At 46.5% G+C, this 60,948-nt stretch overlaps 1 pseudogene; it reads right to left on the reverse strand.

The window, feature by feature from the left end:
* Positions 1-21,687: 21,687 nt before the first annotated feature.
* Positions 21,688-45,365, reverse strand: LOC144693420 (filamin-A-interacting protein 1-like; annotated as a pseudogene).
* Between the last annotated feature and the right edge of the window lie 15,583 nt (positions 45,366-60,948).

Raw genomic sequence — 60,948 nt, forward strand, 5'->3', positions numbered from 1 at the left:
CGGTGGTGAGGCAGAGAAGTTGACGGAGGGAATTCCAGCACTTAAGGCCTAAACAAGTCAAGGCTTTGGCCCCACCAGTGAAGGAAATCAGGGACATGCAAGAGCAAGAGCACCGAGATCTTGGCTGGTGTAGGGTTTACAGGAAGTTACAGACATGGGGGAGTGGGGGTGGGGGCGGCGACATGATGGTGGGATTTGAAAACGGGGATGGGAATTTTAAATTTGTGGCATCGGTTGACGGAGAGTCAATGTAGGTCAGCGAGCGCAGGGGTAATGGGCGAATGGGATGGTGTGCGTTAAGTTAAGAGCAGCAGAGTTTTGGATGAACTGAAGTTGATGGTGGGTATAAGATGGGAGGCTCAATTGAAATAGTTGAGTGTGGAGGTGACAAAAGTATGGATAAGGGTTTTGGCGGCAGCTGACCTGAGGCAGCAGCGTACGTGGCCAATGTTATAGAGCGGAAGTAGGTGGTCTTGGTGGTGGCAATGGCGTTCGAAAGCTCAGCTCATCATGACACCGTGTGACACACAATGTAGTCTGCTGCTAAGGTACAACTGGCGCATAGCCTTACATGGCCCTTTCAGCCACAAGGTACAATTGCCATTACATCCAGTCCAAGGTTAATCCTTGTGGTCTTCCTGAGGTTTTACAGGCCACCCATACCCACTGGACACAAGTGTCCTGCTGGATGTCAACCCACCTTCCAGGGCTGGAGTGCCGGTCTCCGTTCACTGGGATTATTTGGAGCAATGTTCAAGCCCTGGGCCCTCTGACCCATATGCGGAGCTAAAGGCCTGGGCAGCTGAAGAAATAGTCATCATAAGTGGAAGGGAATCAGGGATGTGGAAGAGGCCAGAATTAGGGCCGCAGGAGATTACAGGGATAAGAAGGGGCAAGGCCATGGAGGGATTTGAATGCAAGGATGAGAAGATTAAAATTGCGGCTTTGATGGAATGGAAGCCAACGTTGGTCAACTTAATGCGATGTGGGTGTCAAATTTGGCAATCTTACTCAGGAAGGTGGAAAAACTTACACTGCTTCAGATGGGTGCTTTTCTCAGACGAACTTAGGGAACTTTACTTCACTGCTTGCTGTGATCCCCCTGACCTAGGTGTTTTTGCAACATTGGAGCATTAACAATTGGAGGGGGCCATTCAACCCCTTGGACCTGCTCCATCATTCAAGTCGGTCACCTCAGCCTCACTCTCAGCTGGAATAAAGATGGCTGTGGCCATGAAAGGAGTGTTCATGTCAGACGGTTAATCAGCCTGTCCATCTTTCCGCTATTTCATACTGTGGCCTCAGGGCAGAGTGTGTCGATATGAAAACAATGATAATGCCACCCTGTCAGACTGTTAATCAGCCTGAGAGTCCTTCAACTGCTTCACATTGTTCTCTGGGGGAAGATATGGTGATGCAAAAACAAGAACATCAACAGCCTGGGCAATGGAGAACAATTCAGTCCCGTCTAGAACATGCAGCTTGTATGTGTCTCAGTGCCAGATCCTGTTCAGCGTACACCAGGTAAAAGGGAACAAGGCAGTCCAGCCTGACACAGCGCGGCTCGTGTATGTCTTGCTTCAGGACAGCTCCTGTGTTTACAAGTCGGTGAAGCTATTAGTAACACTTGTAATGACAGAACTTGCCAATGCTTGTTTGACTCGCGCACAAAGAGAGAGAGGTCTGAAGGAATTTGGCTCCATCTGAGAAACTTGGCTCTTGCATTTTGCTGACAGGCAGCCAACTTAACAAACATGTACTGGGCTCCTGAAACCAATAGAATCCCCACTTGGTGCCAAAACTGCCACCTTAAAGCTTTCATTAGAAACAAAACTCCTCATCTCTTTGAGATTTTGGGGGCAGGGAGAGTTATCCAACCATCTCCTAGTGCGTGTCCTCCTCTCCTGAAGTTCCAGATTGTCACCAACATGTGCCCATAGTTATCGGGCAGTCTCTTCACCCCTGTAGCCTTTTGCAGCTTCAGCTAAACCTCCCACCTCTCTCTCTTTCTTCAACAGCCCCCTTAAAACCCATCCCTTTGACCAAGCCTAATATTTTCTTCTTTGGTGTGGCGCCCACTTTTGGCTAATTATGCCTCGTTGAAGTGCCTTGGGACTTTTCTTTTCATTAAAGGCATTAAAGTGTTTTGTCTTCATCGTCCTTCTCCTACTCCCTCACCATTCAATCCTCACCCAAACTGCAGAGCGGACAGTGGCACGGGTCTCTTGCCCATTTCCTCCCACATTCTCTTTGCCCAGGGGCATTGATACGAATTTTTACCACAGTGGCAATGTTACTGGATTAGGTATCCAGAGGCCTGGACGAATGCTCCAGAGACGTGAATTCAAATCCCACCACAGGGTCTGGGGGAATTTAAATTGAATTAATTAATTAATCTGGATTAAAAAGTTAGTCCCATTAATAATGATTATGAAACTGCTGGATTGTCATTTAAAACCCATCTGGTTCACTAATGTCCTTTAGGGGAGGAAATCTGCCATCCTTCCCTGGTCTGGCCTACATGAGACTCCAGATCCACAGTAATGTGGTTGGCTCTTAATTTTCTTCTGGAATGACCTAGCAAGCCACTCAGTTGTATCAAGCTGCTACATAAAAAAGCGCCAGGAGTGCGCCTACATGGACTGTAGTGGTTCAAGAAGGTGGCTCACCACCACCTTCTCAAGGGTAGTTAGGGATGGGCAATAAGTGCTGGCCTTTGCCAGAGAAGCCCACATCCCAATAAAGAGCAAAAAAAAAATTGTGACTCCCCACCCCCACCTTAACAATCAACATGGGCTGAGAACCAATTCGGCATGGTTCAAGAAGATAAGCGTGGGATCTCCCTGACCTAACTGGCTCAGTGCAACACAAGGGCCGAGCAATTCACACTCTAAGTGTCTTCCAGGGTGGATTGTCATATTGGGCTCCAGTGAACAGCAGCCATCAGATTCAATTACTGGTCTTCTCTCTATGCTGCGACTGTGGCCTAGCTCTTATATTCAGAAGAAAACAGTGAAACTGCAGGATCATCTGGCTACAGTTAGCTGCGGCCTGTTTGATTAACAATCCATGCCAAGCCTCAGAAAACACGTGGACACTAGACAACGCTTTACACAATGAACAGCCCAGTTCTCCAAACACTCCCAGTACTGTACAAATACTCACTCCTTTTACTTAAAAGATGCAACGCTGCTGGATCAAATTATATTTGTCACAATGTTGGAATGGCACAGGCTGGCACCCAGTGTTTCAGCAGCAAGCTAGATTCGAAGGACTTGTATTCACATAGCACCATGTAACGCATCTGCCCACCATCATGAACTGAGGTTGGTAGATTTTTATGAGATAAAGGTTAGAAGCAAGGCAGGGAAACAGAGTCAAGATACAGATCAGCCATCTGATTGAATGACAAATTGGACTCAAGAAGCTGAATGACTTCTTCAAGTTCCTGTGTTCCGAACTCGACAAAAACCATTCCACTTTGCATTGCACTTGGTGTTCTGCCAGCACTGTCAATTCTCTTACACAAAGTCTGGCAATGCCAATGTCAAGTTGGCAGATTTGCTGAGGTCAGCAGGTGTGACAGGCTCAGTAAGAAGTTAACTTTGGTGCTGCTGGTTGCCATGTGTCAGGAGCCTGCGCCACAGGGAATGCACGAAGGCAGGAAGAGGCCACTGAAAGCAGGGGCGGTGGGCCAACTCCCTGGAGAGCCTTGGCACATCACCTTCTTCTCTCTAAACAAAGGACGACTTGCATTTCTAAATCACCTTTCATGGTGACCCAAAGCACTTTACAGCTATTAAAGTGTTTTTAACGTGGAGTCACTGTGCAATGTAGGACGTATGCAGCCAATTTGTGCAGAGCAAGCTCCCACACATGAAACAGTATAATGACCAGACGATCTGTTTTAGTGCTGTTGGCTGAATACTGGCGAGGGTGAACTTTCCCACTCTTTTTCCATGGGATCTTTTTTTCATTTACCTATGAGGACTACGAGGACACAGCTTGATGTCTCATCCAAACGATGGCACCTTTGACAGTGCAGCATTCCCTCTATACTGCACAGGAAAGCCAGCCGAGATAATGTGCTCAAGTCTGGGGAGTGGAGCTTGAACACAAGGCCTTCTGATTTGGAGGCCATTAATCGAGGCAAGACAGGTGGTATTTGGGAACAGAATCTAATGGGGCCTGGAGGAGCGGGAAATGAGGCAAGCACGGGACTTAATTAGGGGGCAGCCAAAATTTCAGTTTCCCAACATTGGGTTGAGTTTGAGAAATTCAGTTGGCAGCATGTTAATGGTGTAGCGGTCATCACACCGCCTGATGGTCGGAGTCTATTTTTCATACATTTTATACCATGGTTACTCATTAAACAAGCACTTCATCAAATTAAGCCCTACCTTCAAAGTTAAGTCAGCAGTGCTTGGGAAACTCCCGCCTCCTGTTTCCTGATGCCTTAAAGGCGGTGTGCACCAGGTGAGGTTGTTCAATCTTTGGATCTGAGGTGAGGTTTTGTTTGAGTCTATCTCAGTGGCACAGGGGATGGGAGCAGGGGAAGCCGGGCAGTCCGGTAATGGAAAGTAAGAGGGCAGGTGGGGGAGGGTGGCTGTGGTTGGGGCATCAAATGGCACAACAGTTGGGCTGGCAAGAGGGTGGCGTTCAGGTCCTTAGTTGGCAACGCAAGGTACTGGCATGTGTGGAGGAGTAGCGGGGAGGAAGTGCCTGAAGGGAGCCAGTCTCCGGCCTATAGGACGGGGTCCGTATCGCAGAGGTCTGGTCCTGTGTGTCCAAGGGAGGCAGCTGTACCACACATGACAGGGCAACAGTCAGAGAAGGGACATCAAGCTCGAAGCAGGGCAGGTCCAGCTGGAGGGAGGGCAAGTCAAGGGTCTCTGAGAGAGAGTTGAGGGGTGCTGAGGGTAGGCTATGAATGATGGAGGGAGGCTCCAGGATGACAGCAGGAATGGGTCAAGGGTAAAGGGTGGGGGGGGGCGGTCAAGGGTGAGAGACGGAAGGTCAAGGGTCACTCGCACTGGGTCAAGGGTGATGGTTGGAGGCTCAAGGATGATTGGGGGAAGGAGCAAGGTGCTGTTGGGTGGGTCAAGGATGATGGGAGGAAGCTTGAGGGTGACGGAGGGTGGAGGTGGATGGCCTACAGCTACAGGGTCAGAGTGTTGGTGGCCATCAACATGGCTGCTAAGAAAGTTTGAGCTGGCAGGTCATTGTAGGAGGAGGCCACTGGGGGAAGGTCAGAATTCTGGGTGTGGCCCATGGGAAAGTCATGCATTCCTATTGGTCAAGAGCAGCTGCTCCAGGAATGAAGGCCATGTCAACAGAGGCACTCATATCTTTGCCTAACTTCTTCATACATTCACTCTGTGGATTCCCACTGGGTCTCATAATCCAACCTTTCTTCAACAACAGGCAGTGGGGAAGAGGATTTACCAGATGAGGGCCTTAGGTGAACAACAACATAGGCCGCAGGGCCATCAGCTGGCACCAGCTGAGGGGGTCGGAGTTCAGGACGAGGGCAACCAGGGCCATCATCGTCACTGAAGAGCATAGGCGTGTCAGCACGTGGTCAGAACACACACCAACCACCTTCAAATGTCTGAGAGGCTATGCCAGAGGCAGTTAAGTCTTCCCTGGGAGTTTGCCACTGATCTGTGTGTGCTCCATTATCAAGACCTGCAGCCTCCCAGATTTGGAGGGAACCCAATGGCAGTCACCTGCAAGGTGACTGTGGCTCTATATTTCTATGCCAGTGGCTCATGCCAGGGGAACACGGGGGCGCATGTGTGGCATTTCTCAGACTCCAACACATAGATGCATAAGGGAAGTGACCAATGCCCTGTTCAGAAGAGCCAACAAATTCATTTGAATCACAAGTGATACTGATAGCCGTTATAGCCACTAGAGCAGCTGGCTTCAGAGCTATCGCTCACTTCCTCCCACAAGTGTAGGGGGTAATTGGCTGCACTCGCGTGGCCATAAGAGCTCCCTGGGAACAGCCAGCTGCATTTGTGAATCGGAAGGGGTTTTACTCCCTTAATGTTCAACAAGTCTGTGGCCACTGGGAAAGAATTAAGCCGGAGTGTGCTCGTTTCCCGGGGAGCTCACTTGACTCCAATTGTGCACAATTCCCAGCTGCCAGAGCTAGGGTCTCTACACAAGCGTAGGGCTGGATCCTGGGATATTCCCCTCAAGACATGGCTCATAGCCCCTTATCCCCATAGCCCTGTGGAGGAGGGTTACAATGCAGCACATGGATCGACCCAGGGCAATCACTGAGTAGCCTATTGGCTCAATGAAAATATGCTTCTGCTGCCTTGACTGCTCTGTTGGAGCATTGAAATATGTGCCACAGAGGGTGCCTAGTGTCCTGGCCAGCATTTCTTCCTTAAGCACCAAAAAACCTCGGGCACCAACAGCAGCTGTACAATTGGCTACAGCACCTCTGGGTTTGAGAGAAGAATGTCAGCCAGTGCTCCCCAGTCTCTGAGTGGGCTGAAATAAGGATCAACTCCTTATGTGATTCCCCACTGGCACACTGAGACTGCAGTGTGCACTATCTACACTAGCAACTCGCCAAGGCTTCTTAAGCAGCATCTTCCAAACCCTTGACCTCTAGAAAGACAAGGGCAGCAAATGCATGGGAACACCAGCATCTCCAAGTTCCCATCCAAGTCACACATCATCCAAATATTTCCATTCCTGCCTTGTCACTGGGTCATAATCCAGGAGCTCCCTTTACAACAGTTTTGTGGGAGCACCTTTGCCACCTTGGACCATGGTTCAAGGAGAACACTCAGCGCCACCTTCTCATGGGGCACCAAGGTTGGCCGTACCAATGACACCCACATCCCGAGAATTAACTAATATAAAGTCTTCCTGTTTCCTGTATTTGGAGCTGTCAATATTCTCAGCACAATACAATTGAAAGGGTTCCTTACTTTCTCAATAGACTGCCATCCTTCAGAGTTGATCCCTACAAAAGGGAGAATTTTAATGCCGGTGAATGGATGTATTTGGATGCAGCCGGAGGGTGAAATCCCGGAAAAATGCAAACGCTTTGGGAAGCTGACTTCTACATTTAACGTCAGCACGGTGGGCTGTGAGCCACAGCCCCCTCATGAGAGAGGGGTTGGCAATTTCCGTATGTCAACTGGTCAGTTAGAGTGGATTTGGAGTTTAACTTTGACTCCGAGAGTTTTTGGGGCTTCCTGGAACTTGCCAGAGAAAGCAAGGTGAGGAGACAGAGGCATAAATGAGGGGCCTGAAGGCATGTGTTCCCATTCATTATCAAACAACTGAAAAGGCTGCTTGTAAACCAGCAACCAAGAATGTGCATCAAATGAAGAAAGGACATTGTACAAAATGTCCATCTCCATGTCACTCCTATCATTTCTACATGGTGCAGCACCCCCATGGCTTCAGCAGAGGTAGAGGTAGGCTGCTCACATCCCTGCTCTCCGACTGTTGAGTTCCTCTTTACCAATGACCTCTGGGGTTTGGAACCTGTGAGGGCCCTGTCAAAGTCTTTTCCATCTACATCTGTGCAGGGACAGACGTGACCTTTATGACGTGAGGCAGCGTGCGGAATCCTGACCTGGGCCATGGAGGAATGGGACAGTGCACTAGAAGTGCATTAAGCTGAGTCCTCAGTTTCAAGTCACCTTTCACCTTAATCCCTGTCATGGCCCAGTTATGCTTCCCAGTTAGCAATAAGTCAGAGAGCACTACCTTGCAAATCAGTGGGGCGATGAATGGTTGAGGTTAAGGTTTCATAAGTCCTATTTAAGGTGGCAGTCATAGTGTGTAAACCATTGGACAAGGCCTCCATATGATTGTCACACTTGATGATCCATGCATACGGCTAGTCTTTGCATGGACAAAAACATCATCGTAAAAGCCTGTGACATCTTTCCACTAATGCAGGAACACAAGAACATAAGAAATAGGAGCAGGAGTAGACCACATGGCCCATCGGGCCTGCTGTGCCATTCAATATGATCGTGGCTGATCTTGGGTTTCAACTCCATTTTCCTGCCCACTCCCCATATCCCTTAATCCCCTGAGAGACCAAAAATCTGTCTATCCCAGCCTTAAGCTTATTCAACAATGGATAACACAACAATGCTTAAGATGGACGCCTCCAATTTCCCTGTAAGCCTGCACAGTGTGGCTGAAAGGTCTGCGAGTATATCACATATTCTCTGCTGCTGCTTCCGAAGTGCCCTGTTCATCGTGAGGTACAACATCTGGATCCAGCTGAGCAGAGTCACCTGCGCATGCTCACTCGTGTGGCATGAGTTACCAGGTGAAAACCCAAATATCCTCCTTACAGGTCCCACTGAGGTGTGAGTATCTGAGCTGCAGTATCGCCTCCATGAACCCTGTGATGGTGCATCTCCAGAGTGAATGGCTTCCTCTGAGGTAGAGCCATTGTGTTCAGCCAGCTGGAGCACCTTGTGCGGGATGTGTGGAGGCTTGTGGGAGATTAAGGATGTGAATGAGTACTGTGGAGGTAAGAATGTTTGAAGTTATCATTATGCACATGATCATATTTCATTCACTGTGAACATCAAGTCAACATATGTGTGGCTGTCATAATATAGCACAGAGGCTCCCCTCTCTCCATCTCCAACAGCCAGGCATGTTGAGACTCCACTGATCTCCAGTGTCTCCTTCTTAGCATTTGTTAGTTGTGACATGGCTAAAGGGTCACCTCCCGTTCTCTGTCTCTCCCTCATGTTCTGTGCTCCCTTCTCCTGCAAGGAGAGAAGGAAGAGACTTATGAGTGTCCAGCTGTCATCCAACTGTCCAAAATTACCAGGGAAGAAGACCAACAGAAGGAGCTTCAGAATATTGCTTCTAAATGTACAGCTAATGATCTGAAATGCATTATCATGTTGACTAAGCATGATCCAAGAATGAATGGAGCAAAACATGTGTTGGATGCCTCAGAAACCAATGCTTGTGATGCATTCAGAGCCTCATGTAATTTGCAAGATGTGGTTGACCATGTTCTCCAGAATCAACAAGAATTTGAATAAATACCAGGATTGTAGAAAATTCTCAGCATCAAAGCCAACCTTCTAACCCCAATACAGCCTATGCTGGCTGAAACTTGCAAATCAATCGAATATGCCATGAAGAAATGCCCGAATGCAGAGATCAAGTATGATTGGGAGAGAATCCAAGTACATAAGGGTGGGGACACCTTCCAATACCACAGCAGAAGCCTGAAACCTGTGTCGCCACATAAAGTTGCTCATTTTAGCCTTGTGATTAACAGACTGGATTTTGTGTTTATTCATCCCAGGAGTGTTACTGATGCTTCCCCTGGACCCCAAGGCTAAATGGCGCGTGTTCACCCAATGGATGGAGAACATTTGTTGAGGGTGATGAGATAGAGGCATGTAATTGCATAAGGATGAGAGTGAGTGACAATGGTGGGTGGACAGATAGGGATGTGAGGACATAGGGAGAGGGATGCATGTACCCACACGATAAGTTGGTGTGAGGAGTGATACACTGGACTAGGCTTGAGAAGGCAGAGTTAGGAGGTCGGTGTGATACATTTAGCAGGATGTAGCTGCATGTAGCATTGTTTTCACCTCACCTGCCCTGCTTAGGCCATTGAACAGCTTTCAGCATTGTATCTAGGAGTGTAGTGCTACACTCCAGCAGCTGACTCCACCATTAACAATGGCTTCTTGGTATCTCCAGCTGGCTTCCTCCTCTCATCACTGGGGGACAGAATATCTCCCCTCAGCTCCTCACAAGCCTCAGCATCACATCTAGGGAGGTGTCATTTAACTGAGACACTGTAACCCTCTGAATTCCACTCTAGTACTTCCTTCCCTTTGGCTCCAGGCTCCAAGCTCCTTCAAATTACATGTTGGGATTGTCCTTTTAAATACTGCAGCTGAAATTCTGTCATGCAGGTTGTAATCATGCCTGCTGATGCTAATTGGTTGGGAAACCCAGAAATCATATAGTGATGCAGTGGCTGGGTTAAAGACCCAGTGACAGACAGAAGCACTGCATTAACCTCTGGGGTTTCCTGCACGTTACTGGGTGCCTCCTCCCACTTTATGCACCACAATTTCCCCTTCACCCACCCCCCACCCCCCCACCTCCCCCCCACACCCCCCAACCTCCCCCCTAGCTGCCAGTAAGTCGTGAACTTGAAATCCTATCCTCAATGTCTAGACTCAGGCTTAAAATGGCCAATTGGGTGCCAAAAATTTGCTGTTTACTGACATATGCCAATCCTACCAGGGGCCTTTGGGACAGGAGGCCATTCAGCCCTTTGGGCCTGTTCTACCATTCAGTTAGATGATAGCTGTTACAGTGGCTTTCAGGTTTCCAGTCATCCTAAAGCACTGTACAGCTGAAGTTCATTTCATTTCCTGAAATCCAGGAAAAGCGGCAGCCACTTGCGTACAGCAAGCTCCCAAAAGCATCAATATGAGAAAGAAACCTTTCCTGATAATTTAACCCGTTTACACCCAAGTTTCATTCTGTTGTATCTGCAATGTATCCCACCCAAGACCAATAAGACTGCACAACTGAGGCATCTCTATGTATTCCAATCCCATTAAGTTAAAGGCCAACAATCCATCAGCTTCTTCGAATGGTTCTAGTACCCATGTACTTGCCTTTCGGACACCCAAAACCTGTTGGTCTTCCACATTTCCTATTCTCCCTCCTTTAAGAAAATATTGGGGAATACACTATGGATCTGGTCAGGGGTATAGATGAATTTACTGGGAGCAATTGGGAACAGAGTGAAAAATTGTTTGTGAGCCAAAGCAGTCAGACTAGTGTCAATTCACAGCAGAATGACGTTACCATGTTTCCCCACTGTGGCCTGAACTTTGAATTTGTGCATTCATTAATCTGAGGCCTTCTGTTCAATAAGTGCTGCAGGTCTGGAGTTGGTGCATACTCATCCAAGGTGACTCTGTCCTGCTCTGAGTTAATGGAGAATCCTAGACGCCTTTAATTAGTCCTGGATGTTTAGACTGACTCAGTCACCAGTGACTGATTTGGATCAGAGACCAGAGACCAGAGACTGCAGATTCCTATCAATCTAATGAGCTTCATTATCGTTGTCTGTTACCAGTGCAATCTGCTGGCCAAATGGGACCATTTCCAATACACGAGTCTTCCCTGGGATTCTCAGAGAGGCCCCTTCCCAGCTATTCTAGCTGATCTGGGCGGGATTAAGTCATAGCTCGCCAGTACTCTGTCCAAAGGCAATCAATGATAATGAGCTGTTTAACTGCCATGCAGAGTGATAAAGGAGAATGGATTCTATTTTATCATACTGAAGATAGACTGGCTCACACTATCTAATCCTCCCACCACTACTGTCCCCTACACTTGGGAATGTAAAGGGAACTTTACCCTGTATCTAATCCCCTACAACTGGGAACATAGAACAACATTTACCCTCTAACTAACCCCCTAAACTTGGAACTAGAGAGAGAACAATGTTTCTAATTTCCATACAACTGGGAATGTAGAAGGAGTTTTACTCTGTATCTAGCGTCCTGATTAGGGATTGTAGAGGAAACTTTATCCTGTATTATATCCTCATTACAACTGGGATTATAGGGGAAACCTTAACGTGTATCTAATCTCTCCCTCAACTGGGGTTGTAGGAACTTTACACTGCCTCTAAATTTCCCTACAACTGGGAATGTAGAGGGAACTTTACCTTGTATCTTACCTGACTTTACCTGGATATATGGGGAGAAACTTTACCCCGTATTTAACCCCATCACTGTATCTGTGAATATAGAGAGTGCTTTTCCCTGTATCTAGCCCCCTACATCTGTGAATATAGAGGGAACTTTACCCTGTATCTCAGCCCACTACATCATGAAATGTAATGGGGACTGTATTTGATCTAACCCCTTCCAATATGAAAGTTAACTAGATGTTAGAACATGTGCAAACACCCTGGGATATAAACAGAGAAGGTTCACCTATTGAGAACTGTCTAAAACATGGAAGCCAAAAATAAAGAGCAATAAAAATAGTTGTAATAAGTTGGGGACTTCCAATAGCCAAGATTCAGTAGTAAATGGGCTAAGACCAGTGTAAAAATTGCACAGGCAGCAACATTTTTGTACATTAAACGCTTATACGTAAAGTGCACTGATTATAATTCCTCCCCGTGGGAAGATGCTGTGGATATCCTATTCTGTAACTCTAACACATAGTCCAATAGTAAAAAAGGTCATTGATTTTTGGGAGACTGCCATTCCAGATACATTGCACGTTAATCTCTAGTTTCAGATTGGAAGAACTGCTAACTTGCTTTGGAAGATTTTTTTTTTGCACTGAGAGCAAGTGGAAAGTACAGTGTCAGCTGTGGCTGAGTAGGTTGTGCTCTCGCTTCTGGGTCAAATAGTTATGGGTGCGTGTCCCACTCCAGAGCACACAATTCAGGCTGATGCTCCCAGTGCAGTACTGAGGGAGTGCTGAACTGTCAGAGGTGCTGTCTTTCAGATGAGATGTTAAACTGAGGTTCTTTCTGCCCTCTCAGGTAGATATTAAAGATTCCATGCCCTATTTGAAGAAGAGCAAGGGAGTTCTCCCTGGTATCCTGAATGATATTTATCCCTCTGCCAACATCACTAAAAACAGATTACCTGGCCATTTTAAAATATTTTTTTCATGGGATGTGGGCATTGCTGACAAAGCCTGCATTTGTTGCCCATCCTTAATCACCCTTAAACTGAACATTTCAGTGGCAAGTTAAGAGTCAGCCACATTGCTGTGGGTCTGGAGTCACATGTAGGCCAGGCCAGGTAGGCACAGCAGATTTCCTTCCCTAAAGGGCATAACTGAACCAGATGGTCTTTATAATCCTGACAGTTTCATGGTACACCATTACCAAGATTAGTTTTATTCCAGGTTTGTTAACTAGCTGGTGGGGTTTGAGCCCGTGGCCCCCCAGAAGCATTAGCCTGGGACACTGGATGACTAGCCTAGTGACATTACCACTATGCCACCTTCTCCTCCTAGTGTCACATCATAGTTTGCAGCTGTTGTGTGCAAAATGTCCTACATTACAACAGTGACTACACGTCTAAAGCAATTAATTGTCCATTAAGCACTTTGGGATGTCCTAAGGCTGCAAAAGGTCTAAATGAATGCAAATTCTTTCTTTTTGAGCAGTCACCTGAATTGCGAAAGTGAAATCTATTTCAATTCTATTTCGCCATGTCCTTCTATACTATTTCTCTTCTGGTTTGCCTTCACATCTATTAGCTAGGCAGTCAATTTACCACCTGGACCTTCCCTTTCTGAGAAATGTCTAAAGGTTGAAGCCTGTGTATTTTGCAATAGTTTACAAGCATTAGCCAACTCCAGTCCCAGCTGGAGGTGAGAGCGTCAGCAGTTAAATTGGTGGTGGGAATGTGTGTGTGTGTGTGTGTGTGTGTGTGTGTGTGCTCTGTCCATTCTTTTAGGTAAGCTCTGGTTTCTCTATGTCTCAGCAGGACAGGCAACGCTTTCAGTCGCTGCCTGACTCATAGACAGGTCAGTTCCTCACTGGGCGCACTTTGTGAAACCAGTGGTGTTTTCCCACAGCCAAAGATAAAGGGCTTAAACCAAATGGTATTGACGTGGTTACACTCCAGCTTTGCGCAGACTGATTTGGAATTAATTTTAATTGAATCTCTGATCCACCTTTTTCCCAATAATGGCTTTCTCTAGCCACCAGTTCATTCCAACTCTTGTTTAATCCTTCCACATAACACAGCTATTAAACCGTTGATTGTAAATTCTTTAAGAGCTCAAATTGGACAACACCTGAAAATGGATACTGGGGTCGTGGTGCATGATTAACCCACACCGGTTTATTGCAATGTAGCCAGTTAAATTAATGCAGCCCACTGTTTTACATGCTTGCTGCATGCAGCCAGCATTACCAGCGCTGTTTGTTGGCTGTACTCTTCAGCAGGGCTAAGATATGATGAGTGGCTAGTGCTGCTTTTAAAGGCAGCCTGCACCTCTTAAAGGGGAGATGTAGCATGGCTGCAAGAAACAATGGAAGCCCTTTAAAAGGTGATTCTATGTTGTGGCACATTGAGGAATGTCTGAAAATGTGAGAGAGTGTTCTGACAATGCATTTGAGGTGCAAGATGTGGAGAGAAGAGAGATCCTGCGCCCTCAGAAGGGTGGAGCACGAGGTCCTTCAGGCATATGCTCAGGAAACAATGACAGAAAATGACAGCAGTTGAGGGCAAATGTTGCTCCAAGAACATGGATGGGGTGCAGGAAGAAGTGTAATGATCTAACACGAGTCAAAGTGAGTTCAATCTTCAAATGGTATATCCTATCAGCTGCATCACTAGCTTCATTTACCTTTCAACTTACTACACCCCTATCACCAACCTACCAACAATCTTTTGTCAATCAGTCCTCAACCATTGATTTCATATGTTTTGTCACAAGCTCACACACTTATGATGTCTTATACAATTTCTCTTCAATAACGTTCAGTTGATAGAATTGCTCCCAGAAGACCATCTGTGGAGATGGCCCCCTGCTGAGAGTCCTTTACCCCTTCCTCTTCCTCCCTCTTCTAAAAGCTTGTCCTGCTCTGCATGACCTCTCCTCATTCTCCTGATCATGTTCAATTCACAGAGAAAGCCCAACGAGACCACACAAATCTGGAAGCAACTTTGTGTTCCATCACAAGATCTTAAATGACCAAAAACCTGGTTCAAGAGCCATCAGGTGAATCACTCTTGGGTATTCAAACTTTAGGCAAATATTGGAAAGATGCCAAATCTGCATAATTACAATAGCAAAAGAAATAACCCAGCAACTAAACGGTAAGTAGTTGATGATCTTTTTATGGGATAAGGAAAGGTGCCCTTCATTCCATTTAGCATCGTGTTCAGCTGTGAGAGGTTAACACAAGCTGAAGTGTGGAATTGGAAAATGGCAGCATGGTGTCTGTCAAACCAACATTACACACCGATTGACATCATCATCTGCTGGCTCTGCATACTGCCAGCAGTCATTAGGTGTTCAACACAAACCCCTTTACCAAAATGGTGTCCTGTGCACTTTCCATTAGACGGCAGACTCATTTTTGAGCCTTACAGGCCTAAAAACAGGCGCTATGTGGCCCAATTTCGCCCATTTTATCCCTGCAAATGGAGTTCATCTCAAATAAAGTTACACAAAATCAGGACAGGAACTAGCCATCCTGCTCAACTTGTCTATGCAGATATTATGCTCTACTTGAGCCTCCTCCCACTTTACTTCATTTCCCCTATCAACACATTTTTCTGTTCCATTTTCTTTAATGTGCTTAACTAGCTTCCCCTTAAGTGCATCTATATTATTCACCTGAGCTATTCCATGTGGTGGCAAATCCTATCTTCTAATCACTCTCTGGGTAGTGAAACTTCTCTTGAATTCCTTATTGGATTTACTGGTAACATCTTTTATATTTATGGACACTAGTTTTGGTCTCTCCCACGAATGGAAATATCTTCCCTATGTCTATCCAATCTCTTCATAATTGTAAAAGCCTCTATCAGCCTGCCCCTTACTCTTTAATTTTCTAGAGAAAAGGGTCCCAGCTCCTTCAATCTTTCCTAATAAGTATCTCCATTCAGTTCTGGTATCATCAGTGTGAATCTTTTTGCGCACCTTTTCCATTGCTTTCATACCCTCTTCATAATACGGAGACCAGGATTGCATTCTAAGGCCGGGATTTTCTGGACCCGCTGTGGTGGGCCCCGGTGTGGGAGATTCGGCAGCCCAGCCAAATGCCCATTGCCTTTTGGTGGGACCAGACGATCCCGGCAGCAGGTGGGGTGGACAATCCCACCCCAACTGTGGTATATTCATGGTCCTACACAAGTTTAACAGTTTCTCTGCTTTTCAATTCTATTCCACTAGAAATGAACCCCGGTGCTTGTATTTTCACGGCCTTATTGACCTACAAGGCTACTTCTAGTGATTTGTGTACCTGTACCCCTAGATCGCTCTGCCCCTGTACTCCATTTAAACTTTTTATCCAAGCAGTAATCAGCCTCCTTATGCTTTGTACCAAAATGTATCACCTCAGCCAATCTATGCTGACATTCATTTGCCAATCACATGCCCATTCTGCCAGTTTATTCACATCCAATTGCTTTTCATCGTGGTCTGCCCCAGTATTCATTACACAGTGCCCCGACCCCTCTCTCCAATTTGGCATCATCTGCAAATTTTGAAATTGTTCTCCCAATTCCCGAGTCTAAATCATTGATGTAAACGGTGAACAACAGAGTTCCCAGCACCGATCCTTGTGAAACACCCGCCTCCCACATTTTGTCAGTCTGAGTAACTGCCCTTAAACCCCAAACATTTCCTGTTTTGTAGTCAGCTGGCTATCCACTCTGCGACTTGTCCCACTAGCTCCACATGACCTCAATCATGAGTCTACTATGCAGCACTTTATCAAAAGCCTTTTGAAAATCCAACTATTTTCCATCTACATCAGGATTGTCCTGCCTGCGGCCCACAGACTGGATTGTGGCCCCCGAAGACATTCTATGCAGCCCTTTGAGCCACTGTTCAAAATGCCGGTCGGACGAGTTAGTGAAGTTGAAGATTCTGCAAGGGGATGTCGCTCCAATCACAGGCCGTTACTCTCCTGTGTTTACTGCTTTTTGGCTCACTGGTGATGTGTGCTGGGAAGAGAGAGAGGATTTCAGCTGGGGGGGGGAAAAGAGAGAGAAGGAGCTGCAGGGCCCGGGGAGTGAAGGTGCTGTAGGGCCTGGGGGGTGAAGGTACTGCAGGGCTCGGGGAGTGAAGGTGTTGCAGGGCCCGGGGGGTGAAGGTGCTGCAGGGCCCGGGGAGTGAAGGTGCTGCAGGGCCCAGGGAGTGAAGGTGTTGCAGGGCCCGGGGAGTGAAGGTGTTGCAGGGCCCGGGGGGTGAAGGTGTTGCAGGGCCCGGGGAGTGAAGGTGTTGCAGGGCCCGGGGGGGGTGAAGGTGTTGCAGGGCCCGGGGAGTGAAGGTGTTGCAGGGCTCGGGGGGTGAAGGTGCTGCAGGGCCCGGGGGGGAGTGAAGGTGCTGCAGGGCCCAGGGGGTGAGGGTGCCTCAGGGCCCAGGGAGTGAAGGTGCTGCAGGGCCCCGGGGGGTGAAGGTGTTGCAGGGCCTGGGGGGTGAGGGTGCCTCAGGGCCCGGGGAGTGAAGGTGCTGCAGGGCCCGGGGAGTGAGGGTGCCTCAGGGCCCGGGGAGTGAAGGTGCTGCAGGGCCCAGGGAGTGAAGGTGTTGCAGGGCCCGGGGAGTGAAGTTGTTGCAGGGCCCGAGGAGTGAAGGTGTTGCAGGGCCCAGGGGGAGAGAAGGTGTTGCAGGGCCCGGGGAGTGAAGGTGTTGCAGGGCCCGGGGAGTGAAGGTGCTGCAGGGCCCAGGGAGTGAAGGTGTTGCAGGGCCCGGGGAGTGAAGGTGTTGCAGGGCCCGGGGAGTGAAGGTGTTGCAGGGCCCGAGGAGTGAAGGTGTTGCAGGGCCCAGGGGGAGAGAAGGTGTTGCAGGGCCCGGGGAGTGAAGGTGTTGCAGGGCCCGGGGAGTGAAGGTGTTGCAGGGCCCGAGGAGTGAAGGTGTTGCAGGGCCCAGGGGGAGAGAAGGTGTTGCAGGGCCCGGGGAGTGAAGGTGTTGCAGGGCCCGAGGAGTGAAGGTGTTGCAGGGCCCAGGGGGAGAGAAGGTGTTGCAGGGCCTGGGGAGTGAAGGTGTTGCAGGGCCCGGGGAGTGAAGGTGCTGCGGGGCCCAGGGAGTGAAGGTGTTGCAGGGCCCGGGGAGTGAAGGTGTTGCGGGGCCCGGGGAGTGAAGGTGCTGCGGGGCCCAGGGAGTGAAGGTGTTGCAGGGCCCGGGGAGTGAAGGTGTTGCAGGGCCTGGGGGGGTGAAGGTGCTGCAGGGCCCGGGGGGTGAAGGTGTTGCAGGGCCCGGGGAGTGAAGGTGTTGCAGGGCCTGGGGGGTGAAGGTGCTGCAGGGCCCGGGGGGTGAAGGTGTTGCAGGGCCTGGGGGGTGAAGGTGCTGCAGGGCCCGGAGAGTGAAGGTGCTGCAGGGCCCGGGGGGTGAAGGTGTTGCAGGGCCCGGGGAGTGAAGGTGCTGCAGGGCCCGGGGGGTGAAGGTGTTGCAGGGCCCAGGGAGTGAAGGTGCTGCGGGGCCCAGGGGGTGAAGGTGTTGCAGGGCCCGGGGAGTGAAGGTGCTGCGGGGCCCAGGGGGTGAAGGTGTTGCAGGGCCTGGGGAGTGAAGGTGTTGCAGGGCCCGGGGAGTGAAGGTGTTGCAGGGCCTGGGGAGTGAAGGTGCTGCAGGGCCCGGGGGGTGAAGGTGTTGCAGGGCCCGGGGAGTGAAGGTGCTGCAGGGCCCGGGGGGTGAAGGTGTTGCAGGGCCCAGGGAGTGAAGGTGCTGCGGGGCCCAGGGGGTGAAGGTGTTGCAGGGCCCGGGGAGTGAAGGTGCTGCGGGGCCCAGGGGGTGAAGGTGTTGCAGGGCCTGGGGAGTGAAGGTGTTGCAGGGCCCGGGGAGTGAAGGTGTTGCAGGGCCTGGGGAGTGAAGGTGCTGCGGGCCCAGGGGGTGAAGGTGTTGCAGGGCCTGGGGAGTGAAGGTGTTGCAGGGCCCAAGGGGAGAGAGAGAGAGGCTGCTGGGCTGGGGAGGTGGGGAGAGAGACTGCGGGGCCCAGGTGGGGGTGTAAAGAGATTCACTATCGGGCAGACAGTATGTGAAAGAGGGAGAGGGTGAGTGAGTGAGTGAGTGTGTGTTGAGGAAGGAGAGAGTGAGTATGTGGGTGTGTATGAGAGAGGGAAGAGTGAGTTTTTGTGTGTGAGAGAGGGAGAGAGTATGTGTGTGAGAGAGAAAGAGGGAGAGTGTGTGTGTGAGAGAGGGAGAGTGTGTGCATTTGAGAGAGGGAGAGTGTGTGTGTGTGAGAGAGGGAGAGAGTAAGTAAATGAGTGTGTGAGAGAGAGGGAGAGAGTGTGTGTGTGTGAGAGAGGGAGTGTGTGTGAGAGAAAGAGGGAGAGTGTGTGCATGTGTGTGTTAGAGAGAGCTAGAGAGTGAGTGAGTGTGTGTGTATGTGTGAGAGAGGGAGAAAGTATGTATATGAGAGAAAGTGTGTGCCTGTGTGTGTTTGTGAGAGTGAGTGAATGTATGTGAGAGAGGGAGAGAGTGAGTGTGTGTGTGAGAGAGAGGGACAGTGAGTGTGTGTGTGAGAGAGAGGGACAGTGAGTGTGTGTGTGAGAGAGGGGAAGAGTGTGTGTGAGAGAGGGAGAGAGTAAGTAAGTGAGCGTGTGAGGGAGAGGGAGTGAGTAAGTGAGTGCGAGAGGGAGAGAGTGTGTGTGTGTGAGAGAGAGGGAGTGTGTGTGAGAGAAAAAGGGAGAGTGTGTGCGTGTGTGTGTTAGAGAGAGCTAGAGAGTGAGTGAGTGTGTGTGTATGTGTGAGAGAGGGAGAAAGTATGTATATGAGAGAAAGTGTGTGTTGAGTGTGTGCCTGTGTGTTTGTGAGAGTGAGTGAGTGTGTGAGAGAGAGGGAGAGAGCGAGTGAGTGTGTGTGAGAGAGATAGAGGGAGAGTGGGAGGGAGTGAGTGACTGTGTGTGTGAGAATGAATGAGTGAGTGTGTGTGGGAGAGAGTGAGTGTGTGTCAGAGAGGGAGAGAGTGAGTGAGTGTGTGTGTGAAAGAGAGGGAGGGAGTGAATGTGTGTGTGTCTGGCTCACTCTCAATCTCGTGATTCTCAGTCACCCTCACCCCGACACACCAACACACACTCTCACTGGGTGAGGTGAGTGAATGAACACCGGGACTGGGAGTGAGCTGGGCATGCACACTCTCACCCTCTCTTACACTCTAATGGCCATTTTTATTATTATTATTTATTAATTACTCTATTTTTAAATTATCAATTTATTACTGACATTGCTTCATTTTTGCTCAGCAAGTTGTTTCTTTTCTTCATACTCGACTTTTTTTTGAAGTTCATGTAACTTTCTGAAATCTGCTCATTGGCCCCTTGAATGAGAAAAAATGGAAATGTGCCCCCCCCCCTCCCCAATACTCACTACTTCTTATTAGATTTCTGATTTTGAGATGGTTTCCTACTACATCACTATTTTTCCATCGCATTAAACACAAGTTATTAAATTAACTGGTCCTATAGTTTGTTATATCGCCCTTCTTAAAAATAGGAAGGCACATTAGTTGTCCCCCACCCTTTTCTAATGAATGTTTACACATGTGTCTCTAATATCTCTTCCCTAGACAGACCCCATTTGCACCATCATATCAACAACAAATTATATTTATATCACAGTGAATCATCACAGTGCACTCCAAAGGAGCATAATCAGCCAAATATTTGACATTGTATCATGTAAGTTGACATTGATCAATTGGCCAAAAGCTTATCAAAGAATAGGTTTCAAAGAGCATCATAAAGGAGGAGAGAGGTGGAGAGATTTAGGGAGGGAATTCCAGAGCTTATAAGGCCTAGGTAGCTGAAGGCACGGCCACCAATGGTGGAGTCAGAAAATCACGCTGCATCATGCTGTACTTACATCCAGCATTACACACTGGCGTACCCCGCACCAATAAAATAAAAAGGTGAAGCATACGCAGGCCATGACGACAAAAACAAAATTGATCTCATTTTGACAATTCCAAACTATTTACATAAACTTCTCTGGTCTTCATTCCCAGGATAGATAAGGTAAACATAAATGAACATAAAATTGCCTGTTACCTGTCCCTTTTGTGCTCATGGTGCCTTTAACTTACGTGTGCGGGTGCTATGCCTAGCTGCTCCCCCTCGCTGGCACCGGCATTGGAGGCAGCCTGCTGACTCTGCTGTCTTGTTGGCCTTGATAACCTTGGCGGTCGTCCTCTAGCCAGTGGAGCCTGTGCTGGCCCAGCCTGGGAGGGAGTGGCCAGTGCCACGACTGGCATCTTCCCAGTCATCACAACCTCATTAGATGCCAAGGTCACTGGCAGAAGGTGGAGGAGTTACTGCCGTCATCCAGAGTGCCCTGAGAGGAGCCCGCAGAGTCTATAGGCAGCTGTTGCGCCAACATGAGGTCGCTGTGGATCTCCCTGAACACCATTGATGGACGGGCACCTAGCTGGAATACTGGGTGCCTCTTCCATCTCCCACACTCACACTGACCGCCTGAGGTCCTTGCCTGTGTGAGGGCTTGCAAGTCCGAGCACAACCTCAGGAGCCCCAGATTCTGTCCCAGGAGCTGCCTCTCTATGAGAGTCGCCACTCTCTCAATGGAGGAGGCAGTGCCCTCGGCCATATCGGTCAACATGATGCTCATGTTCCACATGGACTCCTCCACAACAGAAAGCATGGCACACAGACCCTCATGGATCTCCGCCAGATCCTCCCACACATCCTGCTGGACATCTAGCATCTGTTGCCTAATGGACGACTCCAGAGGCCCATCATCTACCTTCGACTGAGCATCATCCTGATCCCCAGCAGTCCTCCGACTGCCGGGCACTCTCTGCCTCCGCCTGCACCTCAAGAGATTGTGAAGTGTCCCCACAAATGTGCACCGAGATACTAGCCGCCACTCTAATGCCCACCGAGGTGCTGGTATCTGCGCTGGTGCCTGCTTCAGAGGGTGGGTGTGACGCAGGTGAAAATGACGTCCGGTGGTCCTCCAGTGTCAGGGGCAGCCCTTCGATGTCCACAGAGCAAACATCTGCCGGTGAACCTAAAAGGGAGAAGAAGGACATGTCATTAGTTTAAGTCATCACGCTGTCGCTGTACATGCCAGGCACCCTGGTGAGACAATAGAGATCTGCATCACGGTGCCATAGTCTTCCAATGATCAATGGGGACTCCAGGTTCGAGGCTGCCATCAATGAGATTACACTAGAACGGTTGCACAATCTGAAAATCTCACCTCTGTGCACTGCACTTTTACCTTCGTCTGGCACCCTCGCCTCCCCACGCCCGGTTGCAGGGGGGGCATGCTGGCTCTGCAGCTCTGGGGTGTCCTGCTCGGACCGGGAGAGCAGCAGCAGGCTGGGCGGGCCTCCGTCTGTATGTGACCACTCTGCTTGGTTATGGCTCGTCTTCTCCTGAAAGGACAGGGGAACATTGATTAGTCCGCTTTCTACCTGCAGCGCCATTGCAGCCTGGCCAACCCAAGCTGAGGTGCACCTTGCAGGGCACATCTGAGTTGTGGCCCTCGAGCCGCAAGGCACTCAGTCCAAGCAGCCAGGGCTCACCCCCTTGGCCAGCTCAAGTGTTATTGGCAGTTGACCCATGCCAACACGGTACTCACCCTTTCTGAGCGCAGGAGGTCATTGAAGCGTTTCTGGCACTGCACCCATGTGCGCCTCACCATGTCATGGCTGCTCATCAGGGCTGCCACCTCCTCCAGTGCCCTCTTGGTAAGGTGTGGTGGCCTCCTCCACCCATCTCTGGGGACAAGGGTGTCCCTCCTGGCAGCCACCTCCTCCAGGAGGACAGCAAGGCACTCATCAAAAAAGCAGGGGGGCGCCGAGTGCCCACCCGACCTGCCCTCCCACTTGGCGTTTGCAGCCACACTAGACTCCATCACTACAATGGCAGACGGACGTCCTTCCCTGGCAGCCTTTCTGGGGCTGCCTGGGCCATTTTTAAACTGGCCGCCGGGTCACCATTGGACCCAGTGGCCGACAGGCCCTCACCCCTTCTCGGCCCTTCCCGGCCAGTGCAGAGCCACGTTTCACGCTGGGCAAGCCTTACCTGGTCGGGGACAATCCTGCCCGTAGAATCCTGACAGGGATGGACAGACTGGATACAGGGATGATATTTTCTCTGTCTGGGGGGGGTCCAGGCGAAGGATACAGTCTCAGGATACACGGTAGACCATTTAGGACTGAGGTGAGGAGAAACTTCTTCACTCAGAGGGCGGTAAGCCTGTGGAATTCTCTACCACAGAAGACTGTGGAGGCCAAGTCACTGAATATATTTTTAAGAAGGAAATATAGATTTCTGGACTCTAAATGTGTCAAGGGGTGTGGGGAGAGTGCGGGACTACGCCGTTGAGGTAGAGGATCAGCCAGGATCATACTGATAGGCGGATCAGGCTCGGAGAGCCGAATGACCTACTCCTGCTCCTATTTTTTATGTTTCTATGTGAGGCCTTGGAATGATTTAAACACAAAGAGGGGAATTTTAAATTCAAAGTGTTGCTGGACCAGAAGCCGCTATAATGGGCTCAAGGCCAGAGTGTGTGCTCCGAGTCAAAGGTTCCAGATGAAGTATTTGGGCTCTCTAACCTGTAACCCTTACAGCTGTAAAGCAACGTATACATATCACTGTGACTCCACAGGGCAGTGGCCGACTGATGTCCTTTCGCTCTCTGGGATTGACGATGGACAATGAGTGTCATTTTAGATCGAAAGGCCCCTCGTGAGTTCAGGGGAGGTCAAGCTAATGGAGAGAAAACAAATGGTAGACAAGGTCACTGAGCAATAGCTGGAGCTGCAGGCTATAAACTACAAGAGATGGTTTATTATAGTTAAACTGCTACCTGGAGTTTGCATCAGCCCGAATACCCCAGCACTGCGGCCTGTTTTGTTTTACCTTTGCTTTCTTCCCTCCCCAACACACACAAGTCTGCATTTTTCTTTCGCTGCCCTCCTCCTCCTCTTTATTTATTTCCAAGATGGCAAGGCCAAATTTATTCTCCATTTCCTAGATCCTTTGAAAAAGGCCCCTCCTCTCTGATACAACTGAGTGGTTTGCTGGACCACTTCAGAAGGCAGTTCAAAGTCATCCACATTGTTGTGGGACTAAAGTTACATTTACGTCTGATGGGGTAATTACAGTTAAAGTTTCAATTGGGACAATAGTAAACTAAGTTTACTATTAAGTTTAAAGAGTTTAAAGACAACCCAATAACTTTATAGTCATTTTTTATTCATATATTTTATTATCAACTTTTTGCCGTCATTCTTATTGATACCAGATCCTTATTTCCAGGTTTTTAAAAACTGAATTCAAGTTCTCAAACTGCCATATGCCAGGATTGGAACTTACATTTTTCTTTCCCACATCATCTCATATCTCTCTCTCACACACCTTCATTTATATAGCACTTTGCAACCAACTAAGTGCCATTTGATCACTGTACTAATTTAGGAAGCGCAGAAGCCAATTTGCATACAGCAAGGACTCACCAATAGCAATGTGATAATGAGCAGATAATCTGTTTCAGTGATTTTGTTGATGAATACATATTATTAGGAATGAAAACAGAAAATGCTGGAAAATCTCAGCAGATCTGACAGCCTCTGTGGAGAGAGAAACAGAGATAACGTATACAGACTCGAAATGTTAACTCTCCACAGATGCTGTCAGATCTGCTGAGATTTTCCAGCATTTTCTGTTTTTATTTCAGATTTCCAGCATCCACAGTATTTTGCTTTGAACATATTATTAGGATATTGGGGACAACTCCCCTGTTCGTTTTCAAAGTAGGGCCATGGGATTTTATATGTCCACCTGGGAGGGCAATGGGGGCCCTGGTTTGGCGACTCATCTGAAAGATGGCACTTCCAATGGTGCAGCACTCCCTCTGTATTGTGCTGAAATATGCAGCCTCGACTATGTGCTCAAGACTCTGGAATGTGTCTTGAACCTATGACACAGAAGTAAGAGTGCTAATAATTGACTTCCTGCCCCTCTTTCTGTCATTCTTTCTTTCCCTGTTCATTCTTTCTTCACGTTAATTGGCTGCGGTTTGTCTGTTTCAGAGACACTGGGTGGAATCGCCCCAGATTTGCACTAAATGCGGTAGCAGGTGGGAAAAAGAACGTTTTACCCTCCAGCCACAATGGCGGCTTTTCAAGCTGTATCATTCCAATCCCGTCTCATTAATCATGCAGCCACAGGAAACATGCTGTCTTGCAGGTGGGCAGAGTCTGAATCAAACGCCACACTGTTACCTCACCGCTTCCTCACACAGAGTGTCATATCTAAACTGCAGCCGCGCACACAGTTCTCAATGCTTGCAGCCAGGACGGCTCCAGTGAAGACCTGGCCCTGAAAGCCAAGGAGAGTTTAGTGACCTGTCACTGGAATGCCTTTCGGAGGCCCACCGTGATATCCTCCACCCCCACTCTGACCGCAGAAGGTCCTGCAATCTCACCACTCCAGCTTGGGAGGTGGTGGCAATGGCGGTCAGTGCCAGTGCTGCACAAAAGAGGTTGGCCATCCCATGCAGAAAGAGGATGAATGATCTCATTTGTGCCGCCAGGGTATGGCAACCATCTCATCATCTTAAACTCACACAGTCACAAGCCTATCACACATTCACTGGCATCTCACTCACTGCCAGCTCAAGGGACATCGCCACTCACTCAATCACACAGACCCTCACATCTCCATCTGGCCTCATCTCCTCTGGAGGCTGCCACTTCAGCCCTCACTATCCTGAGGTCACTTGCACAGATCAACATGTGCCCCCACACACGCCCTGGGATACCCCCCTTCCACAGTACAACCCTCACCCTGCAGCTGTTGAAAAGCCACCCCTGCCTTACGGCTGGTCTGGTAGGTTGAGACCTGCCCATGAGCCCCCCTAAAAGTGATGTGGTGCTGCCTGCGAAGCCTGGCACAGATGACCACGAGTACTGCCTGAAGCAAGGTAGGCAAACAAACCTCGAAATGCAGCTGGCCAGGTGCACGTCACTTACGGTCAGTTGTGAAAGTCGGCAATCACACCCTCGATCCCAAATGATCCAGCGTAGGGAGGGGGGCTGATTCTGGTGAGCTGGTCTTATAACGATATGCAGATTATTACAATGAAGCTCCCGACATGTGGCAGTGGGAAACTCAGCCCACCATTGACGGGCAGAGCAAACAGTTGCAAACCGTTCACGATGGCGTGAAGTTGACTTTTGGCCTTCCCGCCATATTGTCCGCTCACACCCGCCAGGATGCCGGAGGCCAGTGGGCACAGAAAATTCCGCAAACTGTCAACACTGTCCAGTGATGTATTTTACCAATACCTTTATTTAAAATCCTGCAATTCACTGCGGAAAATGAAATACAAAGAAAACTGTGTTTTAAGTTTCCTTTTTGAGTGAATTGTCTATGGTTTATGAGTCTTGCCAGTGTGGGCAGCATTGCTGTGATTAGTTGTGGGTTGCCATTGTGAGGTTGCCCCTTGACCCTTCTGCCCTTTCCTAACTAACATATCTCTCCAACCTCCTTTCCTCTCCACTGTCTTTGAATATATTATCTTTGTTAAAACACATTCATGTTTCCTGCAACTCCACAGAGGTTTACATCCCTCCCACTGCACTGAAATGGTCCTTACAAATGGCAACCGATGTGACAGTGACTGTGGTAAACTATCCTTCCTTGTCTATCTTGACCTGTCTGTAGCATTTAACACAGTTGACCCCCACCATCCTATTCCAGCACCTCACCTATGTTATCCAGCTGGATGGGACTGACATCACCTGGTTTCATTTCTATCTATCCAGCCAAAGCCAAGAATAACCAACAATGGCTTCTCTTCCCATTATCTTTGGTCCCTGCTACAAACTCCATTCTAGCCACCGACTATATCCTCCTCTTCTGTCCACTGTCCGAAGTTGAAACAGATGCCTAGGACATTGCTGCAGGAGTTCCTGCTTGTGCCCTAGGCCCAACCGCCTTCAATTGCTTCATCAATGACCTTCTCTCCTACATAAGGTCAGAAATATGAATGTTTGCTGATGGTGTTCAGTGCCATTAAAAACTCCACAGACATTGAAGCAGTCTATGGCCATGCACAGCAAAACATGGACAACATTCAGGTTTGGGCTGCTAAGGATTAATTGGCATTCATGCCACACAATTGCCAGAAAATGACCATCTTCAACAAGAGAGAATCTAACCATTTCCCCCTGACATTAAATAGCATTGCCATCACTGAATCCCCCACCATTAACATCCTGGGGGTTACCATTGACCAGAAACTTAAACTGGACCAGCCATATAAATACTGTCATGACAAGAGCAAGTTAGAGGCTGGGAATTCTGTGTAGAGTAACTCACCTCCTGACTCCCCAAAGCCTTTCCACATCTACAAGGCACAAGTCAGGAGTGTGATGGAATACTCTCCACTTGCCTGGATGAGTGCAGCTCCAACAACACTCAAGGAGCTCAACACCATTCAGGACAAAGCAACCCGCATGATTGGCACCCCATCTACCACCTTAAACATTCACGCCCTCCACCAATGGTGCACAGTGGCAGCAGTGTGTACCATCTACCCAAGATGTATGGCAGCAACGCACCAAACGTCCTTTGACAGCACCTTCTAAACCTGCAACCTCTACACCTAGAAGGACAAGAGCAGCAGATGCATGGGAACTCCACCATCTGCAAGCACCCCTCTAACCACACACCATCCTGGCTTGGAACTATATTGCTGTTCCTTCACTATCGCTGGGTCAAAATCCTGGAACTGTGGGCGTACCTACAACACATGGACTGCAGCAGTTCAAGTAGGCAATTAGGGATATGCAATAAATACTGGCCTAGCCAGTGACGCCCACATCCCAGGAATTAATAAACAAACATTGCAAAATTGAAGTCCTGTTTGACCCTGAAAAGAACTTTTGAAGTCATAATTGCTTCATCACCAAGACTACTTCCACGTCAAGAACATCCTGTCTTAGCTCATCTGCTTCTGAAATTCTCATCCATGCCTTCGTCACCTACAGACTTGAGTAATTTGTTATGATCCCAGCTGATGTTACTACTGGACAAGATGAATCCCAGGGGGAACCTGGCTTCATAGATCCTAACTTTTAATTTTTGTTTAGATGCGTGGAGAGTGACTACTGAACAGTCACAGGAGTCAGCTGATGAACTTTTAACAAAAGAATAAAACTATATTGTAATAGTCCTTCACCCACAACTATACCTGTACAAATATATACAAGGGGAGGGGGTGGCATAATGGTGATTGTCACTATACTAGTATTCTAGAGACCCAGGGTAATATTCTGGGGACCCAGGTTTGAATCCCACCACAGCAGATGGTGAAATTTGAATTCAATAAATGATGATAGCCATTGTTGCAAAAACCCCTCTGGTTCACTAATGCCCTTTCGGGAAGGAAACCCCACAGCAATATGGTTGACTCTTAAATGTCCTCTGAACAAGGGCAATTAGAGATGGACAACAAATTCTGGCCTAGGCAGTGATGCCCACATCCCACGAATGAACTTAAAACAAAGATTTGTAAGGATAACACATATTACAAAAGCTTATACCCTAATGTTCTCAGTAAGTACACAATCCATTTAAACTGATAGGTGACCTGTGGTCAGACACATCACACTTTGAAACCAATTGACAGATGCCACCCTAACCAGATGTTATGGATCTCTCCTCAACTCCCCCCACTTATCACACTGTGAGACAACCCGTCTCACATGAGGGCTTCCAATCTCCACTCTTGAAGAACTCTCACTGGAATCTTCTCCCAAACAATGCTTTCTCTCAGATGTCTTCCACAAGGGTCCAACTCCAAGGTTTTGAACTCTCCTTCCAATGTTCCTCTAACCTGGATCGCCACTTGTAGTCAAACTTCCTTCCACATACTCTCTGTCACTGACTCAGCCATGTCAATAGAACACCACTGCTTCACATGCCCAAAGCAAAGAGTTCCAGGCCTTTGGCTGTTTCTTTGGATTTTCTGTCTTCTTGCAAGACATTTTTGCTTTAAGTCTGCTTCCTGCAGCTTTCTTCTCTTTAAATTCAAAGCCTTTCTCTGCTCCTCACTTTTAACTTCACTTAACAGGACCATTTCCAGATTTCTGTTCTTGTTCTTTGACTTAACTGTCCACTTGGGACCTTTCCTGTTCCACTACCCTGGATTTTGGGACTTTCTTCTTTAGTTTCTGGAACCTGCTTCTATAGTTCCTCCTCCTGTGTCCAGCTTCTCCTGACAGCTGGTTTCAGTGTTAGTTTGGGACTTCTATCTGTCCCTCTGCTGTCCAGCCTCTCTGGAATCCTGGCTTCAACTGAAACTGCTTTTCTAGTTTTCTCTGCCTCTGTGGGTCCCCGTCTCTGGACCCCTGTTGCTAGTCAACAGCACAGTTTTTTTTAACCTTGCGTTTGTTTTAACTTCCCTTCAAGGGTCATAAAATCTTCATTAAAATGCAGGCATCTTTTAAAGTGAAACTAAAACTCAACTTCCCCTTTTTCTTAACACACAAATACAGAAATACAAATCAAACTTAAACATTAAATAACATACAAATATAACTTACTTGACCTTTCCCTACTTCCTAACAAATTCAATGCTCTCTTGACTGGTCTCCCACCTTGCACCCTCTATAAATTTGAAATCATGCAATGTTCTGCTGTCTATATTCTAACTTGCATTAACCCCTGTTCACTCATTACCCTCGTGCCTGATAACCTACTTGGGCTTCCAGTCCCAATTCTGATTCCTGTTTTCAAATCCCTTCATGGCTTCAACTCCCACTTCTGTAACCTTCTCCGGCCCTAAAGCCCTCTGAGGTCTCCAAACTCCTCCAATTTTGGCCTTGTGGAGCTCCACAGATTGCAGACTGTACCTTCAGCGGCCTAGGCCATAGGCTCAGAAATTCCTGCCCTACATCTTACTACCTCTCCAGCACCCTCTTGTTCTTTAAGGTGCTCCTTGAAGCCTTCTACTTCAACCAATCTTTTGGTCGCCTGTCCAAATTATGTGGTTCAGGGTTAAATTTTCTTTGATAAAGTTCCTGTGAGGCATCTTGTGGTATTTTAGTAAATTAAGACGCTATATAAATACGGCATCCTGGTATGAGCTGAGCAACAGTTTTGGGATGGTGTGGAGGACATCATTATGCTTGATGTTGGAAGCAGGTGACCAATATGGGATGTATTTCATCTCGCCAATTTGTTGAGCAGCATTCCATGAATAGACAGAGGTGATTGGTGTTGGAGCCATTGTGAATGCAATTCCTCATAGGATTTCAGGATCTGAAGAACAGGAAACTAGTGCTGGGCACAATGCCTGGATCCCATGAGCTTGGGATTCATACAATGGAAGGATAAGATTGAGTTACCTCTGTTGCTAAGTTTGAAATTATGAATCCTTTTATTCCTCCGTTTATGAGCTGAGTTTCCCTATGCCAGTTTGTAGCCTTCAGAGTTCCCTGGGTACCCAGACTCAGGCCTTCCTGTTCTGTCCCCCAGATCCACTTGTATCCTGTTACATCAAAGAAATGCCATTCAAGATTCATGACCAGGGAATGCTGCTCAGGAAGTTGTTGAATAGGCTTTTATTCCGCAAGTGACGGAGTCTGTATAACTCATGAATGACTGAGCTAAACAGGTCTCCAATTTGAATAACACAACTCTTTTTAGTCATTTAGTGCAGGTGGCATTGAATACTGGATTGACAGGGTTTCTATGTGAGGAGCATACAATACACTAGGCTTTAAATTTATCACAGATGGATGATTGAAGACCTCCCCTCTTGGTTGTTTATAATGTCTCTGTGTCAAATGAGTTTGGGCAGTCTCAGCTCAGTACACAGTGGAAAAGGATGGAGTTTTGGAGTGTGTATGGGTTAGTAAGATGAGTCTGTCTGTCTCTAGTCACAGACTATGCAACATCTCCTGCAATGTCTATCGCTAGAGGAACCCTGCGCTGTTGCAGATCTTGCCGAATTCAACAACAAGGCGCAAAAATGTGTCCAGTTCTTATAGACTGTCCGTGGACACAATAAGAAGTAAGATGAGGAAATGGTGATTATGAAATTCTCATCCTTGTTTTCAAACTTTTCCATGGCCTTGCCCCTGCCAATCACTGTAACCTACTTCAGCTCTGAAAATGCTTTCAGGAGAGTTTTATTAATGAGGACACCAACAAGAGAAAAGGCAATTCTGGATTGACTAACTTGATTGAATTGGATTTAGATTTAGGAAATGAAGCTGGGAAGATGGAAGAAATGTTGCTGGGGAAGATTTTTGGCAGTAGCGGTCACAATTCAGTTAGATTTAGAATAGTTATGGAAAAGGACAAAGGTAGACTGAAAAGAAAGTTTTTAAATTGGGGGAAGACCAAGGACAAAAATAGACTGGGAACAGCTTCTTGAAGGTAAATCAGTGTCAGAGCTGTGGGGTAGCATTCAAGGAAGAAATAGAGAGGATTCAGAACGATTATGTTCCCACTAAGAAAAAGAGTGTTGCTCCCAAACCTAGACATCCGCCCCACCGAATGTTAAAGAGTATGCAGAGTGGGATAAGGCAAAAAGAAAAGCTTATGTCAAGTACTGAGAGCTCAATCCTACAGACAGCCTAGAGACGTATGGAAAGCACAGGAATGAAATTAAGAAGGAAGTATCGAAAGCAGAGAGGGGGCACGAAAAAATAGTGAAGTACAATCAAGGAAAGCCCAAAGGTGTTTTATAAGCGTCTATGGAGCAGGATAACTAAGGAAACAGTATAGGGACAATTCAAGAATGAAAAGGTAACTTTTGTGTGGAGGTGGAAGATATGGGCATGGTCCTTAATGAATGGTTTGCATTTGTCTTCACAAAAGAAGGGGATGATTCAGATATTGTAGTTAAGAAAGAGGAGTGTGGTATATTGGGTGGGATAAATATAGTGAGAGAGGAAACATTAAGGGGTTTACCATCTTTGAATGTTTCATAAATCACCAGGACCAGATAAAATATATCCCAGGCTGCTAAGAAGGGCAAGGGAAAAAATAGCGAAGGCTCTGACCATAATTTTCCAATCCTCTCTGGTTACAGGCATGGTGCACAAGGGCTGGAGAGCTGCTAACATTGTACCATTGTTTAAAAGCAGAGGAAGAGATAGACCAAGTAATTACAGGTCAATCATCCTAACCTCAGTGTTGGGCTAACTGTTGGAAAAATTATAATGGTATAAATCATTATTTAGAAAGGCATGGGTCATTAATGAACAGTCAGCATGGATATGTTAGGGGAAGGTTGTATCTGACTAACTTGATTGAATTTTTTGAGGAGGTAACAATCATGGTCAATGAAACTAACACTATATGGATATTAGCCAGAATTTTGACAAGGTTCCACATGGCAGACTGGTCAGGAAAAAATTGAAAGCTCATGGTATCCAAGGGTAAGTGGCAAGTTGGATCCAACATTGCTCGAGTAGCAGAAAGCAAAGGATAATGTTCAATGGATGTCTTTGTAACTGAAGGGCTGTTCCCATGAAGTTCTGTGGGGCTTAGTACTGGGCCTCTTGCTTTTTGTGCTAAATATCGATGACCTGGAATTAAGTGTAGGCCGCATGATTAAGAGGTTTCCAGATGGTACAAAAATTTGTTTTGGGATAGATAGTGAGGGAGAGACTGCAGGAAAATATCAATGGACTAGCTAGGTGGGCAGAAAAGTGCCAAATGGAATTCAATCTAGAGAAATGTGAGGTAATACATTTGGGGAGGGCCAATAAGATGAGGGAATACACTATAAATGGTAGGATACTGCACAGTGCAGAGGAAAAGAGGAACCTTGGAGTAGATGACCATAGATCCCTAAAGGTAACAGGACAGGTAGATAATGGGTTCAAGACTGAATTTAGGATACTTCTCTTTATAAGCGGAAGCGCAGAGTATAAGGGCAGGGAGGTTACAATAGCACTGCATAAAACATTAGCTTCCACAGCTGGAGTATTGCATAGTGTTCCAGTCTCCCCATTACAGGAAGGATGCGATTGCATTAGAGAGGTACAAGGGAAATTTGTAAGGATGTTGCCAGGAATGGAGATGTTTAGCTATGGGAAAAGATTGGATAGGCTTGGGTTGTTTTTTTTTTGAAGCAGAGGAGGCTGAGGGGAGATTTAACCGAGCTGTATATAATGATGAGGGGCCTAGATAGGGAGGACAGAAAGGACGTATTTCCGTCAACAGAGAGGTCAATAACCAGGGGGCACAGATTAAAAGTAATTGGCAAGTGGGTTAGAAGGGAGTTGAGGAGAATTTCTTTTTCACCCAGAGGGCAGGGAGGATCTGGAACTCACTGTCTGAAAGGGTGGTAAAGGCAGAAACCCTCATCACATTTTTTAAAAAAGTAAAAGCTATGGACCATGAGCTGGAGAGTGGGAGTAGCCTGGACAGTTCACTCCTGGCTGGCACAGACACGATGGACCAAATGGTGTACTGTACATGTTCAATGTTTCGGTGCGTCTAAGTGTCAAGTATACTAAATATGAGCACAAGGCAGCAACCAAAATTAATCCTAATGATAGCAATATAAAGAAAACTTAATGCTAGAAACCTTGGGTAAAATGTTTAGCTGGGTGGGCAGTCGTGCACCTAACCCGCTCGAGTGTAAGATGACGTGCGTTGACGTTAGGCTAGTGTTCCAAAGTCAACGTGCAGTTATGTGATATTTCGGTTGGCGGGCGCGTGCTGGAGTCAGCAGCACGCCCGCCGACAATTAAAAGGCCTGTTAAGGCCATTAACAAGGTTATTAACTTAAATTTTTCGCTGCCCGTCCAACCTTACGGTTGGCGGGCGGGCGAAAAGGCCAAGCGGCCTTTGCACTTTTTAAGGAAACCTCATCCACGGGCGGGATGAGGTTTCCTAAAGCAAATAAAAATAGAATAAAAAATTTAAAATTGAATTAATAACATGTCCCTGTTCATGTGGCAAAGTCACATGAGGGGACATGTTTTATGACATTATTCATTTCTTTATTTGTTTTTGTGAAAATTCTTCATCTCCCTGAGGCAGCTCTGTGCGATTCTCAAGCGCTCACTCACTCACGCGCATGTGTGAAGTTCACGCTCACCCCGTTCGCCCTCTTCCCCCCGCCCGCACAGACAGCGCTAAGCGCTGCCGCTCGTGTTTCACGCTGGGTGGGCCTTAATTCGCCTTCCGGCCTCGATCGCGGGCGGCGGATGGCTTCCCAACCGCGCCCGCCCCCGCCCAACAAGGGCTAAGTTCTGCCCCTTGAAATAGAAACGGAATGTTCCGGATATACACAATGGCCGGAATTTTCCAGCCTCTCACGCCGCTGGGATCTTCTGGTCCCGCCGATGTGAATGGAGATTTCAATGACTCACCGGCCCCGCCGTGGGAGATCCGGCCGCCGGAAATTTCCGACCGATGAGCCTGAGAAACTTTGATACAATTGAGTGGAAGTAAAGAGTCAACCTTATTTGTCTGGGTCTGGAGTCACAGGCAGGCATGAGAGCTAAGGATGACAGATTTCTCTCCCTCAAGTACCATGAGTGAACCAATTGGGATTTTAATGACTCATATGACCACTTCTACTGATGCTAGTTTTTTTTTATTTTTAAATATTTAAAACTGAATTCAATTTACCAACTGCTCTGGTGGGATTTAAACCCACATTCTCTGTATTACCAGTCCAGCAATATAACTAGCATACCACTGAACCCATATTAAGATAGTTGATCTCAGCCAAGATAGCGATCAGGCCACTACAAACGACTTGTTCCTAGGTTAGGGAGAGGAAGGGTAAATTCAACTATCTACTCCCACTCCTGAGCCACTATATGATCATTGTGTGAAGACATCATTGATCTCAGCCTGTGGTTTGGTAGGTTCTGCCCTTGTTTCAACAGAAGGTGACACTCCTTCTTAGAGTGGTTCAGTGCTGGAACTCTCTTGACTCTGAGTCAGAGGCTGTGGTTTCAGCCCCATTCCGGAGACACATAATCCAGGCTGACATTCCAGCGCAGTACTGAGGGAGGGCCGCACTGGTGGAGATGCCTTCTTTGGGATGAGATGGTCAACTGAGGCCTCATCTGCTCTCTCAGGTTGAGGTAAAGATCCCATGGTATGATTTGAAGAAGAGCAGGAGAGTGTTATCTGGTCTTCTGGCCAATGTTTGTCCCTCAACCAACATCACTCAGGTTATCTGTTTATTGTTTCATTGCTGCCTTGTTAGCACTTTGGTACCACAATTCCTACTTTGCAATAGTGACTACACTTCAAAAACAGAAACGTAGAAACATTGAAAATAGGAGCAGGATTAGGTCATTCGGCCCTTTGAGACTGCTCTGCCATTCAATATGATCATGGCTGATCCTCTGTCTCAATGCCGTACTCCCGCTCTCTCCCCATACCCCTTGATGCCTTTAGAGTCTAGAAATCTATCTATTTCCTTCTTAAATATATTCAGAGACTTGGTCCCCACAGCCTCCTGTGGTAGAGAATTCCACAGGTTAGCCACCCTCTGTGTGAAGAAGTTTCTCCTCATCTCAGTGCTAGATGGCCTGCCCCCTATCCTGAGACTGTGACCCCTTGTTCTAGCCACCCCCTCCATCCACAGGAAACATCATCCCTGCATCCAGTCTATCCAAACCTGTCAGAGTGTTATATGTTTCAGTGAGATCCCCTCTCATTCTTCTAAACGGCAGTGAATACAGGCCTAGTCAGCCCAATCTGTCCTCATATGACAATTCTGCCATCCCAGTGTGAGCTGCTTTGGGACATCCTGAGGTGGCGGAGGGCGCTATGTAAATGCAGGTTTTTTTCCCTTTCTTTCCAAACTCACATATGGTGAATGGTCACTTGGGAGAGAAAGATTTATTCCACTGGTGGAAAAAGTGGCATGGAAGAAACAAGAAACATTTGTTTAAATATTTTCTGGAATCCCTGTGTGCCACAGACTGATATTTCTATAATTTTAGATGGAGCGACTCCAACTTCATTTTGTAAATGGTTTCAGCCAGCTGTGTCTTTGGGAGGTCTGTGTGAGAATCCCATTTCTCTGTGGCCTAGATGCTATGTGATGACAAATACAAGTAATTGGCTGCGCGCAACAAGAACCAAAGGGGGGGGGGAAAAAACAAAGAGCTTGAATTTATATAGCGCCTTTCACCACCTCGGAATGTTCCAGAGCACTTCATAGTCAATGAAGTACTTTTTGAAGTGTGGTCACTGTTGTGATGTAGGCAACCAATTTTCACACAGCAAGGTCCCACAAAAAGCAATGTGCTAAATTACCAAGTAATCAGTTTTAGTGGATTTGGATGAGGGATAAATATTGACCAGGATGCCATGGAGAACTCCATTGCTCTTCTTTGAAATAGTGTCTTAGAATCTTTTACATCCACCTGAGAGAGCAGATGGAGCTTTGGTCTTATGCCTCATCCAAAAGGTAGCACCTCTAAAGGTACATCACTTCTCAGCATTCTGGAGTGGGATTTGAACCTATAACCTCCTAATTCAAGGAGCAAGGGCATTACCTACCAAGCCACAGCAGTACTTCCAGGTAGCTCAAGGTCATTAAGTTGTTGAAGTATGAAAAAAGACCCACAGTACCTAGAGGAGGAGGGTGAACCTATGATAGAAAGGGGAGGGGTGGGGGCAGATGTCAGAGTCAAGAGTAGTACACCAGCAGACTGGCAATTTCCAACAGTGCCTCTCCTCTGGATAGCAATAATATAGAGTTTCAATGTGACAGGGATGTGCCATGCACTAAGGCAATCCAACAGGGAAGGAGAGAAAAGCAAAAATTAAGATAGCAGACAAGTTGTGATATTTGGCAATTCAATTATTTGGTTTCCAGATGAAAATCCGTGCAAAGCAGACCCAAAGAAATGAGAAGTAAAACATAATCAACTTGCACTGTTGACTCCATTTAGCCCCCCGCAGATGCTGCCAGACCTTCTGAGTATTTCCAACAAATTCCGTTGTTTGCAAAATGGAGCGGAAGGGATGAAGAATCTGATGTTGAATAGGAACCAATTGTTCTCCAAGTGGGAATGAATAACACAGATATAAAGTAGGCCACAGGTCCTTCACGCTCAATTTCCGGCACTGTGAGCTAAAAGGGAGGACCTAAGGTGAAATGTTTTCTGAACCACTCACATAGCAGTGAAGAGAGACAGAGGGTTAATAGGCAGATCGACAAGTGGCTAAGGCTTTAGAGTAGGGAACATTGGGATATCTTTTGGAATGAGGGTTCCCACACAGACCACTTGGGCTTCATCTAAACCAAAGGTGGGGGAGGGGGTGGAGTTGCTGGAAGGATAGATAGAGGGGGAGTGTTTAAACTAGCTGTGCTGATGGTTGCGATAGAGGTACTGATTGAAGGAAACTTAAAGCTGTGCCAGTGAAAATACAAATCAAAAGTTTAATAAGTCTAATTCCAATGCTGGAAGATAAGCAAAGCAAAAATGATAACAAAATAAATGAGAATGGAATAAAGGAATGGAGCTGAGCTTGCATTAGTGCAAGTAGTCTACTGTCACAGTGCATAGTTATGATATTGCAAATTTTTAGAAAACTATTTTAAAATGTAACTTTTTTAAAAAAACTTTGGACTGAGTTTAAAGACTGTTTCAAAATGGCTTTAAGCTATCAGACAGAATTGTTGGTTTCAAACTGGGTCTCCTCTCCCGAGAGGACAAAAGACAATCCTTAATTTAATTTAGGTTCACTGTGGTCTTGTCCAGGAGATAATAAAGTTTTGTTGAGGCCTCTTTGTATGTATGTAAATTGTGCCTTGGCTAGGACTACAGCTAAGAACCACAAGTGGGGGAAGGGCTGTTTTGAAGTGTCCATGCCTTATTTGGGAGATGATTGGCATTTTTGTACAGGTCACATGATAACAGCAGCCATTTTGACTTACCTGCAAAAAGCATTGAAAAGAACAGGAAGTGGGCTACTTAACACAGAGAGAACCAGCTTGAAGAGCTTCAACCTAGGGAGAGACAGAGAAAGGCTTCTAAAAACAGCTACTGGTCTGCTGTAAAGTAACTAGGCAGCCAAAAGTGCCACAGTACAGAATTAGAAGAGAAGAACCTTTTGTCCTCCTATAAACCCTGATTCCATCTACTGAGCTCAACTGTTAAAGCAACCTCTGGCAATTTGACAATGGAAGCCATCGCAGCTGCAGAGACAACTCTACAACCTCAAGGCCTTCACTCCAAACAACACAACAGCTTGACTTCAAAACATAACAGGCCTGCACCAAACAATAGAGAAACTGAGCTGACCCAATTTTTATAAATCGCGCTTTTTTCATTTGTAACTAATCTTTGTGTGTGTATGAGTTACCTGACGGGTCTTGCAAGGGTTGACAAATTGGACATCATTAGCATTACAGAAACATGGAAGAATGATTCCAATCCATGGGAAACAAAGCTGGAAGGATATGCAGGAGAGACCGTGTCAGGTTTATAGAAGATCATCTGGTAGAGCTATGTGGGGATATGCTATAGAACTTTAGTCTTGGACAAAAGCCTTGACCTGAAATGTGGGACTAGATAAAGTCGACAAATGGTAATGCACCAACTACATAGAACTTCAAGATTTCAACTTAACTCAGACAAGAATACCTATATTCCAAATAGAATACCTATACTGGTAAGACAGCAACAACAAAGGGACGTCTAGAGTTAATGGAAGGCTGCGTTATGACTCAGTATGTAAACAAGCCAACAAGGGGTGAAAATATCCTGTATTTGATGGAGTAATAGGGCTGATCAAATCTCCAACACAAAAGTGGGTGAGGCTTTAATCACCAGTAATCATAATGTAATCATATTCAACATTAGAAGGATTGGAGGGATTGCTTAAAAAAAACACAAAGCTACTAAATTTTAAGAGAACTAAATTGATGTGCTTGAGGATTGTTGTCAGATTGGACCTAGAAGGTTTGAATATGGCTAGCAGAGTGAAGGAACTATGGATTTCCTGGAGATGATGCAATAACCCAATGTGTACACATACAAAACAAAGGTACTAAACTTAAAGGCACTCAGGCCTGGTTGAATGGGCTACCAAGCAGTATTTACAGTTAGTAGGGCCTTGTGCTCAGCTTCATTTTTGTCACCCCCATGCCCCACCGGGACTGCGAATCCTCCTGCCCTCCCCCACTCTTTCTCTCCCTCCCCTTCGCTCCAGCTCCACCAAGCTCGCAAATCACGTCTGGAGAAGAAGTCTTCAGCAGATGGGCTGGTGATTTCGAAAGTGGCCGTGATATTCCCGTGGTCATGAGTGACCCGAATATGCAGTGGCTGGCCCTGTTTCTATGACTGTATCTGCTCCCTGGTTCAGTCAGGATAACCATTCACTTGGGCAGGTTTCTCAGGCCCAAAACATTGTCTGTTTTCCTTCTCCTTCATCCAGGGGATCCAGGATCTCCTGAGATTTAACTCATTCACAGCTGGTGGATACCGCTCCTACACCGAGGGTCGCTCCAGGGGCTTCTTAAGCCCTCCTTGCCAGTGATTGTTCATCAGATGGTTTTCTTCTTGTATGGATTTTCACATAAATACAACAGGATTGTCTTCCTCTCCCATGCCATAGGTTGGACCATCGGTCTGTACACCAGTGGATATCACTGGGAGATCTATCATTCTTCTACCATTCACGCTTGGCCTGAGTGCCCGCCTATACCGTTTAGACAGCTATGCTCCTTTGCCAAGCTCACAAGCTCTTGGCCCATGTCTTTGTTTTTGTTCTCCCCTTGTTGGAAATTTTTCCGGAAAACCGAATAACCGGGCTGCAGCTGGGAAAGCTGGTCTTCCTTGTTCATGAATTTTCTCCTTCAGTGCCTGGATGTCGGCCACCAGCTCTCGAGTTTGGCCTCTTCAACTGAGAACTGATTCCAAGCCTCGGCCTCCTGGTCCAGGGTTTTGCTTTTCTCCACTACCTTGCCTTTGCTCAACTGCTTTCTTATTTCTTCCAGCTGTTGGCTCAGGAGCTTTGCTTTGTCTCGTTCACTCCTGAACTTCCACTCAAGCTGGTTGTACTCATCCTCAGTCTTCATCAGGTCACCTTCAATCACTCTGTTTCCAGTGTGAGCTCTTTAATTTTGTTATTGTCTAGCCGAGTGTCTCCCGAAAGTTTCTCCAGTTCTTTCTTGGCTTTATTTCAGGGTGCTTCACTTTCTGCTTCTTTTACACAGTTAAGCCCCTTCTTCAACAAGCCAACTCTAAAGTTCAGATCATTTGACTTTAGCTGTTTGTCTTTGAGTTCCACCTTCAGTTCATCCCTTTCATTGAGAAGGATGGATACTTTCTCCTCCATCTCCGATTTCAATTTCAGCAGCTCCTTGTTTTCTTCTGTCTGTTACTTGTGTTGTCTTACTTTGTTCCTCCTTCAGCTTGTTGTTAAAGTCAATAACTTATTGCTCTTCCTGATTTAACTTGTCTGCCACAACTCTCCTCTCGTCCACCAACATCACAGTAGAAGAGTCATAAGGACTGGAAATGTTAACTCTGTGTGTCTGTCTCCACAGATGCTGCCAGACCTGCTGCGTTTTCCCAGCATTTTCTGTTTTCCTTATCGCGGTAAAAGACTTCAACTTGGGCAAGTCGTCTTTCCAGTCCAGCTTCTGACAATTCGAGTTCTTTCACTCGGCCTTTCACTAATTCCAACTCATTGACCAGGTCTTTGGTCAGATTCTTCTCTTTATCCAAACTAACATGCAGTTGTGAACATTCCGATTTGCTTTTGTTAAAAGCGCCTTCCAGTTTTTCTAGATCAACCATTCTTTTCTGTAGTTTCCCCACCTCCAGTTTCAAGTTCCCACTCTGCAGCTCTTCCTCTTTCAATCTTTTCTTCAGTTCTCTGCCCTGATCTTCCTCCTTGGTTATCTCCTCCATCCTTACCCTCCATCTCCAGTACCCGCTTCCGCAGGTTTTCCACCTCAGCCATGAGGCTAGAGTTCACATTCCTGAAGTTCCTCCTCAGCTTCCTGTAGGCTTTGGTTGTCCTCCGCCAGCTCTTCAAGCCGATGGCTCAGCTTTCACCACAACTGGTGGTTCTGAGACTCTTGGGCGGCGAGTTTGGCTGTTAGCTCGTCATGCCCTTGCAAAGACTTGGCGGACTTGTGCCCGAATTCCACCTCGTCGTTCCATAATGGTTTGTTTCAGTGTCTTGAGAGGGTGAGGAGGGGGGTGCGGAAACTGCCAGGAGGTTTTTTTGTATACAGCCGAGCAGACAGCTTAATGGCTCAGCTAAAAGACAGCACTTCCAACAGTTCAGCACTCACCATCAGTTTGGGGCACCCCCCGTGTCGTTTGGAGGCCTCGTGCCACGGCAGGGTGTGTTTCATTGTAAATCCGCCCCTGCTACCAAGTAACTCATAAAGAAGGAGGTAAAAAGCTTTTAAGGCCATGAAAGAACATGGCATTGGGTAAAGATGGGGCTCAGTCCCAAAAGGTATGCTCGAAGTGTAAAAAAGGCTTCAAAATGGCAAAGAAAATGTTTTAATTGAATGTGGCAAGAAAATTGAAAAGTAAAAATAAAAAGTTTTTTAGTTTTATTAAGAGAAAATGAGAAATGAGGGTTGGAATAGGGCTGTTGAAAGTTGGATCAGGTGAGGGAATGACATTCATGCTACATATGCTGCAAACATACAAGATTTCTGTCTCCATCTTTATCAGGAGGAGACAGTAAGCTTATCTGATCTGGAAAGGGAGTAGGGCTTTGCAGAGGTAAGTTGTAACGTTTCACATTACTACCAGCAAGGTTGCTGAACAGCTGTGCAAATTTAAGGTAAATAAATCTCAGGGAGTGGATAAGGTGCAACCAAGGACCCACCAGAAAATTGCAGGAACTCTTTTACAAATTTTCCCGTAATCAGTGAATACTGGAGATGTGCCTGGGAACCGGAGAAAGGCAGATATCACTCCTATTGTTCCTTAAGGTCACAAAAGTGACCCAGGAAATGACAGACCAGCGAATGGATAAAGTTAGGGAAACCCTTATTAAAAATATGATCATGGAGCATCTGGACGGAAATAAAACCAGTAAAGGTCAAACACATGGGTTCATGAAAGGAAGATGTTTCCAATTGTGTTTACTGGTCTCCTTTGAGGATGTAATAGTTTAATAAGTCAACATGAGTAAGTGTTATTTGCTACTCTGACAGATATTTAATTCTGTCACCAGGTAACTGGGAGGCTCCCATCTCCAATGACCAGATATTTTTTTTATTTGTTCATGGGATATGAATATCACTGGTAAGGTCAGCATTTGTTGCTCACCCCTAATTGCCCCTGAGAGCCAGCCACATTGCTGTGGGTCTGGAGTTACATGTAGATCAGACCAGGTAAGGATGGCAGATTTCCTTCCCTTAAAGGGGCATCAGTGAACCAGATGGGTTTTTATGACAATCAATGATAATTTCAAGGTTACTGTTACTAGATTTCAATTTCAGATTTTTAAAAATAATTAATTGAATTTAAATTCCACCAGCTACCATGGTGAAATTTGAACCCATGTCCCCAGACCATTAGCCTAGGCCTTGGGATTACATGTCCAGTGACATTACCACTGCACCATCTCACCCATGCTGGGTCTTCACTGATCTCTAGTGCCTCCTACTCTCCCTGCATTTGTAAGCTGTGTGATGGCCTGAGGGCCACATCCGACGCTTTCGCTCTCCTTTGTGTTCTGTGCTCTCTTCTTCTCCTGCAATGGGGAAGAGACCTATGAGTGGGAGAAGTGCATGCACTTACCCAATGGATCGAGAGCATTTGCTGATGGTGACTGTCACGTTGCGTATGGATAAGGGTGAGGGTGATGGACAATGTGAGGAAATGTTTAGACAGAGAGGGATGGGTGTGCCTGTACAGTAAGCGGGTGTGAGGGATGAAGTGCTGGAGTAGAGTTGAGTAGGCAGATTGAGGGGGCTGTGGTGATGCACACATCAGGATGTAGGTGAATGTGCCACTTCCCTCACTTTTCCAGCCCTGGTTAGGACATTAAACTACTTCCTGCATTCGATTCAGGACCGTGGCACTTTGCTCCTGCTGCTCACCTCTTCTGCCACCCCCAACCAGGTTTATCCAGCAAGCTTCCTCCTCCCATTTTTAGGGAATCTTCTTCTTCTTCTTTTTCTTAGGCAGTCCCCTCGGGACTGTCTTTCACTCCAGGGCTGTGGGTCCAGAGGTGACTAAAAAGTCCAATGCTGGATCCACACGCTCTGCCACAGGTGGGGCGGGTAGTGTTTGATGTGGCGGGTGGGTGGGGTGCTCAGATGCTCAGGAAGTGGGGAGGAGAGGGCGAGGAGGGGTGGAGGAGGGGAAGAATGAGGGGGTGGAGGGGAAGGAGGAAGCAAGAAGGGGAAGGAGGATGGGGAGGAGGTGAGGGGGATGGAGATGGGGAGGAGGAGGCGAGGGGGGGTGAAGGGGATGGAGGAGGAATGGAGTGTTGCAGCGAGGAAGATAGAAAGAGTGTCTGTGCGATGACACAGCCTTGCTCATTTTGGGTCTGTGGCAGATCATTGGCACGTTAAAATCCAGCCCAATATTTCTGGAAGTGAAAATGCAATCTTTGGACAAGCTCTCTTGGGAGACTGTTGAAGCAGTGGGCAGTGATTCATTCCAATGCAAATTAGACAGAATCTTTTCAAGAAAGAGCCATTTGAGATACAGTCTGAGTAATTTGAGACATGACATAAATGTAGCGGGCTTGGGAGGAACAGGTGTCTCAGACACAGAGATTTTCCTTGTCATCTTGACCTGATAGAGATTAATGGGTAGAGGTTACTGCTCAATTATCACTGTCTCATGCAACTACCAGAATACTGCAAGGCAAAGACCTTGGTCTTTGGTCTCTCAATTGCCATATTTCTAGAGAAGGTGCTCTATAAAATATAACTTCTTTTTTGGTCAAGTGGTCCTCAGTTTAATGTTTCACCTGACAAGCTGACCCTGAAATGAACTTGAGATTAGTGAGTGGGGTCCAATTGCTTCTACCTATAATCCTTATAAAATAATTTTATTACATTTAACCTTATTCTGAATTTTACATAAGGGGACAGTGGAGACAGCTTCTTAAGGACATTTGAGCTGTTAGCAAACCATCACAGATAGGAAGGGAAGATTGGTATGCATTGTCTTTTTACAGCTTTGTATTTTCTCTGGTTGTTCTGAAGTACAGTGCAGATTAATATACAGAAAAAATGATTCTTACTGCTTTTGACTTTGTGCCCAGGAATGTGTAGGCATCCATTTCACTGTGATGGAAAACTTGGGGCCATAGTTCCACAGAACTGACAAGAGAAATGCGTTTGAAACTGTGGTTAGAGGGAGGGAAGGTAATGATTTAAGATGGGGGCGGTCTGCTGGAAGTCGTTCTGGATCATTTAAGATCTGACTGGTTGACCAAGAGCCCAGATCACAAAGTCCAACTGGCGAAGTGAGCTGTGCATTCAGCATCTGATAAGCGGCACCGAGGCCCGATTTCCCACCCAATTAAACACTGGCCGATTCAGTGAATCATTGGTTGATTGAGCCAACAAGATGTGTGCCATAGACTCTACTTTCTGAAGTTGGCAGTGTATGAGAGAAGTTTCAACCCCGAATGATGGGTGGGTTGGGGCTTAAGGGGAGGGGGGGGGGTTGGGGGGAAGAAAAAAATTCTAAAAATATCAAACACGCCAGAAACCTGTCTCCAATATGGCCACTTCTGTAATGGGTGCACATCTGGCTAAGTGTGAGTAACCTACTTGATGGCAGTGGCGGGATCGTAATAAGGAGACAATTTTCCAATGATTTGAATAAAGAATTGAAAAGAGATAGAATCAGGCTGATCAGATCATGCACTGACTGCTGAGATACTTCTGGCCTATGACCTCGGGGCTTGGGAGACCCTGAGAGCTGTGCCAAGGACTGTACCACCTGTACCTGTGCAGGGGCAGCTTCAGCCATCAGGAGAAAGGTAGCACGTTGAGTCCTGGCTTTAGAGAGGGGTGATGGACCAACAGGTGAGAAGTGGGAGCGCTTCCATGTCCCCCTTTGCAATCATCCCTCCACCTGGCCACATCTATCCTACCATGCTGCTGGAGAGCAGTTTGATGAAGATTAGTGATGCTGTATAATTCTTCTCCTCATCAATGGCTCCCTCTTGCAGTATCTGTGTTCTTGGAGCAAAGCTTGGAGAGAACTGGGTACCCCTCAACATGGACTCTCCGCAGCTGTTCCCTGCCATAACCATCTACTCATACTCACTTATGAATGGTGAACCACCAAGTGAAAACCCAACTAACTGTCCACTGGTGTTCGGCGGTACCTCCTGTGACAGTGCACCCTCAGAAGGAATGAGGTCGTATGAGGAATTGTCCTTCTTGCAACACTTGCTTTATGCGTGAAGGCACATGGATAAGGTTTAGTTGTGGCAAAGTCACAATCTTGACAATCGCCATGCTCAGTCTTCTCAAAGTTCTGTAAGTAATGAAATACAGTCAATATATATGTCAGAAAAAATTGTAATTCTGTTACCAGCTATCTCTGAGCTCCCAGTCTTTCCACCTCCCATTGACAGGGATGCAAATGTGCCACTTACCTCCATGGCCTCCTCCTCTACACCTGTTAGCAACAGGATTTGTGATGGTCCACCTCTAATCATTTTCCTTTCCTTTGAGATTTGTGCCCTCTTCGCTTACAAGTGCTGAAAAACAGATCTGTGAGTGTAGATGAGGTAATTATTAGATGGATGCAGTGCACTTGGTCCAGGTGACCATTTGACCGATGCATTACGATAGGGGTGAGTGGATACATCAGCTTAGGATCAAAAGGGACACCAAGACTGCAGTCTGGTTTTGCTTGAGAGAGTGGCCAAGGAAAGGAGTGGGCTGAGTGGTTGGGGAACGAAGCATGTGGAAGCCAACAGCTTAAGACAAAGACACATTAAATGTGACCCATGCAATAAGGTGGGACACTAAGGAAGCAACTGCTGATCTGAGAGGGAGGTGACCATTCAAAGGTGCCCTTGGGGCTGAGGGCTATCCTGAAACCTGAGGTGGTTGGAGGCTACATGGCCACATCAAACTAATGGTGTGTGGCTCGTTGCTTGGATCTAGTCACTTATGTGAATGAGCAACTAACACAAGGCAAACATAAGATGAAGTAAGACTAGAGCCTACATACTTGCATCCGATACTCAATTAGATTTGAGCCTGTAACTCACTCCCAGGTATCCACTATTTTATATATAACCCACCTAAACCCCTCGATTAGATTCCAGCTCACTATTTTTCCTTTGTTCATGGTATGTGGGCATTGCTGGCAAGGCCTTCATTTATTGCCCATTCCTAATTGCCCTTGACAAGGTGGTGATGAGCTGCTTTGTTGAACAGCTGGAATCCATGTGGTGAAGTTACTCCAACATTCTTGTTAGGTAGAATGTTCCAGGATTTTGATCCTGCAACGACAAAGGAATGGTGATAGGTTTCCAAGTCAGACTAAGTGAGGTATTTTTTGAGGGGAACTTTCAGGTGGCAGTACTCCCTTGCACCCGCTGCCCGTATCCTTCTAAGCTGTTGATGTTGTGGGCTGAGGAGGTGCAAAGAAGCCTTGGCGAGTTGCTGCAGTACATCTTGCAGATGGTACACATTGCAGTCAGTGTGCGTCAGTGGTTGAAGGGGTTTAAGGTGGTGGATAGGCGCCAATCAAACTAACTACTTTGTCCTGTTGAGCTTCTCAGGTGTTATTAGAGTTACACTCATCCAGGCAAGTGGAGAGTATTCCATCGCAATCCTGACTCAGGATGGTGGACAGGTTTTAGGGAGTCAAGAGGCGAATCACTCACCACCGGGTGCCTTAGCCTTTGGCCTGGTCTTGTAGCCACATTATTTCTGTAGTTGGTCCAGCTAGGTATCTTGCCAATGGTGACCCCCAGGATGTTAATAGTTGGGGATTTGATGATGGTCATCCTCTTGAATTCAAGTGGAGATGGTTAGGCTCACTCTTTTAGGAGATGGTCATCGCCTGGCACATGTGTAGCGTGAATATTACTTGCCGCTCATCAGCCCTAGCCTGAATGTTGCCAAGATCTTTCTGCATGTGGGCACTGACTGCTTTATTATGTGAGGAGTTATGAATGGAACAGAAGATTGTGGAATCATCCCCACTTCCTGCTTTATGATGGAGGGAAGGTCATTGACAAAGCAGCTGAAGATGGTTGAGCCTACGACACTATCCTGAGGATCTTCGGCAGCGGTGTCCTGGGGCTGAGATGATTGGCCTCCAACCACCACTACCAGCTTCCTTTGTGCTAAATACTGAGAGTGGAGACTTTGCCCCTTGAGTCACTTTGACTTCAATTTCATTATAGAGTTTTTCTCTTGATTTCCATTTTCTTCATTTTTACTAGGGCCCATTGATGCCCACTTTGTCAAAGGCTGCTTTGATGTCAAGGTTCTGTCACTCTTACCTCACCTCTGGAATTCCACTATTTTGACCATGTTTGGACCAAGGCCGTAATGAGTTCTGGAGGTGGGTTCCCTGGCGGAACCCAAACTGAGCGTGATTTGATAGCACAGTCGACAACACCTTCCATCACTTTGCTGATGATTGAGAATAGGCTGATAGAGCGTTAATTGGCCGGATTGGATTTGTTCTGCATTTTCAGACAGGACATACCTGGGAAATTTTCAAATTTGTCAGGTAGATGCCAGTGTTGTAGTTATATTGGAACAGCTTGGCTAGAGGTGTGGTTAGTTCTGGAGCACAAGTCTACAGCGCTGTAGCCGGGATGTTGTCAGGGTCCTTAGACTTTTGCCTTCAGCCATTTCTGACTATCACATAAAGTGAATTGAATTGTAAACACCTCAGTCTTATCTTTTGCACTGATGTGCTGGGCTCCCCCATCTTTGAGGATAGGGATATTTAGAACCATAGAAAAGTTACAGCACAGAAGGAGGCCATTCGGCCCATCTTGTCCATGCCAGCCCGAGGACACCCAGGTACCCTTTCTAATCCCACCTTCCTGTACCCGGCCCATAGCCCTGCAGCTTACAGCACTTAAGGTGCAGATCCAGGTACTTTTTAAAAGAGTTTAGAGTTTCTGCCTCTACCACCAACTTGGGCAGTGAATTCCAGACACCCACTACCCTCTGCATAAAAAAGTTCTTCCTCATGTCCCCCCTACATTTGTGGAGACTCCTCCTCCTCCAGCTAGTTGCTCACTTGTCCACCACCATTCATGGCTGTATGTGGGCAAACTGCAGAACTTTGATCTCATCCATTGGTTGTGAGGTCACTTAGCTCTCTATCGCGTGTTGCTTTTTCTGTTTAACATGCATGTAGTCCTGTGTTGTAGGTTCACCAGATTGGCACCTTATTTTTAGGTATGCCTGGTGCTCCCCATCGCATGCTCTCCGGCACTCCTTATTGAACTAGGGTTTACCCCTGGCTTGATGGCAATGGTAGAGTGAGGGATAGGCCAGGCCACGAGGTTACAGATTGCAGTGGAATACAACCCTGCTGCTGCTGCTAATAACCAGCAGCACTTCTTGTTTTGAGCTGCTCGATCTGTTCTGACTTCATTCCATTTAGTATGGTGGTAGTGCCACACAACATGATGGAAGGAGCCCTAGTGTGAAGATAGGACTTCATCTCCACCAGGGCTGTGCACTCATTCCTATCAACTCTGTCATGGACAGATGCATCTGTGACTTTATTGCATAGGTTTTTATCTCATGTTAGTTCTTCCAGTTTGTCAGCAATTCCCTTTAGGACTTGACCAGCTCAATCAATAGTACTGCTATTGACCCACTTTTGGTCCCTCCCAGTTATTCTATTTATAAATCATCTGATCACTTTGATTAAATTCCAATCTGCAACTTGCTCTCAGCATTACATTATTCTGCATTTAAAGCACATGAAATCCTCGACTGGATATTCTTGTCTGAAACTCATTGTCAGGTATCCATAACTCTATACGTAAAGCATTTGACCCCTCGATTAGATTCCAGCCTGTCACTCATTCCCAGATATCCATTATTCTATATATAAACCACCTGAACTCCTGGAATAGATACCAGCCGGGAGTGTAACTCACTCCCGGATAAACATTATTCGATATATAACCCATCCAAACTCTTCAATTAGATTCTAGCCTGTAACTCACTCCCGAATATACATTAATTCAAACATAAATGATCCGTACACCTTGATTAGATTCCAGCCTGTAACTCACTCCTGGTTATCCATTATCCTACATATAAACCAACTGGTGCCCTCACTTAGATTGATTCACTTTTGGATGTCCAATATAAATCCCATTAAAAAGTAGGGCACTTTAAACAGAGTGTTTAGCAACAGCTACAATGTTCCAGAGAAGCCAGCTGCTCCCCATCTTTACTTGGCAGGAACTTCTCTCGAAACCACCAGTGATTCATTGCTTTCACCTGCTGCATTGGACTCTGTCCAACCCCATCGGACTGAAGTGCCTCGTAATGATTTAAAGTAATCTTTGATTAATAAACTTGCTGAATATACAGAACGCTCTGCAGGGGTGCAGGGAGGGTTGGAAATGAATGATGAACTGTTTTTTTGGAAAGAAATATTTCTTTTTATGCTATTAATTCATCGCTCATGTAACTGAAGAAGCGTCTTGGCGTTCCTTTAGTTACTCGAAACCTATTTCCCTTAGGAAGCCTCTCTCATCAAACTCAACTAAACTGACTTAGGAGTTAGCACTGCTGCTGCCTGCAACACACCATCCAAAATTTAGTTAGAGGGCTTAAGATCCTTGTTGGCACCTCCCTGCAAGTAGGAGTTGCATATTCAGTGCCAGCCAAAAGAGATGAAATGAATCAACATTCTCCCCAATTGCATGCTATTGCAAGAGGTCGCCAAGGGTTACAATCCCTTGAACATGTTCCATTAAAACTTAAATAAATAAGCTGTAGAAATAGAGCCTTGGTCAGATCCCCATCTGGAGTACTCCATTCAGTTTTGGATATGTAGGCCTTGGAGAGGGCGCAATACAGATTCACCAGAATGTTTCTGGGCTTTTAATGGTTCAAATATGATTTCATGTTATGTAGACTCGGGTTGTATTCCTTGAGTATAGATTAAGGGGTGATCTAATTGCGGTGCTTAAGATGATCAATAGAGCCGATGGGTAGATAGAGAGGAGTTATTTCCTCAGGTGGGGGAGTCCAGAACAAGGAGGTATAACTTTAAAATTAGAGCTAGCATTTAGTAGTGAAATCAAGAATGTTCTTGCTCCTGGCTCCAGGGATACCACAGGGGACCTTCTGCTGACCTGGGCTTGCTCATCTCCGCCCCTCCCAGTGCCTACCATTGTACTTCTGCCAGTGAGCCTGCCTGTCAACATTCCTCAGGCCCGAATGCCTCAAAATGGCAGCCGGAAAGGCACCCAAAAGTCAAATTGTATTCAAGTTGGGTTGTGGTGAGCAGAGGAGGGAAAATTAATGGGAACAAGAGTGAAAAGTGTGGAATGTGTCTACATGATAAAGAGTGAATTGAGGTAGAAGAGGAATCGATCAACAGTTGTTATGACTCAGAATTGGGGTTGACAACTATGATTGGACATATTGCTGCAGGTTTCATCACTGTGACCTGATGCTGCCAATGCTATGCCCTGTAATCCTGCCATTGGTTGCCTGACACATCAATCCCTAAGGTGCCCCGCCTTTCCATGCCAATTCCTTACCTGATTGGCTATAAGGCAGCTTTTTTTCCTATAAATAATAATCAAAAGGTTTCAAAGAAAAGTTTCAATCAAACAATTTCTTTTATTGCCCTTATGATATTTTTTTCTTGGGTTTGCTCACAATGGGATCCTGGAAATTATCCTTCGATTTCTGGAGACTCCAGGACAACCCTGGACGGAACTGGCAACCCTAACGTAGAGTGTCAGTGTGGGTTTGTGTTTGCAGTGTTCAATGATACAGTCTCTAGCATCATAGATTTTGTAAGCGGGAAGTACTTTTTTTTTTAAAAAGAGAGAAAAAAAATAAGGTCACCAATCTATAGACAATGCAGGTCCTTTTCCTCTTTGTTCCAGAGAAAGTGGGGACTCTGAGGCCTAGTCGCAAAGGGAAGCCTTTCCCACCATTGTTCATGAGGCAAAAACAGGAAATGATAGCCGGCTCCCTGAACACCGAAGGCTCCCAAACAGACAGAAAACAACAACACCTTCACTGAACGATCAGGCAGACAGCAACACACATAGATTCCAGGAGACTATTCCTAGAAAGCTTATTGACGTAAGGAAGCCTACCCAAAAAGCTCCAGTGCTAAAAACATCCCTTGGGATCCTGGAAAGCAGGATCAAAGCAATGGCAACCAGCCTTCAGGAAAATTAATGGCCTGATCAAATCAGAGCATTTTTTTTATTATAAAGTGCATGCGTCAGGCTCAATAGAAACTACCTGTAACTAGGCTTCCTTGAATACTGTAGACAATTCAAATATCCTAAATTCTATTCGGAAGTGAGGTGCTAACAGGGGCCAATACTGGCAAAAGAACCAACAAGAGGAGATTTTATTTTACACAGAGAGTTGTAACCTGGGATGCACTGTCCGAAAATGTGGCGAAAGCTGATCCAATTGGGGCTTTCAAAAGGGCATTGGATATATTAGTGTAAAGGGGAACATTCGCTGACTATCCCTTCAAGGCCCTATGTTTATACAGTTGAGCTCCTGATGCCCAGAGTAATTATACGTATTCAGCAACAAGCTAGAACAGGAATCATTTTGACTTTGGGCAATAGTTTTTTTACAGCCCCCGTTGGCGTCGGGTGTGAGCGGACAACATGGCAAGACGGCCAAAAATTGGTTTCAAGCCGTTGTGAAACCAGTTTGCGATTTATTTTGCTCCATCCTTCAACGGTGGGCCGTGTTTCCCATGCATGTGGGGAACCTAATTTCAATACTTTAGCATCTCATTATAAGCCCTGCTCGCCGGAATCATCCCCCACCCCACACACTGGATCATCCAGGCACATCGACGTGATTGCACACTGATGTGTTTCACAACTGTACATAAGCGACGTGCACCTGGTGGGCTGGACTTTGCTCGCGACTTCAAGGTTTGTTTGCCTACCTTCACGGTCATCAGCGCCAGGCTTCGCAGGCAGCACCACATCACTTTTAGGGGGGCTCTCTACCTGCCAGACCAGCCGTAAGGCAGGGGTGGCTTTTCAATGGCTGCAGGGCTAGGGCTTGCTTGGGGAAGGGGGAGAAATGGCCTCAGGCCAGGGAAGAGGCTGCAGGGCAAGGGCTGTACTGGGGAAGGAGGGGAGTATTCCAGGGTGTGTGTGGGGACACATGTTGATCTGTGCAAGTTGCCCCAAGATGGTGATGGCTGAGGGGGCAGTCTCCAGAGGAGATGAGGCCAGATGGGGATGTGAGGGTGTGTGTGGGAGAGTGAGTGGTGATGTCCCTTGAGTTGGTAGTGAGTGAGATGCCAGTGAATGTGTGATGGGCTTGTGAGTGTGTGAGTTTAGAGTGATGAGATGGTTACCTTACCCTGGCGGCACGGATGAGATCATTTATCTGTTTTCTGCACTGGATGGCCGACCTCTTGTGTGCAGCATTGGCACTGACCACCACTGCCACCGCCTCCCAAGCCAGAGTGGTGAGACTGATGGGCCTCCTGTGGCCAGAGCGGGGGTAGAGGGCATCGCGGTGGGCCTCCACAGCATCCCAGGGAGGCATCACTGAATCGGGGGGGCTGCACTCTTCATGGCTTTTGGGGCCCATGTCTTCAACAGTGCCCTCCTGGGCTGCAAGCATTGAGAAGTGTGCGCGCGGCTGCAGTTCAAACATGGTGCCCTGTGTGAGGAAGTGGCGAGGTAATGGTGTGGAGGGCAAATTGGAGGCCACCCACCAGTGAGACGCCACGTTTCCTGTGGCTGCTCAATTAATGAGGCGGGAATGGGACGATACGGTACGAAAACCCGCCATTGCGGCCGGCGGCTAAAACAACTTCGTTCCCACCCACTACGGCACTTTGCGCAAATCTGGGATGATTCCGCCCTGAGCTTTCCAACCCTCCAGGATTGTCCTGGAACATCCAGGGGGAAAAAAAAGGAAAAAAAAGACTTGCATTTATCTAACGCCTTTCATGACCGGATGTCCCCAAAAAGCTTTACTTTTGAAGTGTAGTCACTGTTGCAATGTAGGGAACGCGGTAGCTAATTTGTACATGGCAAGCCCCTCCCCTGAACAGCGATGTGATAATGATGAGATAATCTGTTTTTGTGATGTTTATTGAGGGATAATTATTGGCCGGCACACCAGGGAGAACTCCCCTGCTCTTCTTCAAAATAGCGCCATGGGATCTTTTACACCCATCTGAGAGAGCAGACAGGGCCTCAGTTTCAATATCCCACCTGAAAGACAACACCTCCAACAATGCACTGCTCCCCCGGATGGTCAGCCTTGACTTTTGCACTCTCACCCTTGAGTGCAATTTGAACCCCAGAGCTGTCTGGCTCAGTGACGAGGGAGCTACCCACTGAGCCACAGCTGACAAACAATAAAAGGCCTTCAAGATGCTGCTGAAAAAAAAATCATCTGGACATTTCAAAAGATATGTGTTTTTAAAAAATATTTTAGTCATAAAAATCATATTGGAGATGGGGAGAAGGAGGGCTGTTTGACTGAATTGAGAATCATCCAGTGGAACGATGAAGAGTCTGTTTGTGTTTCAGTTGGGTGTTGGGAAGCGCATGGGCACCACAAGTATCGGCATGTTGGTCAACCAATAGTGGGAGCATGGGGCACTGTGAGACAGGAGGTCATGTGGCAACGCTAAGTGCAACAGGGGCTTTATCAGGTCGCTTGTCCGTATTACATCTCTCCTGTCGACTTCAATATAAATTAGACGTGGGATTGTTGGGCAATGGGCAGCTGATTCCACCTCCCCTTTTGTGCTGTCGCCCAAAGTTAGAATGACCCTGATTGAGTTTCAAACGTTGGTGTGGCTACCAAGCACAGCAGCCTTTCACTTATAACGCCATGAATGAACCTCCAGCTGTGGCTCAGTGGGTGGCACTGGCCTTGAGACAGAATGGCAAGGGTTCAAGTCCCAATCCGGACACTTTACCATCAAATCTAGACCAACGCCTGCAGTGCGATACTGATGGAACGCTACACAGTCAGAAGGTGTCACCTTTTGGATGAGGTGTTAAACTGAGGCCCCATTTGTCCTCTCGGGGCAATGGTGAAAGACCCGGCAGCACTACTTCAAAGAAGAGCAGCGGGGAGTTCTCCCCGTGGTGACCCGGTCAATATTTAACCTTCAACCAATACTGCTAAGGCATAGATTATCTGGTCATTGTCACTTGTCACGCTACTTTCCTGTGGGATCTTGCTGTGCGTAAATGGGCTGTCATGTATTGTACATGACGACAGTGACTATATATTTTTTTAAATACGTAATCGGCTGTAGGTAGCTTCAGGGCATCCAGAGGTTGTGAAAGGCATGACATAAATGCAAGCCTTTCATTCTTCTGTAATGTCTTTCCTCACTTCCCCACCACTACCCTCCACCCCGGCCACCACCAACTTAATGCCCAAAGTAAATGTGGAGCAGCTCATGTGTAAATCTAATATGAATGGGACCATGAAATGAAGACATGCCTGCCTTCCACCTTCTGGTTCCACAAGGCCTCCCTTTGCAGCCACGGCTTCCAGCGACAGCAGGTCTGTTCTCGTGTCCACATCGGGATTCTGGCCAGAGGGAAAGCAAATTCCTTTGAACCAGGAACCACACATATGCCCATGTCGGCCACCTCCTTGTCATCATGTGGGTCAGAGGCAGCCTGCGGCTACATTGAGCACAATTGAAAACAAACAGGATTGCTAATGAACAGAGCTGGCTGTCAGTATTGTTGGTGGCCAGGAGTCTTTCCAAAGTGAGTAGCACTTAGGAGTGCCTGGCATTGGTACCAACCCTCCCGTGAGTCTCCCAGGAATTGACAGTTGCTGCCTTGTGCATTAGTCCAAAATCTGGGGCCTGTACCCACAACTGTGCAGCAGTCCCTCTGTCCTGTGATGGAGTGCAATCTTGGATTATGGCTTATTCCCTGATTTAAAGAAAAGCTGGTACTTATGAAGTGCCCTTTCTACACTTAGGGTGTTCTAAAGCCAAAGCAGTATTTTTGTACTGTAGGAAATGCAGCAGCCAATTTGCACACAGCAAGCTCCCACAAACAGCAATGTGTTAATGACAAGATAATAGGTTTGTTTTATAGCGATATTGGCGAAGGGATAAACATTATAGACACAAAGGGGTATAAATTTGACGGAATTAAAATCAGATGCAGTGTAAAATAGGCGGCAGATTTGTTATTGCCTGCTTTATGCAACCGCCCAAAGCGAATTTGACACCCCAGAGATTTCAATTCACTTTTGTATTTGACAGGGTGAACCAGCCAAGTAAGCAGAGCATCAATGAAAGGCAACATCTCCATCTTGTGTCAAAAACTTAAACTGCACCTAAACCTCAAGTTCCAGCAAAGACCGGGGAGGTGGTAGCATAATGGTATTGCTGCTGGACTAGTATTCCATAGACCTGGGGTAATGCCCTGGGGACCCAGGTTCAAATCCATGGCGGATGGTGGAATTTGAATTCAGTAAAAAAAAGAACCTGGAATTAAAAGTCTGATGAAGGCCACAAAACCATTGTTGATGGTTGTAAAAACCCATCTGGTTCACTAATGCCCTTTGGAGAAGGAAATCTGCTTACCTGGCCTGGCCTACATGTGACTTCAGACCCCACAGCAATGTGGTTGACTCTTAAAAATGCCCTCTGAGCAAGGACAATTATGGATGGGCCAGTGATGCCCACATCCCATGAATGAATTTTTTACAAGTCTACCTACCTCAGCTGGAATGAGGATCAAACCCCACACTGTTGATGTTATTCTGAACCACAGGCTAGCCGTGTTGCAATGACTATCCTAAGGAGAGTGGGATGAGTGGCCTGAATAGGGAGGGATTTATAGAATGCATATTGTGCACTATAGCCCATCCCCAGTTGCCCTTGAGAAGGTGGTGGTGAGCTGCCTTCTTGAACCACTGCAGTCCACATGGTGTAGGTACACCCACAGTGCTGTTAGGGAGGGAGTTCCAGGATTTTGACCCAACGATAGTGAAGGAATGGTGATATATTTCCAAGTCAGGATGTTGTGAGGCTTGGAGGGGAACTTCCAGGTGGTGGTGTTCCCATGTGTCTGCTGCCCTTGTCCTTCTAGATGATAGTGGTCGGGAGTTTGGAAGGTGCTGTCTAAGGAGCCTTGGTGAGTTCCTGCAGTGCATCTTGTAGATGGTACATACTACTGCTACAGTGCATCGGTAGTGGAGGGAGTGAATGATTGTGGATGGGATGCCAGTGCATGGGCTGCTTTGTCCTGGATGGTGTTGGGCTTCTTGAGTGCTGTTGGAGATGCACTCATCCAGGCAAGTGGAGAATATTCCATCACACTCCTGACTTGTGCCTTGTAGATGGTGGACAGGCTTTAGGGAGTCAGGAGGTGAGTTACTCAGCACAGGAATCCTAACCTCTGACCTGCTCTTGTAGCCACAGTATTTATATGGCTAGCCCAGTTCAGTTTCTGGTCAATGGTAACCTCCAGGATGTTGACATTGGGGGATTCAGCAATGATAATAACAGTGAATGTCAAGGGGCAGTAGTTAGATCCTCTCTTGTTGGAGATGGTCACTGTCTGGTGCTTGTGTGGTGTGAATGTTACTTGCCACTTGTCAGCCCAAGCCTGGATATTGTCCAAGGCCTTGCTGTATTTGGACACAGACTGCTTCAGTATCTGAGGAGACGTGAATAGTGCTGAACATTGTGTATTCATCAGCGAACATCCCCATTTCTGACCTTTATAATGGAAGGATGGTCATTGATGAAGCAACTGAAGATGGTTGGGCCTAGGACACTACCCTGGGGAACTCCTGCAGTGATGTCCTGAAGCTGAAATGATTGACCTGCAACAACCACAACCATCTTCCTTTGCGCTAGGTATGATTCCAACTTGGGGCCTGCCTCTCATCCTGCCCCGGTAGCAAAATCATACGAACATACGAATTAGGAGCAGGTGTAGGCCAATAGACTCCTCAAGCCTGCTCCACCATTCAATAAGGTCATGGCTGATCTGAATGTCACTGCAACCCCACATTCCCATCTACCCCCAATAACCTTTCATCCCTTTGCTTATCAAAAATTTATCTAGCTCTGCCTTAAAAATATTCAAAAGACTTTGCTTCCACTGCATTTTGAGAAAGAGAGTTCCAAAGACTCACTACACCCTGAGAGAGAAAAATTCTTCTCATCTCTGTCTTAAATGGGCGACCCCTTAATTTTAAAGAGTGACCCCTAGTTCTAGATTCTCCCACAAGAGGAAACATCCTTTCCACATCCACCTTGTCAAGATCCCTCAGGATCTTATATGTTTCAATCAAGCCGCCTTTTATTTTTCTAAACTCCAGTGGATTCAAGCCTAGCCTGTCCAACCTTTCCTCATAAGACAAGCAGCCCTTCCTGGTATTAATCTAGTAAACCTCTGAACTGGCCCCAACGCATTTACATCCTACATTGAATAAGGTGACCAATACTGTACACAGTACTCCAGATGTGGTCTCACCAATGCTCTGTATAATTGAAGCATTACCCCTCTACTTTTGTATTCAATTCCCCTTGCAATAAGTGATAACATTCTATTAGCTTTCTTAATTACTTGCTGAACCTGCATACTAACCTTTTGCAATTCATGCACTAGGACACCCAGAACCCTCTGCATCTCAGAGCTCTGCAATCTCTCACCATTTAGATAATATGCTTTTTTATCCTTCCTGCCAAAATGGACAATTTCACATTTTCCCACATCATACTTGCCGGATTGCCAGATCTTTGCCCACTCACTTAACCTATCTATATCCCTTTGTAGCCGCCTTATGTCTTCTTCACAACTTACTTTCCTACCTATCATTGAATCATCAGCAAATTTAGCAACCATACCTTTGGCCCCTTCATCCAAGTCATCTAAATAAATTGTAAAAAGCTGAGGCTGCTGTACTGATCCCTGTGGCATACCGCTGTGGCACATCTTGCCAACAAGAAAATGACCCATTTATGCCTGCTCTCTGTTTCCTGTTAGCTAGCCAATCTTCTATCCATGCCAGTATGTTACATCCTGCACCATGAGCTTTTATTTTCCACAATAACCTTTGATGTGGCACCTTAACAACTGCTTTCTGGAAATCTAAGTACAGTACATCATCAGGTTCCCCTTTATCCACTGCACATGCTACTTCTTCGAAGAATTCCAATAAATTGGTTAAACATGATTTCCCTCTCACAAAACCACATTGAATCTGCCTGATTATCTTAAATTCATTTAAGTGCTCTGCTATATTGTCTTTTATAATAGCTTCTCTCATTTCCCCTATGACAGATGTTAAGATGTTAATCATGGCAGAAGCTGTGATTCAGTGACACTCAAATAATCAAGGATGTTACATACCTGCAGAAGAAGAAACATAAACATTTCCTCTACCTGAGCTGCAACTAAAATTTTCGAAGGCTGTATTATATCTTCCATTACCAAGGTCTTTTTTTTCCCCTTCTCTCTCCCTCTTCACACTTTTATAATCAGGAATATTTAATTCCCAGTCCATCACTGACCAAAGCCCAATTTTCATCAAGGACTATTTTCTGAAACACATTTCTCCATGAATGGATGTAAGTATAACCCAAATTCTTAATTGGCTGTGTTGGATTTTGAACCCATGTTCTCTGGATTATTAGTCCAGCCCTCTACATTACTAGTCTACTCTTTACTTTTATTTTTATTTGTAACGTAAACACTGAAGTACTGTATAAAAGGCTACTGGGGTGCTAAGTTTGCCTGAATGGAAGTGTACTAATAACACTCAAACTTCCTGACTGAAAACATCTGGGCACCCCAGTACAAAATCAGTTATCAGTAAGGGATGCAGTCTTCAGAGAGGAAATTTGGGTGTAACTGAAATTTAAAGGAATGGGACAAATAAAGGGGAGGTTCTAATGGTATCACAACACCTTGACGATCTTGCCAGAGCTAAGAGGACAGAGGATGAAAGAGAACACAGACCAAAATGAAGGTAAATGAAAATCTGACGGGCTTCCAATCAACCCATATCGCCCATTTTTTTTTGTCTGACAACATTGAACTTCATGCCTTGTGATGTCCAGATGATTTACAAGAAACAAACACTTCATCTGTTAGAGTGGGACAGGCTATGTTACAGATACAATAGGGACTGGCTGGGTTACTAGTGGGATTTACTGGATTCGGGTACAGTAGTGGGAGCAGGTTAAGGGTACATTGGAATGATTAGAGAGGCCGGATGAGTTAGGGGTACACTAAGGGGGCAGGGAGTAGCCGGATTAGGAGTATACTCAGGGGCAGAGAGTAGCTGGGTTAGTAGTACACTGGATGGGGGCGAGATTATCCGGGTTAGGGGTATGCCAAGAGGGTAGAGAGTAGCCAGGATAGGGTACGCTGGAGAAAACATGGTGAATTAGTTTATGATGCAGAGTCACCATGGACTTGGGGAACATTGGATGCCTAGGGTCGGGGTGGCTAATTTGGCCGTAACTGCAATGTGCCTTCATCTGAGGAAACATAAAAATAAGTCAGTGAAAATTCTGGGCCCTTGACAAGTTTAGACATGTACTCAATGTGGTGCAGCCTATATACTGTGCACAAAGAGCTGCATTGTATCAATTGTAACTGAAGTACAGTTTAAGATACTAAGAGGATAATGGAACCTCAATAGCACATTGTTGCTCTAGTTTGTTCCTTCCTTAATGTTATTTTCTAATATTTTCCCTTTCTGCTCTCCTCAACACGCTCTTCATTCTGAGGTGTTGGTCCACCGGAATACATAGCCCTCTGGTTCCTTGACCTAGTACTCATTCTCCACATGTAGTGATTGACAACCAACAATTCCTCAACTCCTCCACGAGCGACAGCACAGCAAAGCTGTATCACCCTCAAAAGATGTTCACCCACAAACACTTTCAAAAGGGCAGCAATCATGAGCAGGAACCCTGGCTGATGTGTGTTTTTTTTTTGCCCTTCCCTATCCCAGAGGCACTGAGAGTTAAAACTTCACTTGACTTAAAGATAAGTTTCAAAGCTTTCTACAAGCAATTATCTTGCAGAGCAAGAATCTTCGCAATGGAGGGAGGATCATTAGCAGCACTAGTGGCTGAGTCAGGAAATAAATGTGCAGTAATGAGTCACGTAGTCTCAGGTGGGTGCTAAGTGGGCTGTGAAGGACCTCAGTGGCCTTGGGCTAGGGAGGTTAGGTGGGAATGTAAGCTGTGAGGAGGACACAAAGAGGCTGCAAAGGGACATAGACAGGTTAAGTGAGTGGGCAAGAATGTGGCAGATGGAATATAATGTGGAGAATTGTAAAGCTATATACTTTGGTAGGAAAAATAGAAAAACATAATATTTTTTGGATGGTGAGAGATTGGGAGGGGCTTGCATTCAGAAGGACATTGGTATCCTTGTACACGCATCATAGAAACATAATATAGTGACACAGCAAGCAATTATGGAAAGGAAATAATATGTTAGTCTTTATTACAAAGGGATTGGAGTATAAGAAGTGAAGAAGTCTTACTACAATTACGCAGGGCATTGGTGAGGCCACACATGGAGTACTGAGTGCTGTTTTGATCTGCAGGAAGGACATTCTCGCCTTAGAGGAAATGCAACAAAGGTTCAATGGACTGGCCGGAATGGGAGGATTGTCTTATGAGAAAAGATTGATTACACTTTGCCTATATTCCCTGGAGTTAGGAAAATGAGAGGTGATCTAATTGAAACATATAAAATCCTTAAGGGGCTTGACAGGGTAGATGCTGGGAGGATGTTTCCTAGGGTTGAGGAGCCTAGAGCACAGGTTCACAGTCTCAGAATAAGGGTCAGCCATTTAGGACTGAGATAAGAATTTTCTTCATTTAAAGATTTTTGAATCCTCCACTCTGAGCAGCTTTAGCTGCCTGGTTGTTGAGTATGTTAAAGACTGAGGTGGTAGTTTTTCAGTATTAAAGGAAATCAAATAATATGTGGATAGTATGGAAGTTAGACTTTGAGACCATAAGACGTAGGAGCAGATGTAGGCCATTCAGCCCACTGAGTCTGCTCCGCCATTCAATGAGATCAT

Source organism: Cetorhinus maximus, chromosome 18 (genome assembly GCF_964194155.1).
Source record: "Cetorhinus maximus chromosome 18, sCetMax3.hap1.1, whole genome shotgun sequence".
NCBI classification, from domain to species: domain Eukaryota; kingdom Metazoa; phylum Chordata; class Chondrichthyes; order Lamniformes; family Cetorhinidae; genus Cetorhinus; species Cetorhinus maximus.